Source organism: Cotesia glomerata, unplaced genomic scaffold (genome assembly GCF_020080835.1).
Source record: "Cotesia glomerata isolate CgM1 unplaced genomic scaffold, MPM_Cglom_v2.3 scaffold_19, whole genome shotgun sequence".
NCBI classification, from domain to species: Eukaryota; Metazoa; Arthropoda; class Insecta; order Hymenoptera; family Braconidae; genus Cotesia; species Cotesia glomerata.
The window spans coordinates 64,632-126,815 of NW_025402330.1; the positions used below are offsets into that span (position 1 = coordinate 64,632).

Below are 62,184 nucleotides of genomic sequence, written 5' to 3' on the forward strand. Positions count from 1 at the left end.
GAATTTATAGAAATGAAAACTTACAGATGTCTAAAATTACGGGTTTCTAAATTTGCTAGTTTATATTTATAGATATCTATTGTTTAAAAGTTCGATTGCCAATAACTGTCAATATTTTTATAAATATAAATATTCAAATGTCTTTTTACTGACTTGTCTGAATCAGTTCATTTTATTTTATTCAATGTCTATATTTATATTTGATAAATTTTAAAATTATCCAATTATATTGTTGTCTTTTTTTTTTTTTAATATTATAAATTTACTATTATTTATTTTGTAAAGTGTAATTATTTTAATTACTAATATTTTTAATTTCTATTTTAATCGTGATTGATATTTTGAGTTATTTATTTTCAGTGCATTATTTTTTCAATTTTGTTTAAATTGATGCTTATAAAGATTTTCCTTTTATTGATTTCTTTATTTACAGATGTCAAAATTTTGATTTTTCTATTTTACCATAAAATTTTTAACCGGTATGAATCAATGACGCGCACTGTACTTTAAATTTTTAATTGAAATTTGTCATTTATCGTCAATAATTTAGGAAATATAGTTGAAAAAATAATAGTTTAAAAACTAAAAACACGCTTTTTATAGAAAACCAAACTAAAAAATAGAAAATAAGTTTTAATAAATTTAAATTAAGAATAGTGTTAAAAATTTCAATAAATATAAATTAATAATAGTGTAAATAAAAATATGTATTTTATTTTAAAAAAAGCGTGGGGTGCATGGTGTCAATAGTTACAAATATTTTATTGACAGATATGAGTAGAGTGATTATCATTTTGATATCTTAAAAGCACCCACGCTTTTTTAAAATAAAATACATTTTTATTTACACTATTATTAATTTATATTTATTGAAATTTTTAAACACTATTCTTAATTTAAATTTATTAAAATTTATTTTCTATTTTTAGTTTGGTTTTCTATAAAAGCGTGTTTTTAGTTTTTAAACTATTATTTATTTTTTACTTTTAGTTTGGTTTATTTATAAAAGCGTGATTTTTAGTTTTTTTAAACTATTATTTGTTGATTATCAAAAATATTCAGGCGCGCAAATTACCCACGGAGAGTTACATACTGACAAACTGACATACAAGTGAAGCTAATATAAAGCGTGTAAAAAACCTACGGAGGAAAACACCTGGTTTCGAAATATAACTTCGGGATGGTCATCAGAGGATTCCGGGTTGATGTACGGGTTTATCTGTGCCATTCCCGATGAAAACCTACGGAAGAAAACACCTGGTTTCGAAATATAACTTCGGGATGGTCATCAGAGGATTCCGGGTTGATGTACGGGTTTATCTGTGCCATTCCCGATGAAAACCTACGGAGGAAAACACCTGGTTTCGAGATATAACTTCGGGATGGTCATCAGAGGATTCCGGGTTGATGTACGGGTTTATCTGTGCCATTCCCGATGAAAACCTACGGAGGAAAACACCTGGTTTCGAAATATAACTTCGGGATGGTCATCAGAGGATTCCGGGTTGATGTACGGGTTTATCTGTGCCATTCCCGATGAAAACCTACGGAGGAAAACACCTGGTTTCGAGATATAACTTCGGGATGGTCATCAGAGGATGACTAGGAAGGTCATCACCTGGGTTCTAGGTTGATAATAATCAAAATTTAAATAATATCATTATGGTAGTCTCTTTATGCGAAGGAGAGTTACATACTGACAAACTGACAAACTGACAAACTGACAAACTGACAAACTGACAAACTGACAAACTGACAAACTGACATACAAGTGAAGCTAATAAAAAGCGTGTAAAAATTATGAAAATATGACTTATCAGGCTTTTTACTCTGAGATATTGCGGAGACAACGAATCTTTCTTATACAATTTTGTAGCAAATTTGATGTACTGAAAAATAAGAACCAAATTTTTTGTATTTTTATCGATGGTTCACTTGAACAAAGCTAAAAATTAGAAAAATAGGATTTTGTTGGTCTGTAACTTTGAAAATATTGATGATACAAAAAATGTATCTGGATGTTTTTTGTAGTGCGTCAAATGGACTACAAAATTGTCGTTTGACTTTTTGTTCTATCTTGAATAGTTTAGCTAAAAATTACGAAAAAACACGAAATTTGGGGAAAATTGTTACCGTAAAGCTTTATAAAAATTCAGGCTTCGATGGTAGCAATATGACCCAATGAAATTTTTTGTTCAAAATTTAATCCCAAATGAGGTCTAATAGTTTATTTTATGAAAAAATGAAATCTTCAGACGTTGCGGTAGTAAAAATGAAAAAAAAAAATTTTTTCCCGTGTTATTTAAATGGGAAAAACTTCAGAATCGATGAAGGACCTCTTTAAATTAAAATTAAGAACCCTCCTTTGGACAGGCCTTTTGTTTCGACATCTTCTACGATATTTTGAGCGGAAAGTGAAAAAAAAAAATATCCGATTTTTTTGGCACACCCTAATATATATATATATATATAAATATAGTAGGGTGTGCTAAAATGTAACTTCCGTGGAGAACCTTTTAAAATTGGAATTTTGAGTTCCACTTTTAACAGCATCTGTGTTTGGGCATTTCCTGAGATATTTCGGGTTGAGAGAATTCATTTGATTATTTATAGGATTTTTAACAGGAGATTTAATTGGGCACTTCCCTCAAATTTTGAATTTTCACCGGAAATACCCAAACTAAGCGTCTGTTAAAAAATTCTATGAAAATCAAATACATTGTCTCACACTAATATATATCAGGAAATGCCCAAACGCAGCCCCTGTTAAAAGCGGAACTAAAAATTCCAATTTTAAAAGGTTCTCCACGGAGTATTACTTGGCACACCTAATATATATATTAGACTGGGCCAAAAACTGACTATTTTTTTCTATCGATACTGTGAAAATATCATTCATGATGATAAAAAAATTATTGTGCAAGTTTGAGTCCTTAATAATAATATTAAAGGGGTGTATCGTTACGACTATTGATTTTTCAACAGTAATCGCATTTTTTACTCAAAATTCGTTAATTATCAATCTGAAAAATTTTAGCGATATGTATTCTTATAGGAAATTAAATTTCCTAAAAAAGTTATCTTTGTAAATTACTGTAAAACAAGCCGTTTCCTTTGTAATCATGCCTTAAACAAAGATTTATTTTTTCAATTTTGCGTTTCAATTTTGGATTTTTGTAGCTACCAGAAATATCAATATTTTTACAATTTAAAATACTTATTTTCAAAGGAAATTTAATGCTCTACAAAAAAGGTCTCTTAACATTTTTGATTAAATTCACTCCTTTCAAAGTTATTCGACGTTGAAGTTAAATTCAAAAATAATTTATCGTTTTTTTCGCGTTACACATGATTTTTTCCTTTTGATTGAAAAATTTATGACTTTAATATTGAGAATAATTTTTTTTTGTTGGAAGACTAAATTTTTTTATAAAATCATAATTTACCAATGTATTATTTTGCTTTTTAACGATTAATTATCGACATAAATTCATTTTTACTGTATTTAACTAACTCCAATAGTAAAATAAATTCGGTCCCTTTATTATAAATTATTTATTTGTATAGGGATATATTTTTTTCTATAAACTTACACTTTTAAACTTCCGTTTTTAGCCCTCTTGTTGTTTTGTCCTTTTGAATGTCAACGAGAATTTAATTTTACTCTCCCTCCACGATTACATTTGTAAGTGTTTATTAGCGAAGTCGACCACCTGAAAATGACCTTGAAAGTTTCACGTTACAGCGCTGCGAGTTATCGTGAGCTTTTCCGTAATCTGTTACCGAAGCTGAAAACATAGCCTTCCTTTCTCCCACCACCTTGCTTCTATTATTGCGCTTTTCAAAAAAGGGAATACTATCCGTGTATAATAACTTTGATTTCCTTTGATCGGAAAATGACCTTTGATTGTTATACGCTACAGCGCTGCCTTTCTTTTCACGTTACAGCGCTGCGAGGTATCGTGAGCTTTTCCGTAATCTATTACTGAAGCTGAAAATATAGCCTTTCTTCACTCCCACCCCTGCTTTTTATCATTGCATTGTTCAAAAATGAATACTCTTTTGTTCATAATTACTTTGATTCTATTCTTCATTGTGCAAAGTAACTTAAACGTTGTCAACGCAAATTTGAGTTTTCATTAAGTATTTATTTATTGTTTGGTATATAATTTTCTTCTTTATTTCTTTAGATTGTTTAATTGTAATTGATAGTTTGAATTTATTTATGGTATCTAATTGTTTCAGTATTACAAATTAAGCGTTTAGTTAATTCTGTGTTTGTGAATTGTTTCATTACGTTACTTTGTAACGTTTAAGTTCGATTTGATAAAAAACTCGCCACTATGTCATTGGAGAAAACTTATTTAATCGGTGTTCCTATTGAGAAAATTAATAACCGTAAGCTTCCGACTGTCAAAGAAGTTTTATCATTATTTTTTTATCAACATAAAGTTCTCAAATTAAAAATTTATGATAGTGCTTCAAAAACTGCTAGTGTCGTTCAAGACTGCTGGAATAATTTGCAGATTTCAACTTCTGGTTTTTGCAACATTGTAAAGAAAATAATTAGTATTTCCAAAAAGGAGAAATATTTACTGTGCAATCGCAAAAAAAAATCACGTGCTCAAAAACAAAGAGAAAATAGCTTTGAAAAAAAACTCGAACAATTATTTGACATCGCTGGGAAGAATAGTTTAAAAGGTTTCGATAGAAATAATAATATTGATTTTCAACTTCCAATGTCTTCAAATCTGCAAGAAAATAATAATAATATCTCAGACGAAAAACACGAAGAAATAATGGAAATAGAGGCGATAGGTACGTATTCATTAATAATAGTTTAATAAAGTCAAAATAACTATTTTGTACCGTGCTAATAATAAAGTTACTATGTTCTAATGAATAAATACTTCTATTCTAAAATTATTATATTATTCAATAAATTTTTAAGTTTTTACACAAAGTAAGAAAAAATTCTTCAATAAAGAATCAATTTTTCTCAACTGATGAAAATATATCTATTAGAAAAACTAAAATAATTCTGATTCAAAATCGAATTGTTTTAGGCCAATGAAATTATTTTCACGCCTCGAAAAATCTCAGATTTTCCTAAAATTTATATGGCTGATTGGATATAATCTTTTTTCTGGTAACAATTAACTTAAATTATGTTGTAAGATTGGACAATTTTTTTATAACTTATTTTTTTGCATATTTTCTACAACAAAAATAACTATTTTAGTAGTTAATTGCCTTGCAAACTTACACAATTGTGTAATTTTTATCATACTCTTGAAACAAAATTAAGGAAGTAAGAAAGAAATCCAAGTATTCGGAGGATTTCCAACAGGCTGTAACTTGTGAAAAATTATCGTAACAGTAAATAAAAAAAAAAAAGGAAAATTGCAGCAAATTTTGATTAGGCAATTGATTTTTAAAAACTACGAAAAAGCCCTTTTTGTTGCTTTTTTAAATTCATGTAATGATTAAAAAAATTTTTTTCAAAAAATCAATGGCTAGATTCTCTGTAGAAAAATTCATCCAAGTTTTCAAAAACCCATCTTGAATTTTCTTTACGATCATTTGTGGTTGCTGAGGTATTGATAATCAAAGCGTTACAGAATGGTCTTTTTCATTAAAGAAACGCCGATAATCTCAAAGCGAGAGAAATCTGCTCAAATCGAGGTTTTCAAACTAACAAATCGAAAGCCTCAATGAGCAAAGATATCCCTGTCCACATATAGAGATTAAATTAAAAAAAATTTTTTCCAAATCCATAAGCTAAGAATAAAAACCAAAAAAAATTTCAAAAATTTTTATCTCGGTAGATTTCTTAAGATTAGGAATAAAAAAATTTTTGGAACTCAGATCCAAAAATAAAATACTGAGAGCTGCAATTTGCTTTTATTTGTTGTACGATAGTTTTTTTATAAGTTACAGACTGTTGAAAATACCCCAAATATTTTGATTTTTTTCTTGCTCCCTTATTTTTTGTAAGAAGTGTATTTTCTATTTAACAATGTCAAAATAATTTATATTTTTCAGAAGACACCTCTCGTGATTATAACAGTAATGATGATTGTGATGCTACAACATCTAGTCAGGAGTTGCAATCAAAGTCAGATTCATTTATGAGTCAAAATTCAAATGTGTCTAACTTTGAAACAGATTTTTTAACAGCAAAACGGACACCAAAAATTAATATTATGACGCCAGAATTAGCTGCTGCACTGGATCGTGGTAATGTAAGTAGCCGAAGCGCCACATATGTTTTGGCAGCTACTTTAAAAAGTGTGGGATTCGATACTCGGAATGTAAATTTGAGTTATAAAACTATTCAACGACAGCGTATAATTCATCGGAAAGAAATTGCTAAAGGCTTAAAAGAAGACTTAAAATTCAATGACAATTATGTGGTCCATTGGGATGGTAAACTGCTAAGTGATATTGTTGGGACAGAAACAGTAGATAGGCTTCCGGTGCTTTTAACATCGTCTGGCAGTGAACAGCTATTGGGTATTCCAAAAATTAATTCAGGATCTGGGATTGAGCAAGCTTTTAGCTGTATACTCAACTATGGAGCAATGGGGGTGTCAGTAATTACATAAAAGCGATATGCTTTGATACTGCAGCAACCAATACGGGTAAATTTTAATTATTAGTCTTATTTACTTGAAAAAGCTCAGATTTGAAAAAGTAGAGAAAATTATACTTAAGATCTTTTCACAATTATTTTTTCAATATTCCAATTAAAAACCTCTAAAACCGACAAGTTGATTTTTTTTGCCAAAAATAAAGTTTTCTGTGGTCAGATGATAATATTTAAAATAAACTTTATTACAAAATTAACTCCACTGATTGTTATATTTTCAGAATTTATGGAAGTAATATAGTTCAAAATAAAAATCACTTGATTTGCCATTCATGTTTTCTAATCAAATCTTTATCTTTCTAATCTATAGGAATTCATCATGGCGCTGGCGTAGAGCTTGAGAAAATTCTGAAACGAAAGCTTATATGGTTACCCTGTCGTCATCATGTAATTGAACTTGTCATAAAAGGCGTTTTTGAAGCTTACTGGCCAGTACAATCAGGTCCGAACGTTCCATTTTTTAATCGATTTAAAATCGGTTGGAATAAAATCAACACATCCAAATATAACGCTGGCATCAACGATAAGATAGTGGCTAATATACTATTAAACAAAAAAGATGAACTATTAAGTTTTATCGATAATTATTCGCAGGTATATTTTGAGTTGTTATTTGAGTTGTAAAAAGTACACAGAAAAACTTTTTGGTCAAAGAAAATTTTCATTTTAGGCAAGATAGTGTTCTTTTAATAATTTTCTTAATTCAAGTTGACCACGTTTTGTGTACACAATTTAAAAATCTCCAGTTCTCATGTAAAGATATTACCTTTCAATAATAACAGAAATGATCATATTTTTTTGCAGAAATTTCTTCCAAGAAATGACTATCGAGAATTTTTGGAGTTATCATCTATTTTCTTGGGAGCTACGCCAAAGGATAATTACACTTTTAAATGTCCGGGAGCAATGAGTCATGCTCGTTGGATGTCGAAGGCGATTTATTGTTTGAAAATATTTATTTTTCGAACAGAGTTTAAGATTACACCTAAAGAGTTAAATAATCTTCGTCATATTTGTATTTTCATAGTTACAACTTATATAAAAGCTTGGTTTACTTCATCCTCGGCAATTTTGGCTCCAAATAATGATTTGACTTTGATGCAACAATTGATATTATATAACAAAATAAACTCGACTGTATCGCAAGCTGCTCTCAAGAAAATGGTGAGACATTTATGGTATTTGAGTGATCAATTAGCCATAATGTCTCTATTTGATGATTCTATTGACCTGACTGTGAAGAAAAATGATTGAAAATCTAATAAATAATAAATCATCAAATACTAAAACCAGAAAAATATGAAGTAGCAAGCGATTCAGATGAATTGCTAGAAAAGATATCAGTGACTTCATTTCTGTAGAATCGCTCACCATATTCAAAGAATTTGATTTGCCGTATGATTTTATCGATGAAGACATAAGCAATTGGTCCAATAATGATAGTTTTCAAGAGTGTAAGGAATTTTTTGGAAAATTAGCTGTCGTCAATGATGTTGCAGAACGTGGTGTATCATTAATTGAAGATTACAATAAGTGTCTCACTAAAAACGAAGAACAACTTCAGTATTTGTTGTTAGCCGTTAGTGAACACCGGAAAAATACCCAAATTGTAATAAAAGTAATTTGATTGAATAATTATTTTTTCAACTGATCATTTGCCATGATTTGATAACAATTAAAGAATTTTTTGTAAAATATAAATTATAAGTGAAAATAAAATGATTTTTATCTCTTTTATTGATTTAATTTGTTTTGACTTATTATTCAATTTTTTTCTGTAAGTAAAAGTATGTCACTAGGCAAATAAATAATTTATAATAAAGGGACCGAATTTATTTTACTATTGAGTTAGTTAAATACAGTAAAAATGAATTTATGTCGATAATTAATCGTTAAAAAGCAAAATAATACATTGGTAAATTATGATTTTATAAAAAAATTTAGTCTTCCAACAAAAAAAAATTATTCTCAATATTAAAGTCATAAATTTTTCAATCAAAAGGAAAAAATCATGTGTAACGCGAAAAACGATAAATTATTTTTGAATTTAACTTCAACGTCGAATAACTTTGAAAGGAGTGAATTTAATCAAAAATGTTAAGAGACCTTTTTTGTAGAGCATTAAATTTCCTTTGAAAATAAGTATTTTAAATTGTAAAAATATTGATATTTCTGGTAGCTACAAAAATCCAAAATTGAAACGCAAAATTGAAAAAATAAATCTTTGTTTAAGGCATGATTACAAGGAAACGGCTTGTTTTACAGTAATTTACAAAGATAACTTTTTTTAGGAAATTTAATTTCCTATAAGAATACATATCGCTAAAATTTTTCAGATTGATAATTAACGAATTTTGAGTAAAAATGCGATTACTGTTGAAAAATCAATAGTCGTAACGATACACCCCTTAATATTATTATTAAGGACTCAAACTTGCACAATAATTTTTTTATCATCATGAATGATATTTTCACAGTATCGATAGAAAAAAAAATAGTCAGTTTTTTGGCCCAGTCTAATATATATATATATATATATATATATATATATATATATATATATATATATATATATATATATATATATATATATATATATATTTGTAAATAAGTAATTTCTATAAAATATTCAATTTTATTTTCTTTCATTTTTAGTTTCTTGACATTACCACTACGCTCTATGACACTAATTGGTTTAATTTGACCAATAGCCTTCGTAGATCACTTACAATTATTTTATGTGAAACTTTTCGCCCAGTTTTATTTACAAGCAGCTTTTTCATTATTTTATCTCTCGAGTCATTTACAAAAGTAAGTTTTTTACATATTAACCAAATAAACATTGTTTATTCCTTTTAATTCCTTATTTTAGGTCATTAAATGTGCGTACACAGTTTACAATGTTTTGCAGTAATTTATTGTAAAAATTTCTTCAATAGGAATGGGTATTTTATCTATAGTTTAAAAATATATAAAAACTATTATACGTTTCCATTCAAATTTCAATTGATGTCAAATTAGTATTACAACTTTTTAATAAAATAATTAATTAATTTAAATATTTAAAAACAAAAGTACAAATTAAGTACTTTATAGCGGAAAAAATCAGTGCCGAATTCACTAGAATTAGGTATCAAAACTAGTTTTCTGAACGACTCAAATTACTGTGACATTTAATTATTATTCTCGACTTGGGAAGTGTTTTTTCAGAATTTTCAAGACATAAAAATACCTCATGTATTTTTATTGATTCATTTTTTTATATATTGCTAGTATCTTATGATTCCTCAATTATTAAAGTTAATGAATGGTAATTCCAAACAATTTCTTAAATAGTTTAAAGAGTATCTAAGGGCGGCACCAAAAACTCCGAATTCGATTCACTGTTCAGCTTGTTCGAATTATTTTTTCAATTCCCTTTTTCCCTTATTATTATATATTCCCTTATATATTCCTTTTACCAATTTTTCTTTATAATTACTATTAAAATTGGTAATTCTCAGAATCAGTAGAAGTATTGAAACTGTTTATCAACTTCAAAGACTGCTGAAGACTAAGCACAAAGTTGGCGCATCTGTCCTGAGTAGTTCATGAATAACTTATTTTATTATTATTAATAACTAATAATACAGTATCCAAGAAATAGTCCCCTCATTACCCACTCTCTAAACATGAATTAGTGAAAATTCAGTGGAATAAGTGAATATTCACTAATTCTAAGTGCTAATCGAACCACTTTGAAACCAAATGAATATTCACTTATTCCACTGAATTTTCACTAATTCATGGTTAGAGAGCATTAAAATAATTTGCATGTAGTAGTGATGATAGGTTAAAGTTTAGTGTGAATTAAGTTGGCGTCTCGAGCAATAAATGTAGCTCAAAAACGAAAAATACTTTAAAACTTAATAAAATCTATAACCTGAGACTGGTAGCTAAAGCAGAAAGACAGGTAAACCACGGTGTCGCTCAGTATGCTGGTTTGTGGAGAGAGGGAGTAGTCTAGTCGAGAAGTTGATTTCTTGCAAAAAATAGAACTCCTTCTCCTAAAAATATGGTCGATGGCTTAAACGATCCGGAATGGCATCTAGAAAAAGACTTTTTTTGGAATTTTTCTGGAGAAGAAAATTACAATTATTATTAACAAAAAACTGTTAAAAAAATAAGCCGCACGGAGAAAAAAGTGTTGCTATTATCACGATACAGTATAGTGATGATCACGATCAACGTATGACTAGACTTTAGATGCGCATATGTCCAATCTAGTGGATCGTGATTATCACGATCCACATGGATTCGGATATCGAATGTTTATATTGCTATGATTTATAGATGATTATTAGTTGTTTTTGATTAAATGTTAATTATATGTTATTGCAGATTATTTTTTTTTTAGTTTTTTCGTATATTATTGTTATGAACATAAATACAAATTCCTTGTATAGCTTGATTAGTTTATAGTACATTAAGATACGAGTGGCTTAAATGAGCGATTATGACACGGCGTGAAGTTAGCGCTAACACGCCGTGAATGATCGCTCATTTAAGCCACGAGTATCTTACACTAGTTTGTAGGACCAGTGTCCTAAATTCGTCTTCAGTTTTATTCAAATTTAAATATAAAAATTAATTAAGGAAAAGCAAAAATAGTATATCATGCATAGCAGGACCGCAAGCATTCCAAATAAATAAAATTTAGAATGCTAAAATAAATAATTGCTTAAAAATAGTCTAATAGTATTATCTAATTGTAGTAATCGACAACGTCGCACGAGTTGCACATACTATTTTTTATTACAAATGCGGCGATATATGTGGGCCCAAAATCGGGGTCCAGGGGCGAAGCCCCGGCGGGGGGTTGGGGGGTGGAGCCCCCCCAGTCCCAAAAAACAAATGAAAAGTTAAAAAAAAAGAAACAAATATATATCAAATAATAAATCCAAAATGATTAATATTAATTACCAAAAAATAAATTCACACATTGAAACAATCAATACATAAAATTAAATAACATTAAATTTAGCTGTCACTTTACAATTTTTTAATTTTCTTAAAAATGTTAATTTCCACTTTCTATTTATTATTAAAATCATAAAATGTAAAATCTTAACGAATATTTATCTTTCTTCTGATTGAACTTCAATGGTGAAATGGCAGTTTTGGAATACCATACATTGAGACTCTTCAAATTTTTTCACGCACAAACCTAAGTCTTGATCATAAAATACTGTAGAACAGATAAATGAATGAGGAGTTTCACAATCGTTGAATTGAGAAGTTGAATTTTTCTTTCTTGCAAAGTAGATTTAAATTTTTTTTGATGGCGTAATGTATCAACTTTAACTTCATTTGACGCTGATGAACAAGGTTGGTCAAAGTTTGATGAAATATTATCTTTGGGTTTGGACATTGAGACTGCTGTTTTAATTAATTTTTCATTTAATACTGGTAAAACATTTGAAATTTTTGTAAAATTTTTTTTCGTCGAAACATCTGAATCGGTTGATTTATTCAAAACGGTAATGTTTGTAATTACAGGAGATGGTTTAGTAGATGGAGAAGTGGATCCAACAGTATTTGTTTTTTTATTCAAAACAATTCCATCGGTGATCATAGAATGAGTACGTTTTTTGTTGTTAATGGAATCGGCAATATAACCTTCAACTACTGTTGATGACTTCCAACCACCATGTCTCTTCATCACTGTCATATCACCTCCAGCATCAGCTAACAATGTGGCAGATGTTCGACGGAAACTATGTCCTGTGTATTTCTTTGCATTTTCTAATTTTAAAAATTCAGCAATGGTTCTAGGCATTGAACCAAACTTGTTAATTCCTATGGGCTGACAAGTACAGCGACCATTTTGGTAATTCAAAAAAAATCTATCTGTTTTACAGGTTTGGGGCCTAGCATCCATATATTTTTTTGTGTAGTCGTAATGTATACCATTAATGGTAAATGATCTTGGCTGATTATTTTTTGTTATCGGAACTTTAATAAATAAAGTGTTCTCATCAATTTTTTTTGACATCTTCCAGTTTCATGTTCATGAATTCACTTCTTCTTAAAGCACCAGAAATTCCAAATATTAAACAAACCTGCAACAGTAAGAATAAAATAAACAAATGTTTAGACTATACAGACATTTTCATACTAAACATATCAATAAATATTTAATTATCTTTGTAGCAAGATATTTATTATCAGGGGTTTCATTTAGAAATTTTTCGATATTTTCTTTTGTAAAAACTTCAGATTTTTTAGCAACGTATTTACACATTTGTTTCTTCAAAAAAAAAAAACGTTACTTTTTTGTAATTACCAATATCAACATCATCAAACATTATATATTTTATAGCACTTTTTCCCCTCCACTACTTGAAGATCTATTGATTCAGTGGTGGTCATTTTAAAATAATTTTGTTTTGATCGATAAAACAGTAAGTCTATACTCTAAAAGGTTAAGCTGAATGAGATCCACTGATCCTATAGTAAATATAGGAGGGGTAGAATGATGCGAACAGTCATTCGAAAACATTTGATCTTGAGCAAGTCTTGCACAAGTATATTCAGCATGTTTCTGGTGTCAGTCTTTCTCAACCAAACTAGGAATTGATATAGTTAGTTTATCGATAAGCATCTTCAGATTTTCTCAATTTTCTTACACAATAGTTGAGCTATAATCTGGCCGAAAGTTCTTGTGCAAGGCTTGTTCAAGACTTGTCAATTGAATTTGCTACAAGTATCTGGAGCAAGAGCCATAGGTAGAAAAAGACACTAACAACTATCGAAATTGAGACCAGACTTGCTCAAGCCTTGAAAAAGATTGCCATATGGGAACTTATATTAATTACTTATTTACCTCCGTAACATTAATTTTTTTACTTTCATAATGATTTTCAAATGAATTTTTTTAATTTGTTGTCATTATTTTCATCATTAATGTTTCGATATGAATTATTTTTAATCGTTGGTGTTGATATGATTAAAAAAAAAAAATTAAAAAAAAAATTTCCCGACCAGGAATCGAACTTCAGTCGACGATATGATTCGGCAACCGTTACCTTCAGGCTATCCATCAAGTCGATGCACCAGTTGTAAAAGCTAATTACGCTGATAGCCACCTTACCTATAACTTACTGTCAATCTACGTCCGCAATTTGAAGCAAACTTGACGGAAAGAGTTGGCAAAGCGAGCGATTACCTATTAGTTACCTATAACTTACTCTGCAAATAGACGTCAAAACTTGCTGTACAAGTATTTCCGTCAAATTGTAGTAAAGTTGAAAGGAAATTTAACTACAAGTTTGATTGTTAACTTGTATTCAAGTTGCGGCCGTAGATTTCCGTCAATTTGCTTACAACTGTTGTTGAGTGAAGAATTACCGCCAACTTGATGTATAAATTAACCGTAACTGCTGGAAGTCAACACTTACTGAGAAAGCGCTGGCTATCAGGGTATAAACTGTTTGCAGAAGGTTCGATTATTTTTGGTAAGTATCCATAGAGGTCATTGTAATCAACATGTACCAACTATTGTAAAAATAATATGAAATTACTATAGTTTTGCTAGTGAAAACTGTTATTATGTTGGCAAGAGCCCAGTCCACACCGACGAATAATTTGCCTCTAAAACTGTTGAGTGTCCATACCCTGTTTGGTGCTGTTTGGAAAGAGCATGAGTGAACTCGCTCTCTTCCGTCGTCGGCAGCCAAACGAGTCGTTTAACTCGAAGACAGCGCTGCCAATACCCACAACACCTGGGACACGTCGGCGATGGTTGAGCGGGTGAACTGGAATCCATCCTAAATTGGAAACAGGAGACCCAGACCAGGTCATGTTGGAATGGTCTATGAGACATTTTCTGGTTGGCCAGGAGGCCAGGAGGTCGGTGCCGTACTACCTCGTGGATTTGTCAACTTCAACTACAGGAATTCTGTACCTGCATCCATTCACCGTCGAATTATTCATCCAGCACACGGCAGACATATTGTCGAATACGTTCTTTTATAAGTGAGATTTATACTTACTAAATAAGTGAATTATAATTATAGAATCAGTGAATTTCGATATCGAGTCTTGGAGATATCGAGTTATTATTTTATTGTGAATAATTTCATTAATTAGATCAATTGTAAAGTTTACTCGTTGTTTGTGTCGGATGAATAAACTAGTTGTTAAATAAAACCTATCTCTTATCCCTGCAGTTCACCTCTCTCACTCTCAATACATTTCCTTGTGACCAGGAAAGCGATTTTCCCACGCCCTGGTCGAGCTAGCTTGGTAAGGAACTCAGCACCAAGAGGCTGAGTTCTCAACATCTTTATTTACTCTTGGTGGCGCCGTTTTGGTGGAAGTGTTAAGTGGAGTCGTCCCCAGGAGGTCACAGACCTGGGTGAGCCCCCCCCCCTCCTTATAGCTCAAAAACGTAATGTGTAATTTTAAGCGCTTAAGTACAAAATGAGCGGGAAGTTGCAGGGATGGCCTTTAGGGTCAACTCCCAGTCAGCATCCAAGTCAGAAAGATTTCAGTATGAAGTCTTTTAAAAAACTTCTTATAGAAGTCCTAATATGAAGTCTTAAGGAGCTCTTTTTTACGAGGTCAGAACTAAGAGCTCTTAATGAACTCATAAGTTTGGAGTCAATTTTCTGACATCTAACTGAGTCCCTTTTTTGGACTTCTTTTTGAGTTGCGTATAATGAGCTTATAGACATTATAAACAAAAACACAAATTTCTTTTTAATATAAAGCTGTCAAAATCTTATTTATTTTTCATTTATTACTTTCCTGATTGAGAAATTAAATTGAAAATGATTAAAAGTAATTCGAATTAAATGATTTAAAACAATTTGAATAGATTAATATATAGATATACACTTGGCATAGGTTAACTCATTTCTCTTAATCCAGGTTAATTAAATTTTTCAAAAATTTTAAATTATATTATGAAGTAATAGGCAATAATGTTAAAATCTGGTTCGTAATCAAACTAATTTAGATAAAATAATAAAATTGGATTCTAATCTGAAAAAATTATGTGAACTTTCTACATTTAAGGAGTACTTTGCATGTATCAATTTTTAACATTTTATTCGAATTTAACGATATCTTATTATGTACTTATTAATTATTGTTGAATTTTTAATATTCATTAATTTATCTATTAGATTTTATATTGTGAAAAGTAAACAAAATTTATATAGACTATTTAAAAAAATATTACATGTAGACTTTTGAATATTTTTTAGTATATAAATATTCGTAAAAGTTACTTTTTCTCTATCGATACACAGTATCAAATATAGAATAAATAATATAGACAATGATCGCAACATTTCATCACTATATAAACTTAGCTTATAAGAATAATGAGATGTGTAACGACATATCGTTTGAACAGCGTAGGGGGTTAGGTATCGATCTAGCACGCGCGCGACTCGGGTTCGAATCTTAGTTACGGCAATTGCGATTTTCACTTTCTCTCTTTAAACCGACAATATTAGGTCTAACTAAAATAATAAACATTCGAAATCAGCATCGGTGCTTCATGAAACTCTGAATTATTTTTCATAATTTATTTTTATTATTATTATTATTATTATTATTATTATTAATATTATTTTTGTTGTGTTCTTATTATTGTTATCATTATAATAGCATATAGAGATAAAAAATCATTCATTTGTGCGAGTTCAGAAAAAAGAGCTCTTTAAGAGCTCGTTTTGATGAGTTCTTATAGTCTACAATAAGCAGCGCATTCGACCTCTTCAGAAGGTCTTAAAGACGTCTTTTAGACGTAGACTCTGACGTCCAAATCAGAAATCTGAGCTCATTCGGAATAACTTAATACGTCATTTTGCTATCTGGGCTGTCGTTCTAATTTTTTTTTTAATTGTTCGAAATATCATATTCTTTAATCTACTAGTTTTTCGATAAAGTCGTGAAATTCCTTCGATGGAAAAAATTAAAAATACTGTCATTTTCCCACGCTTCTCCTATGTTATATGTACAAAAATGTCATTTTCAATTGCAATTATCTCAAGTTAGGTACGGTAAATCGTCTTCAAATTTTAACAGCATACGTATTATGTATTTAATGATTTATATTCAAAGTTTCGAGGATTTCTTAAAATATTGATTTCATAACCGTACTACCTTAATACCTTTCCGCTTCACTAGGCATACAATAAAATTCAATCGTGGAATTGGTAGATGTAAAATATAAACAAAATTCTTAAATTCAAATCAATAATAAGTGTTAATTTCAAATCAGAATGTAAGGATTTACTGAATTAAGAACCGAATTTCTAATCTTTTGAAGATGTAGTTTAAAACAGCGAATAATCCTATGCACACCCTCTTTTTGCAGCCTCAAGAATTTGATTTTTTCATAACCCATCCGCGAGGTTACTTTTTTTGCAAAAAAAAAAAAACATGTCTGGTATATTGCGCATCTGCATGTTTCATAATTCCAAATAACTATCATGTAATAATTATCTACCGTCTATTAATTAATGACTTTACTCTTTTTTTAACCTTTAAATCACTTTTGTTAATAATTATATAGCTTAAACAAAAGCTAAAAGTATCATCATGCAGAAAAATTATCTGAGCGAATTTTTACCCCTCTCGATTTCTCTTCTTTCCCTTTTGTAAAAGGTTATTTTCTTTTTTACATAATAAGTAATTAGAAATCTCATGACATGAGCTGAATAATGATAGGATTGTTTTATTCTAACGTGTGTAATGAAAGATTCAGTAACATATAGGCGCGTTCAGGTAAAAGTAAAAATATTTTCCTAATTGTAAACAAATATTTTAATATATTTGGGGCATTCCATGCCAAATCACTGAGGTTTCGGCCTGACCCCCTTCGATTTCGCTGAAAATTTTTTATCATTTTCTACCCTACCAAAGACATTTTTCTGAATTTTTTCAGATTTTTTTACTCAACCCAAAAAAAGTTAGGAATTTTTGAAAAAAAAAAACGCTCTTTTTTTTTCAAATTGCTATAACTTTGACACAAATTGACCTTTTGGCACTTTTTTTTTTTTTTAATTTTATTTTTAATTGTAGTTTTCAGAAAAAAATAAAAAAAAATTTTTAAAAGTCAGGAGATATGAAATATTTTCGTTTTTTCAATAAAACCGTCATTTTTTCAAAATTCAGAACCTTCGATTTTCAATTATTTTGTCTCAAAAAAAACTTCAAGTAAGATAGTATTTAACCCCCCTATTCAGATTTTTCGCCGACTTTTCTTTCTATTTTTTTTTTTCGATTAAAAAAAAAAATTCTAAAATTATCTTATTTTACATAACTTTGCGTTAAAATTTTTTTGGATTGTTTTTAAAATCTTAGAAGTTGAAAAAAATTGTACAAAAACAATCGTGAAGTGTATTTACAGCCAGGATTGAGTTATTTTATTAAAGTATCGTTGTTACAATGTTAAAAATTTAAATATTATAATTATTTTCCTCGATTTAACGATGGTTTTCTTGGTTTCTTAACTGTACTGTGTTGTGTGGATTGTTCCGATGAAGAAAAAGACTTAACTATTACAAAAAAATTCAATAATGGTGTAATTTGATGAATTTTTTGTGTCGCTGGTATCGGTTTAGCATTTTTGAAGCGTTCCTCTAATTTCTCTTTCATGGACTTGTATTCTTCAGCATTTGAAAATCTTATATTAATATTTGGTAAATTTTTCAAAGCCCACTCAAATAATTGTGATGGTGTTAGAATTTGTAGATGAGGTGGCAATTGTAGGCTAGCACGTGCAGCCATTCGTTTCAAAGTACCACCTATTCCATCACATGGACCTTTACCATGTGCCGTAGCGAAAAAATTCCACTCTAAGTTTATTTCGAATTCTTCATTGTAATGAGATAAATTAAAAAAATGTTTGAAATTTTTATACTGTTGTGGCGCGCCATCCGAGAAGAAAAAAATTTTACGAACTCCAGATGACAAAGCAGCATCTTGAACCACGAACGAATAGTTTTCGGCAAAGTCAACTATGACTATGAATTCATCTTCTTTTAAACATTATTTCACTTGTCTCAAGTATGCTGCTTGATCTTTGGCGATGAAATTGTGTGGTAAAAGAGCCTTCAATTTTTCACCGAAATCATCAACAAAATGATTTGTGTTCTTGATTGTCCTTTCAAGAGTTACTCGTGGAGTAGAGACCCATTGTTTATAATTGATTTCATCAATTTCATTATCTTCCATCAAATTTAACAGATGTCCTTTCACTTTTTCGACGCCTGGACATTGAGAACAATTGTTAAGAAAACACTTAGCTGATGGTTCTTGACATACAATAGAACTCAAACAATCATTGTAGGATTCTAATGATAAATCCGTGCCTTCAGTTAAACGTGAAAAGTTGCCGCCTGTTGGAAATATAAGAAAGTGATACAGATGCGAATAAAAACATCAAGTCAATTAAATTAATTACAAACGTTCTAAGTACTGATTTGTAATAAAAGAATAATTTAAATCAGTGGCGTCAAATTTATTTCTCTACTTCTTAACTTACCTAAGATCATCAATTTTATATTTTGATGAATGGAGCAAACACAAACTGTATGAGTGCCACAACCACCAGCTAAAATACAATACTTCGGACGTAGAGATGCAAAAGATGAAAATCCAATTTTGATTTCTGGATATCTTGACTTGAAGGTTTTGTGCAACTCTTTTAAATTACAAAGCACTAGACGTTTTTGACACTGAACTTTAGTACCATTATCGTTTCGTAGTGAAATAAAATTTTTTTTTCCTGGCATCATACTACTCATCTCATCGTCATTCTAGAAATTTGTCACGGTTGAAACTACTGTAGAAGATAATTCACGTCCTAAAAATTTGAATACGTCGAAGAATTTACTTGTTAATTATTCAAAACCTTACTGACTTGTGGTTTTGTATCTTACCAGTTGTTTTTTTTGTAGGTACTGATAAAATTCCATCGGCAGCAACTAGGTTTTTTGCTACTCGCACCATATGCTCACTTGCACCCATGACTTCCATAACTTTATGAACGCTTCAACTCGATGGTAGTAAAGTCAATATTTGGACGCGTATGGATCCACTCGTATTATCAGCGTTAAATTTTTCTCTCAAACTGTTTATCATTTCAGTAGCATCCATATCACTGAATTCGATTTTCATACGATTTTTTACTCCTAAAGCTTTTCGCAAATTTTGAGCAACACGAGTAACTTTGTCATCCAAATACGTTTCATAGATTCTTCTTTTCGCAGAAACAGAAGATTGATTTAATAGTACTAACGCAGGGTAGCGATTGGCCTGGAAAACCTGGAAATGTCAGGGAATTTGAAATTTCTGGAATAGTCAGTGAAAAGTCAGGGAGTTTTAACTTGGGTCAGGGAAATTTCTAGTTTATTTTAAAAAATAAACTAAAATGCTGTAGAAATAATTTATTATTTCTATAGCATTCTAAAAATCATACTGTAGATAATGTTTAATATTAATTGATTTTATTTAATTTCTTAATTTATATTTCTTCTTTTTTGCGATCAATAATAGTAAAAAAACTAAATGTATGGATAATTAATAATAAAAAAGAAGTATAACTTCTCAATGATTAATGATAATAATAATATCAATTATTGTATTTTCAAAAGTTATAAACATTTAATCGAAAGAAACTGATCTTTTTTGAATAGTTTGTTATGTCCGAAAAATATGATCTTGGGATTCGGTAGCTGGACTATCGGAGGTTCGGATAACAGATGAATTTCCCTAACGAAAGTATCGTTAAGTTTTATTTTATGGGTTCGCGAAGGTGAAAACCCCGGAGAGGGCCCCTTGATTAAGACAATCGACCTCGGAAATAATAAAATATCCTCCACTTACTATTGCGAATCCTAATTCCAACGATGATTCGGCCTTTGATTGGACGTTGTACCTATGAGTTCCGCTGCTTGGCTTCTCGCTTCCTCCTGCTGACTGGAGATTGAAGGTTGAAGGTTCTTAACTTAAGAATGATGACACACTTCGATTCGGGTTTTTAGTTTATATATTCGGTTTAACTGGCCCTATGGGCAAACACGTCTTAACTTACACTATTCACTTATTAACTAATAACAATATAAAAACAAAGGTTGAAAGTTAATATGAGTTCGTAACCGGAGTAACGACTCCGGCAAACAAAAGTTCGCCGATTATAATTCACAAAAGGAAAAGATGATTTGAGAGTGGGACCAGGTCACCGGAACTGCGGGAATCTCGATTATCGTAAACACGAATCGTGGCTCGAAGAATCACAATCACAGAACTCGGAAATACCGTTAAGGAACTCGAAATTGGAAATAAAGGAAAAGTGACTAATTAATTTAATAATTGAAGTCTGCCTACACGTGTCGGGGTGTAGGACTCACCCGGGCTCTAAGGCAGAACTGTTACCTTGTAAATGAGCTCGCGAATTATGGTGTTCGTGTCTTTTATCACCTCGGTTGCGGTTCATTAAGTGGGGCTACTAATTAAACAATTGGTTCCTGCGATGAGGTGACAATGCGCGGTAATGTGTATTCTTCGGCCACGAGTAAGTTGTCACGCAGTCCAGTCCCTAAATATGCAAGCGCTGCACTTTTCGGCAGGAATGGGAGGCCCTGTATTATAGACGGCACGCCGGATATAACAGCATCCCCCCCGAAAGGAAGGGTGCTAACAGCATCTTTTCTTTCGCGAACTCGGGCGTCTCATTTTGACGAAAAGTTCATGCTTGCTTACAATTTCGTTTAAATGATTTTGAATTACATAAATTTTGTTATTGAAATATTAAGTACGTGTTTACCCGTTACATGTATTAGAATTAATTTATAAGAATATAAATTTATTTTTCCTGGTTTTACAATATAATGCTTAAGATATGGGATATATATGCATGATTACTCTATTTAAATTCAATTCTTTTATAATATTTATCATCGTAGTTAATCGCTTGTACTGCTTATTGTAAAGTTTGCTGCTTTTCCTGCAGTTGAATAGTACTTATAATAATAGTTATAAAAGTATTATGATCCGATGGTAAATAAGGTTAGTCATCTGGTTTTGATTTAAATATTCGTAATCTTCCGCTCATTGCAGTATAGCGAATAAGTGTATTAGTGAAACTAGTTATGGCAAGGTGTCGAGTATCAGTGTAAGGAAGTAGAAAGAGAATTATGATAGCAACAGTATTGTTCGAACGTCGTCATTGAGCACAGTTAAGAAGAAGAAGCGTTTCATCATGTATCCCACTGGTCGAAATTTTGAAAATTATGGGACGTGGTATCAGTATCTTACCGCGGTTTTTGGGGAACAGGTAATACTATTCAAGTATATATAATTTTGTTTACTTGTATTCTTTATATATTTATTTAATTTTGTTATAGGGCCTCCGATGTGGAATTGGCCTTTTGCGAAATATGCAGGCGCCTTTAACTCCGGGTAAGGCTTTAGATTTTGCCCGTGAGTGGTTGGTTCTTTTTGAGCCCGCAGGGCCTGAAGTTACTAAATTCACTCTGTTCTTCACCCGTCACATGTTGGGAGACCCGGGTGTTCATCGGGAGTTCTTTGCTCCTAATCTATCAGAGCTAGGAAGGTTACGGGTTGCTTTAATGGAATTTGAGTTTAATCGTTCTAAACCAGTTTCTTCTGGTAAGTGCTGTGAAATTTAGTGTATTAAACTATTTATAATATTATATGGATGGATAGATCGTTTTTACTTTTATTTTATATTTATAGGGTACCCGAATAATGCTGATCGGCAACTTCTTATCAGTTACTCAGTGCCCAGTAACTTAGCGTCGCTTCTCGTCGAGAAATAGGAGCTGTCTGAGAAAGTGAGACGACCAACCGTAGTATATAGTAGTATCCGGTGAGAAGGATGACACCAAAAAAAAAGGAAAACAAAGGCTTTTCTCAGTTAGTAGAACTAAACTTTGTTTGATTATTCTAAATAAAACGTCTATTAGTAAAAAAAAAAAAAATGTTGGTTTTTATTTATTATATATTTTATTATTATCTAGTCCTTATCCCTGTAGGTTCTAGTTATTTGTCTAATTAATTATTCTAAATAATATTTATGATTGAATGACGATTGATTTGCCTTCCTCTGTCTTTCTTTTTTTTTTGAAATTAGCGATTGTAGTGTACTGAGGGAGCGTCATTGTGTGAGTTTTAGTGAAGTAAGTGTGATAGATGTGATCAACTGTGTAGTTGATTATGGCGTAGAAAAGGTATCTCATGTCATGTAATAGGCGGTAACGAGGCTCGCTATACTAGCCGTTATTTGATTACTGGCTATACTACTAATGGTAATGAATTTGTTACCGTTTAAGATAGCATTCTTCTTCATTGCTCTATTCGATTTTATTGTGATCTAACGGCCGCCAGATGACTATCCTTGTTTCCATTCTTAAACAATACGATGATAAATTATTAAAATATGTATAAGTATTTATTTGTGTTTTTTTTTTTTTTTTTTTTTTTTTTTTTTTTGGAGAGAAGAAAACAGGGTTTGATGAAAGTTTGAGGGTTTAAAACCGAAACTTCTGATCTTGAAAATTTTGAACTATAAATTTTGAAAACTTTCATTCTAATAATTCCCTTTTTTTTTTTTTTTTTAAATTTGAAATAAAAATTGAAGATTTTTGCTTTAATAATTCTGAAAATCTAAAATGTAAAATTTGAAAATTTTCATTTTATAAGTTAGATATCCTCTTTTCTTCTCCCAGAATTAATTTTAATATGTTTGGAACACTTATAAGACTTAATAAAACTGTAAAGATATATTAATTAGAGGAGAGAAAAAAAAACATCATAATAATAAAACAGATAAGTAGGATATATGTAATATGTCTTTACGCTCCTTCGTAATTTGCCAGGCGAACTCCCTTTGATTTGGCGTTCTCGGCTGCTTCTGTCTTCCTAGGAGTGCTTGGTGGATGTTGAGATGATGTGGATGGCGATTCTGAATCCGGAGCAGTTTTGTTTTTGCTTTGCGGATTATTTTGTTTTTCCTTGCGGGGCGCTGGACTTGGGTTCAGCTTCTTGTTCGCTGGGTTAGTCCAATAAGTCGTTACGGTACCTTCTGCTGGATTGAAGGTGATGTTGTCGATACCATTTTTTTGATTTCTATGATTTCTGTTACAACAGTAGCCTGGATTGTTTTTTGTTAAGCATTTTTGTATTATTTGGCGATAGTAAAGTCCCGCGATGAGGGTAGTAAGCCCAATTATTGTGATTATTATTCCAGAGTTTGTTGCTGTGACGTAACGATGTTGTCCTTCTTCTCGATGGTGCAACCCAATTCGAGTCAAGCGGTTGTTTGTCCCTTCCAAGCTCTCTCCCCATTGGGAGTGGGGATCGTCATTAGGTAATGGGTCCATTGGAATGTTCGTGAGTTTGTGTGGGGGATTCAGTTGGTTTGTCAAATTTGCAACCAAAGGTTCGATGTTTAAAGTTGGGAACACGTGGGTGCTTGTCGGTGTTTGTTCTTCCGATGTCCCTTTTACAAATATTTTTCCATTACTTAATACGCATCCTGGTTTTAAGTTAAAGGCGCCTGCATCGCTCAGTAGGTATTCCTTCCGGATGCTCGTACCACAGGTTCCTATGAATTTTTGCGGTTTACAAATTGATTATGCCCACGAATTAGGTGCGTGTAATTTAATCATTTCATCGTCGCATTTAGGTAATATCCGGGTGTCACACGAATTTAATATTTTAGATGATGGTTTTATTAGAAGTAAAACTTCGCAGTCGCTGTCTTCGTTAATATTTTTAATAGGGAAGTTTGGGTGACAAGCCAGGTCGTTTGCGATAGGTCTGCATTCTTTGATAAATTCTTCGTCTATTATGAAATATTGGGAATGGAGCGCGTCGATGCCGAGGAAATTTTTCTTGGGCCGGATTGTTAGGCCTCTCGTTACTCCGTTGATTATTTGAGACGTGGTGATCGATTTTAGGCTGTATAGTTGGTATGTAACCGGGTGAAATAGAGGTAGTGTAATAGATATTACAAGTTTCTTACCCGTACGTCCGATCACTATTTTTGCTACGTCTACTAGACCTTGTACGTTTATATGGTCCTTTGGTTGAGGTGCGTTCAGATCTGGGTATCGTTTCGTTATATCAGCTGTTGCTCTTAGCAGCTGATCCGGGGATAAAATGTCGTTGGATATATGACCCCGTTTGGCCGTTTCAATTGCTGACTCTACTCTTTGTAGGTACCGGATCCAGCGATTTAGGTGTTGGATCCATTTCTCTGACAAGAGCATAAGGTTTATTCGCAATTTCATTCGGAGTTCCTCTTCCTCAAGTTTCAGTTGATAATGGGACATCGACTCGGATAAACGTTGTAATTTATTTCGCGTTTTTATTTCATCTGCGATTATTTTATTCACTTCTGCTCGAATAATGTGAGTCGCATTGTTTACGAGGACTGTAATTTCTCTTTGATCCTGGTATAATCGATCGATTTCTTGTGACAGGTGTTCGTGATCATCGTAGTCCATTAGGCCGAATACTTCTCGCGCGATTTTACCGACAAAACCGAACCATGGTGTTCTACGGTTACGCTGATAAGGGGGTTCTTCTTCGGTAATTTCTAGGGTAGATTCGATTCTCCGTAAAATTGCATTTTTCTCGTCTTTTAGATCTGAAAGTAGGTGTTCTTGTAGTATACTTGAACATTCTATTACCGTAAAACTTATGTTGCATCCGCTTGACGCGATCATTTTGGCGACGGGGTCTTTCCAGGCCTGATGATCTTGATTTGTGATGGCTCCTATATCGATTGTAGATATAATGTTCCATTCTCTCTCGACCGTATGTACTCTTTTGTAGGGATCGTATAAGAGTCCAGGATTATATTTCACCGGTTGTAGTTCGATTGCGTCTAGGTCAGGTGTAACAGAGCCGGTGACGCTGGAGAGTAGGTGGGAGAAGAAGAAGATTATCAGCATTGTGAATGATGTGTGATCTGCAACAGACCATTTTCTTTCATTCGGTGGCTAGCTTTAATTTACTAGGATGTTTAATAATATTTTTCCCGTTTTCTACTTCTAGGATTAGACAACCCTTCTCTGTTATTCCCACAATTTCTTTGGGACCCAAATAGTAGGTGTCTAATTTGTTTTTACGGGTTTCCTTTTGAAAATATACAAAATCCCCTATTTTAAAATCTACCGGGTGTCCTTTTTTGTCGAATCGCATTTTAGCTTTCTCTTTCGAGTCTACTAAGGTTTCTCGAGCGATTGTTTTAGTTTCGTTTAGTCGGTTCATTAAGTCGACCAGGTATTCCGGATACGTATCGATTTTATCGTAGTCCGGGAATTCTGTAGGGGCGCGGGCCTTTTTCCCGAAGACTAGTTCGTGAGGAGTGAATCTCGTGCTTACATGTACAGAGGTGTTGTAGTTGAACATTGCCATGGGGAGATATTCATCCCAGTCTTCGAAGGATGTTATAAAGACACGTAAATAATCCACTAGTGCCTGGTGACTACGTTCGAGGGAGCCGTTCGCTTGTGGATAGTACCCCGATGTTGTTACTCTGCGGATTTTTAAAATATCAGACAATTTTGCAAGTAATTTGCTCGTAAATGATGTTCCCCGATCCGATAAAATTATTCGAGGGCAACCGTATAGGCTGATGTATTGATTTATGAGGGCTTCTGCTATCGTAGTTGTCCTGATATCCGGGAGTGGGATTGCTGCGCAGTGTTTCGTGAAATTATCTTGAATGGTTAAAATATGCACGTTTCCCTTGGAGGTCATTGGCAGTGGCCCTACGGTATCGATCTAGATTTTATCGAATGCGTCGTGTGGTGTGTCGGTGATGACCATTGGTTGACGCGTCTTTATTCTTGTTAGTTTTTTCAATTGACAAGTTTTACATTTTTTTATATGTTCGTAAATTTGCTCCTTCATTCCCGGCCAATAAAAGGTTTCTCTTATTCGCCAGTAGGTTTTGAGGACTCCTTTGTGTCCTCCGACAAGGCTTTCGTGTTTTTCTTCGATGATTTTGGGTCGGAGTTCGACTGGAGGTACGACAATCTCCCCATCACATAGGGTGATTTCGACGGGGCAGTCCCAGAGCGTCTTCGTTAGAAGAGGCTGGATGCCCACGTCACCGTAAGTATCGCCTTTCCTCACCATTCTGAGGGAGCGGATATTATATTTTTCTAGAGCTAAACGGAGACTATTTAGTCCAGCAATAATTTGATCTGGCGTAATTTTTTCTCGATGGTGGGTGCCCACGAAAATTGAGAATATGCAGTATTTACCGATCCGGGTTACTAATATGTCACCCATTCTGGGCTTAGCAGATTTTAAATCTTGTGGATTAATAAATTTGAGATCGCGTAACAACCGGGCTGTGGGGGATGCGAATTCACAATCTGTTGTTAGGAAGTGTGCCAAGTGATTACGTACGTAGGTAAGTCCGTCCCTGCTGGATAGAAATTTTATTGCTGATGTAGACTTAGGTTCGGCGATCGGAATTTCAGCAGGCGTTGTATATCTTTTTCTTAGCTCTTCTTCCGAACTAGAGGGTTCCGATGGTGGTAAATTTATTTCGGCCTGTTGTTCGGTTGTTGTTGGGGTTATTGTGCTATTTTTATGGATTGTCATTTGGTTGGTTAGTTGTACAGGTGTCTCGCTGGTGTCTGATGGAGATTCTGTGGACGAATTCGGCTTTTGTTGCGGATTTTTAATCGCTGGAACAGGCTGTTCTGATGTTGACGGCTCTCCGAAGGTTACTCTCTTTTTCGCCCTTGGGACCGTTGTTGTTTGGTTAGGCGACGCATTGTCTTCCTTCACACTGGAACAGGCTTCGGGGTTGTCGTTGATGTTAAATGTGGGTAGTTCGGAGAGTCGGTCTTGTCGTTGAGCAATTACTGTCTCGTCCGCAAACGGTCTATACGGTGTTGATCCTTGATGCGTGGAAATGTCGATTATCTTTCCAGAAGACGGGTCCCATTGTATGCCTTGGGCTTCGAAATTTTTGAGCATGGACCGAATCAAAGTAGGGGTTTCCGGAGCTAATCTAGTATTTTCCTCCGGCACTGGTACAGAGCTGGGCAATGATGACTCACCGATTTCCGTCGGGATGACGGTGTCATCAGGTTCACTGGCTGTTGAAGTGTCATCATTTTCGCCATCGTTTCCCTCGGATATTAATTCAGTGACTTCATTTCCATTTTCTGAGTCATCTGTACTGGAGTCCGGATTGGTGGGGGTTATTAACGTTCGATCTTCTTCTTCGTCTGAAACTACGTCTAATCGATGAAATGGTGTTGTTAATGATCTTCTGACTTCTCGGATGATCTCTTCGCTAGGTGGTGTCTTAGGAAACTGAACCCATTGTGGATATGCTGTAAGAGGGTTTGCTGGTTTTGTGGAACCGCGTATCCAGTCTGGGGCTACTCCTCTGACATTACCGAATTTTTTTGCAATTCTTTCGAATTTTTCGATGGACTCATTGACGCTAGTTCGAGTTGTATCAATATTTTGCGATGTGTTTCGGATGGGATTTGTTTCGTTTATCGGATCTATTAATTCTCCCCCCTCTTCTTCGTCATCATCTCCGTCATCACCGGAATCAAAATAAGTGGCCGGTGCTAGTTCGCGAACGGGATCTTTTGGTATTTCTACTCGTCCGGACTTCCCTCCTCCCTTATTTGGAGGTAAGAAGACGTCGTCAGAGTCGGCCGGAGTGTCTTGTTCTGATCCGTTCTCGGTTGATTCCGGTTCGCGATATGTAATGGGAGGGTTTTGTGAACCGCGACGAAGTTCGGATCGTAAACGAGAAGCTATTGTGTCTCGAATCACAGGGAGACTCTGAACTCTATTATTACGGGAGCCGGGTGGTCGACCTCTTTTCTTTGCGGGCGCTTCCGTGTCTGTGCCACTGGCTGGTAATAATAACGTTTCAGGAACTGAGTTATTTATAATTAATTCTGTATCTTTGGTATTATTTTGAGATTGTTGTGTTTGAATCTCACCCGTTCTTCCCCTCGGGTTGAATGACAAGGCGTCGGCGTACTGATCGCCTACGTTGGTTTTTATAACGACTGTAAACGAGAATTCGTTTAATTTAGAACGCCATTTTCGCTGACGTTCGGTGAGATCTCGGGTGTCTCTTAACCAGGCAACGCAAGCCTTTTTTGTTTGAACCGTGAATTTATTACTATATAGATACGGGCGAAATTGTTGGACTGAGTATACTAATGCTAGGCACTCTTTTTCGTCCGGTGTGTATCGTAATTCGGCGTCTTTTAATATTCGTGAGGTGCAAGCAACGATTTTATCATTTCTTGTCGCTTTTGGGTTTATTACGAGATTGTTAGGTCCTATTTCAGAAGAGTCGAGTGTGGGGTCATCGAACTCTTGACTTAGGATACCCGAAATCCCTTCGTCTGATGAGCTGACGGCTAAAATGAAAGGTTTTTCAAGATTCGGGTATGCTAATGTAGAATCTGCGCATAAGGCGGTTTTAATGTCTCGCATGGCAGAGTCTGCTTCTGCTGACCACTTAAAAGTTTTAGTTTTTCTAGTTAGGTCAGTCAGCGGTTTCGCTCGGACGGCATAATTGAAAATAAAACGTCGATAATAATTCGCTAGTCCAAGAAATTTTCGCATCTCGGTTTGATTTCTTGGGTTGGGGGCCTCGCGGAGGGCTTGAATTTTTTTAGGATCTGGTTTAACGCCATCTCTAGAGATAACGTGCCCCAGATAATCTACCTCAGCACAGAGAAATTTGCATTTATCTGGTTGTAATGTTAGCCCCGCTTCCCTTAGCACTTGAAATAATTTTCGTAATCTGACGCCGTGTTCTTCTAGAGTACGCGCGTGTAGAATTATATCGTCTAAATATATCAAGATCCATGGTAGCCAGCCTAGGGCGGTGTTCATCATTCGCTGAAAGGTGGCTGGAGCGCCTTCTAGCCCGAAAGGCATTCTGACGTATTCGAAATGACCGAAAGGGGTGGAGAATGCTGTTTTTTGAGCATCTTCCGGGTCCATTGGAACTTGGTGGAAGCCACTGGCGAGGTCGAAAACGCTGAAAAATTTTGCGTCTCCTAGTTGGTCAAGAAGACCGATAATTGAAGGGAGGGGATATGCGTCCCCGATCGAGATTTTATTTAAATCACGAAAATCAATTACCATTCTCCACTTTTTAGCTCCGGTAATGGGGTCAGCCTTTTTAGGCACTACCCATACAGGAGAGCAGTAGGGAGATTTTGAGTTTCTGATTATACCTTGTTGTAATAGGTTTTCTACCTGTCTCTGGATCTCTTCTTGATGCTGTTTAGGAAATCTGTATTGTTTTATATGTACTGGTTTGTCTGTTTTAGTCGGAATTTTACACGTGGCCCGGTTGGAACAGCCTAGATTGTCTCCGGGTAGGTGGAATATATCTGTAAATTCACCGACTATTTGTAAAATTTGAGCCTTTTGTTTATCGTCAAGGTGATGAGATGGAATTTTCTTTAAAATTTCAGAGGTCCGTTTTTCTCGCGTTGAAACATCGACTGTAGGGTTTTCGCTGAAAACGTCGTCAGAACCGGAAGCTGAACTCTCGATTTGGAATTCATAATCTTCTAGGACTTGTGGATCTAGGTCGAGAGTTACGGCTTCTTCGGTCGTATTAAAAGCCATACAATTCGCGTAACCCTGGTCTGCTAGGACAATGGCATCGCCAAGAAATATGCCTTCCGGTGCCGGAATACGTGGGAGGTATCCCTGTAGCAGACTTTTGGGTTCGATCGGTATTGGTACAACCATTCGAGTGCGAGGCGGGATTGTGAAGATCGGTGATTTGGCTATGTCTAGGCTGAACGGAATAGGATCTCTGGGCCGAACAAGTATGGTCAATGTTTGTTCGTAATATGAAATTTCCGCTTTTTCTTTGTCTAACCAGTCGTTACCTAAGATTCCCACGCCTGGGACTGGTAAGTCCTCTTTGCTGACTTGGCATGTAACTGGAACTCCGAAGATTTTTAAATCTACGGTCCCTAAGGTTTCGACTGGATCACCGCTGATTCCCCGAGCTATAACGCGACGACTGAAATTTATATAAACGTCAGGGAGGAGGGCTGTTTTATTTATAATGGAGACATCCCCCCCTGTATCTATGATAAATCGTTGGTATTTACCTAATAAGGCTGAGCATTCGACGTCTATTTTTGGACCGCTACCTACTGCTAGCAGCTGGGATTCGCAAGCACCTCTCTTGATTGAAAAAGGTATAGGTCGTGTGGGTCGGTTTCTTAGTACCATTGTGTACCAGTAGAACGAGATGTTCGCTTGTTCTTTAATTAAAAAGTCGTTGCCGAGGATCGCTAGGTAACCGCCTAAACGTTGGGGTACTACGCGGAATAGTACTACTTTGTCAAATATTTCGATGGTGACTATTCCTATTATTGGTTGTTGGTTCGATCCGATTCCCCCCACCTGTCCCATGTCCTTGCAGAGAAACGTGGTTTCGTTGGCTAGAGCGTCGATGCTGATAAAATTATAATTTGCCCCTGTATCGATGAGCATTTCTATTTGGTTACCGATAAATTTTGGGCTTTTTACCATAATTACGGGTCCTCTACCGGTAACAAGAGCGATGCCCTTTACTGGCTCCTCTGACGATAGGATGCTGCAGTCATTGGTTGAGGGCGTGGGGGCTGGCTCGTCGTACCCTCGATCTGGCGAGCGCCCGTTGAGTTTAAAGTCGGTTCGAGAGGATCTTCGCCTGGGTTCAGGTTTTTCCTGGGACATCCCGGGCAGCTACAGAACTCCGAGCTTTTGATGTGTCTCTCCAAACGTATCGGTGCGGGTTCCTGGTCCTCTTGTGGTGACTGAGGGTGAATCGCTTCAGTCACGGGGTTCGCGGGGAGAGTTTCGGGCGTCCCTTGAGGGTAACCTTGCATTGTTTGTTGTTTTCTCGGGATCGCTGGAGTTGGATGTAGCTGACCTGAGTGTGTCGGGTAACTCTGAGGTCTGTAAGGTTGATAATAACCTCCCTGTTGGTAAGGAGTCTGGTATTGGCGATTTCCGTATGCCCTGTACGGTGTTCGATATTGCCCTTGACCCGAAGTGGGCTGAAATTGCTTTCTTGGGTAGCTATTTTTGAGTCGATGGTATCCCGTTCGTCGAGAATACCATAGCTTGTGGTGGTTCACAATCCGAATCTTCGCAACCGGGGTCTCCACACGGAGGTAGCCCATAATATGGTTGTTCTACAACCTCTGGATAGTCGAAATATGGATCTTCGGCCGGTGTATAAAAATCAGGGCATTCGGGTACACTATAGGCGAACGCAATTGGTTTTGGTTTAACATATAAGTCTGTTTCCGGGGCTTTGGTCCACGGATGACCTTGAGTTGGGACTGCTTGTTGTTGAAAACGTTGCTGGTTTTGAAAATATCCCGAATTTCCGTTTGGTCTATTATGGTTACTGTGGATTTTTGCCGGCTCCGACCTGGGGTCGCGTTGCGCTGGTCTCGGATTTTGGAGACGCATATTATTATCGTATTTTATGGCCTGTTCTTGAATGGCCTCGAACAGAGCTGTTAGGGTCGTATATTTAGCGGTGGAAGCTAAACATTTGAGATAATCTGGTAAAGATTCGAAAAATGCATCTAACACGAGTTGGTGAGCCTGATTCATAGTGGCTCCCCGGTCCGCTTCGGGCACTGCGGCCTGTATTTTCCGAAGGATTGATCGCAATCGATAATAATAGCTTTCTACAGCTTCATAATTTCCTCTACGTGCGGTAGTTAATTTGCCTAGCGATAATCGGAGAGGGTTGCCGAGTCTGAAATGGCTACGGAGAACGCTTAATAGTTCCTGGACCGAACGAATTTCCATGTCTTCAACGACATGGCGGGCGCGTCCTTGTAATTTGCGTAAAATGCGTCCAATAAACGGTTGCTGATTGTTATCGGGTATTAAATGTAGCCAGTCTTTAAGTCTACGGTCAAATTCTTCGAAGCTGACATCGCTATCGCCCGTAAATGTTGGTAAATTTTCTTCTAATTCCCGTGTGATATGATAATGATCTTTTTCCGCTTCGTCTCGTATTGTCGTGTATAACCGCGTACCTGGAGCCGACGGTCCTTCTCCATCGTTAGGGTTCACCATTTTTAATCCGTAATTACTAAATTCGAGGTGTATCGAAAACGGTGTGTGTACGTTGTGCCTACTTCTTGAGACAAGGGTGGAGTATTTACTTCCGAACCCGTTTGTTTAAACTGGGGTAATGCTCTCCGGGTTTTTAATAATTTAATTAACTTTTAAATACGGTTTCGCTGCTAAGTAATTTTTGGGTATTCCCCCTTTTTTTTTTTTTTTTTTTTTTTTTTTTTTTTAAAGAACGCAATTAAAAAAGAAAAGGAGATTTTAAATCGCGAAGTATTATTTTAATTACTAGGTAAGTGGGTCACAGCTGTAGAGTACAATAACCGGACTACCAGGTTACTTATCATACGTGTTAGGTTTCAGATGTCGAGTAAGACAAAAATAAGAAGTAGGAAGCGATGGTAAAGAATGAAACGATGAATAATGAAAAAGAATAAATAAGAAAAAAAAAGGGATTACCATATAGTAATAAAAAAAAAGAGTATATAGAATAAACCAATTAATTAAATAAAATTGAACATCAGTGACTTATGTGAATGCGATACGTTCGTCTGCTTAGAAACTCCTTGTCAGCAGCAAGGTGCTAGGATTACAGCACACCAGGCTGGCAGTGAGCAATCTATGAAGATGTGCTTGCATACAGCACAATCTGAGTAGTCGAATTGATATAAATTCACATACAAAATAATCAATAATTATTTAATGAAAATCAGATTTAAAATCAAAGTAAAGTTGAAAACAGAAAGGAGAAAAAAAAAATTAAAAATAATTTATTATTAGCAATTAAAAAGAAAAATAGAGAAAGAAAGAGATTTGAATAGAATCGAATATCCTAATCAAATAATAAGGATAGAAGAAAAAGAAATTTTTAATAATTGTCAGCAAATTTGGTTTAAATAAAATTAAGTTTTAATCGAAATAAAAGAAGTTATTATTAGTCAGCATAAAAAAAAAAAAAAAAATGAAAAGAAAAGAAATATGAACGGTTTAGCTGATGGCTAATTTAAACGTCAGCAAAAAAAAAAATTTTATTTTATTATTAAATTTATATAAAGTTTTAAAATAAAATTAGAGTTGAATTACGCCGGATGTATCAAGTGACGAATCGAAGTTAAATTTAACTTTTGGTTAGCTAGCGGAATGTAAAATAACGAAATAAAATATTAAAGTAATGAAAGAAAAAAAAATTTTGAAATTCTAGGTGTGGTTATTGATTTAAAAAAAAAAAAGTTTTGGAAATTTTTGGAGGAATTAGGAAAGAAATACTCTTTTCCGACAATTTTATCCGGGGTGGTTTGTCTAAAACGAGGGATCACCAGTCTCTTCGGAGGCGTGGGTTCGAATCCCACCGCTGCCACCAAAAATTCAGGTCTGTTATGTCCGAAAAATATGATCTTGGGATTCGGTAGCTGGACTATCGGAGGTTCGGATAACAGATGAATTTCCCTAACGAAAGTATCGTTAAGTTTTATTTTATGGGTTCGCGAAGGTGAAAACCCCGGAGAGGGCCCCTTGATTAAGACAATCGACCTCGGAAATAATAAAATATCCTCCACTTACTATTGCGAATCCTAATTCCAACGATGATTCGGCCTTTGATTGGACGTTGTACCTATGAGTTCCGCTGCTTGGCTTCTCGCTTCCTCCTGCTGACTGGAGATTGAAGGTTGAAGGTTCTTAACTTAAGAATGATGACACACTTCGATTCGGGTTTTTAGTTTATATATTCGGTTTAACTGGCCCTATGGGCAAACACGTCTTAACTTACACTATTCACTTATTAACTAATAACAATATAAAAACAAAGGTTGAAAGTTAATATGAGTTCGTAACCGGAGTAACGACTCCGGCAAACAAAAGTTCGCCGATTATAATTCACAAAAGGAAAAGATGATTTGAGAGTGGGACCAGGTCACCGGAACTGCGGGAATCTCGATTATCGTAAACACGAATCGTGGCTCGAAGAATCACAATCACAGAACTCGGAAATACCGTTAAGGAACTCGAAATTGGAAATAAAGGAAAAGTGACTAATTAATTTAATAATTGAAGTCTGCCTACACGTGTCGGGGTGTAGGACTCACCCGGGCTCTAAGGCAGAACTGTTACCTTGTAAATGAGCTCGCGAATTATGGTGTTCGTGTCTTTTATCACCTCGGTTGCGGTTCATTAAGTGGGGCTACTAATTAAACAATTGGTTCCTGCGATGAGGTGACAATGCGCGGTAATGTGTATTCTTCGGCCACGAGTAAGTTGTCACGCAGTCCAGTCCCTAAATATGCAAGCGCTGCACTTTTCGGCAGGAATGGGAGGCCCTGTATTATAGACGGCACGCCGGATATAACAAGTTGAAAATCTGCAAAAAAGTATAACATAATTTATAGTTCTAAATTTTTACTCAATTCTGGATATTAGATATGAATTCTAGCATACAAAAATTATTTTTAAAATAATTTGCAACTATAACAAATATTTGAATAAGAATTATTTTTTTGTAGGTTCTGGAATTTTATTTTTGGTCAGGGAAAAGTCATGGAAAAGTCAGGGAATTTTGAAATTAGTGTTCAGTTGCCACCCTGTAACGCTTCGTTAATGGTCGGAAGAGATTACTCTGAAAGTCATCTTTATCCTAAGAAAGCCGTATATGAATCTAAACGCTGCTTTAAGCTTGTGCTTAAGGTGCACTTACACTTAGGCCCGAACTATGAATACAGCTCTAACATCGTTCAGAAAACATAAAGCTGTATATATTCATAGTTCGGGCTTAAGTGTAAGTGCACCTTAAGCACAAGCTTAAGGCAGCGTTTAGATTCATATACAGCTTCCTTAAGATATACTTCAAAATTTGATCTTAGTTAAGACATGTGGCTGGGATAAATATTCATAATTTTAACTTGAGACAAGCTTGAGCATTAGATATTTCTGATGTATTCATATTCAAATAAGACGGTCTTATTCACAGTAAAAAATTTTTCGCCATTGTGTAGTGTTAAAAATTTGTGTGTTGAATATCACACTCCAGTGTGTAGAATTTAACATTCTAGTGTGTTGAATCATTAAATCAACACATGAGAGTGTTAAATGCTACACACTAGAGTGTAATATTCAACACTCAAATTTTAACACTCTACACAATGACGAAAAATTTTTTACTGTGTAAAATACCTTAACCTAACTTTTCATCCAAATACGAGAGTTTTTTTCTAAGTCACCATTTCAGTTGACTTGAGATAATCTTAAATGTATTTACAGTGAAAAAAGTGGTTCAAATAATGAATTTTTTGGGGTTATACAATATTGACATCGACGATAATAATGATATCAATTTTGATTTGGACGACGACGATTTAATCATACGTATTCCAAAACGTTATATTCGAGATGTGCAAGATCCTTTTGATTTTTATTCAGACATCGAATTCAAGCAAAGATATAGATTTAACAAGGATAGTGTTAAATTTGGAATATTACCTCTTATAGAACAAAATTTAACTAAAGTCAATAAACGAGGATTACCAATTCCACCAATTTTTCAATTATTAATATGTTTGCGATTTTATGCAACTGCAAGTTTTCAGGTAATTATAAATTAAGTTGAGAATATTTCACGACTCATGATGCGAAGCATCAGAGAGTGCTTTACGATCGAAAAATTTTTTTCGCCTCATTTTAGCAACTATTTTTAGTATTATAGCCTTGTTAGTTCACGGAATCAAGATATTTTGCATACTATTGTCGAGATAATTTAATGAAGATTAATTTCATACTTTCTAAAAATTGATTTACTGCAATAGAAACGGATAAAAACATCAAAATAGGTCAAAAAATTTTCCTGTCCGTCATGTATGAAACCCCGGAAACACTGTAACTTGTGAAAAAATCAATTATTTGAGTTAAATTTTTTTTTTTTTAATTCTAATCGACGATTGTAGGTCACTGAATGCGAATGGTTAATTAATTCAGTGTCGTTTAATTACAATTAATAAAAAATGAAAACTACAAGACTGTATATCTATATATATCCATGTAAAATTAACATGGATGGTGATATATCTATATTTATAGATATTATGTACATTTTATTCCACCAGGGGCGCTTGTGCAGTACATTCCTACTACAGCTGTTTTTTCGGCAATTAATTTTGAACGACTTAAGTTTTTTTTTTTTTTTTTATATTTCATAATTAAATGAGCATTATGAGTCGTGCACTTTTGGATTTTCCAAACTTTTATTTATTTCTTATTTACAGTTATTTGTTAACTTAGAGAACGCTGAAAAGAGCATTTTTATTTTTGAAACAGATATATATTTTGATAAAACTATTCTTACAGCTCATTTTAGGTGATACCATGACAGTATCACAACCAACAGTTTCCAGAATAGTTTTTCGTGTGAGCGTTTTACTTGCAAGCAAAATTCGTGATTACATTAAAATGCCTCGAACTCAAGCAGCAAAATTAGAAAACCAGAGACTTTTTGAACGTTTGGGATTTGGTAATGGAGCAATTGGAATACCCGGGGTTGATGGAGCAATTGATTCTACTCATATCCGATTAGTTCATACAAGGTTTCAAAATATTAATGAAATCTACAGAAATCGAAAGGGCTATTTTTCTCTGAATGTGCAAGTAAGTATTTCTTTTATTTTCACTAGTCATTACAGACTGAACTTATAATATAATAATTTTTATTATTTCGTAGACGATTGTTGGCCCACGGATGGAATTTTTAGATATTGTTCCAGAATGGCCTGGTAGCGCTCATGATAGTCGAATTTTCCAAAATTCTCGAATTTACATGAGATATTCTGAACGTGAATTAACTGGGATACTTGTCGGTGATGCTGGATATCCATGCCTACCTTTCCTAATGACGCCCATTGCCAATCCAGTTACAGATGAACAAATAACGTAAGCAGCGATAAATAATATTTATTTTTATAACAGAGAATTTTTATTAATGCACCAAATTTTGCCTGAAACAGCTATAATAATATCCAGAGCAGAACTCGAATAATAGTTGAAAGGACTTACGGTGTTTGGAAGCGAAGATTTCCTTGTTTATCAAGAGGATTAACGAATAAACTTATTTGTTCAACTACAATTGTTGTAGCTTGTGCTGTGTTACATAATTTGTCGTTGATACCCGAAAAAAAATATTTATATATATTTATATATAAATTGGTTATATATCTATATATATATATAGGAGATCAAGTTTTTGAACTCACTGATCACGATATCTCTGAAGCTATAAGGCCGATTGACTTGAAATTTGGTAGGAATATTCCTTTCACCGAGTAGAGGTCAGCTAAGAACGGATTTTACGAAATTCCACCCACAAGGGGGGTTGCGGGGGCGTTAACAATAGAAAATTTCCATTTTTAACCTATAGCTCCTATCGACTTCAAATTTGGTAGGAATCTCCTATATGTGATGTAGAAATGATCTAAGAGCGGATTTTACGACAATTTACTACCAATATGGATTGCGGGGGTGGACGTTAACAATGAAAATTAAAAATTTCCGACTTCTAGCTCCTACAGACTCCTAATTTTGTATGAATTTTGTGTAAGTGATGTAAAAATAATTTATGAATGAATTTTACGATATCCCACTCCACAGAGGAATGCGGGGGTGGGTCTTAACAATGAAAATTTTAAATTTCCAAGCTATAGGGCCTACAATCTCTAAATTTGATAAGTATCTGCTATATGCGAGGTAGAAATGATCTAAGAGTGGATTTTATGACAATCTACTCCCAATAAGGATTGCAGGGGTGGACGTTAACAATGAAAATTAAAAATTTTTGACTTTTAGCTCCCACAGACTCCTAATTTTGTATGAATTTTTTGTAAGTGATGTAAAAATAATTTATGAACGAATTTTACGATATCCTACTTCACAGAGGAGTGCGGGGGTGGGTCTTAACAATGAAAATTTTAAATTTCCGAGCTGTAGCTCCTATAGGCTCCAAATTTGGTAAGAATCTGCTCTATGTGATGTAGAAATGATTCAAGAGTGGATTTAATGACAGCCTACTACCAATACGGATTGCGGGGGTGGGTATTAACGATGAAAATTTTTAATTTTCAAGCTATAGCTCCTACAGACTCCAATTAGGTAGGAATTTTCTCTAAGAGATGTAGAAATAATATACGAACGAATTTTAAGATACCTTACAGGAGTTTGCGGGGGTGGATGTTAACAATTAAAATTTTTAATTTCCAAGCTATAGACTTATAGCTCTTATAGACTCCAAATTTGGTAAGAATCTTCTATGTGATGTAGAAATAATCTAAGAGTGGATTTTACGACGAATCACCCCCAATAAGGATTGCGGGGGTGGGTGTTGACAAAAAAAAATCTTAATTTCCAAAATATAGTTTCTAAAAGGCGTAAATTTGGTAGGAATCTTTTATTTATCATGTAGAGATTGCAACATAGATACCGTCGTGGCGACCCCAGGAACCCAACTCTATATCCAGATTTTAGTTAATTATTATATGTATTACTTAATGTGTTTTGTTAGTTAATTTTGTTTAAAGTATGTTTTATTATTTTTGTTATTTGTGTGACGCACCCGGCGAATTGGGTATATTCTGCCGGCTGAGCCGGCACGAGAGGGCATTAAAGAGCCGAAATTTTATTGTTTATTTATATCTTTTGTCATTTTTTTTAATTGTTTAATTAAAGACCATATATTGGTATAAACTGATACGGAATTCGGAATTTTGCCGATAAAATCCGATGAAGGAAAATTATTTTGCCTCGGGCGTTTCGTTTTTTTGGGCACAACGAGGATTGTTTATTATAATTATTGTTAAGTAATGATTATTTATGTTTAATTTTGGTATGCGCTAAATGTCTGCCCGGATAGGCTCGAATTTTGGAGAATCCACAATCATAAGAATTGGCCTGGAGAACGCTGTGTAAATTATTTTAGTGCGCCGTAGAATAGCTGTAAGAACGCCCAAAATTATTCTAAGTCCCGGACAAAAATTTGTATGGAAACGTATTCTGTTGAAAATTTAAGTAATCTGTTGAATTGATTGAATGCATCTGATATTTAATTTTCAAAGAGAAAATTAAAAACTTAGAATTAATTGACGTTTATCGAGCTTCTAAACCTGGCGATAGGTGTCTAAAACGATCTTTCCGTTTCGTTGCAAGTGACTTTTTGGAAAAATGATAAAGTCCCAAATTTATCGCGGAAGAGGCATCGAGTACCACTGAGACGATTTTCCCTGTGGAAGCTATCCAGAAGGGAAAACGCTAAGGACTCCAAGTTACCCAGAGTACGACTGTACCAAGGTAAGTGGAGCTCATCTCTTAGGGGTACTACGGACTCCCCGTACTCCGACCTTCTGTCAGGGTGCGGCAGGTGATCATAGTCGAGTAGGAAGGATCGAGCTGGAGGCTATCCTCTCGATCCTTGGGAACGGCGATTAGGAGGTCGAGGAAGTCGGCTAGATACCTCGACTTCGGGGACCTGGGTGGCAGCACCGCGGGAGAAGGGAGCTGGAGACTATCCTCTCGTTTCTCCGGGGGAATCCCGAGTAGGAAACTGACCCACTAGCGCCGCGAACTGGATAACGTGAATTTTGGAAGCTCCCAGACGGTCGGTAAAACAGAAAACGAGCATACTACAAAGTCGGTAAGCAGGTTCCTGTTTTACCATCAGTCGGTAAAACAGAAAACGATCCTACTAAAAAGTCGGTAAGCTGATTCCTGTTTTACCATCAGTCGGTAAAACAGAAAATACCGGAAAGCGCGGATTTGGACGAATGAGTGTGACTACCATTTTGTAAAGGTGATAGGAGGGTGTTCTTTTCACCACAATGTTTAATTATTGTTACTAAATAAAAGATTTCTATTGTTTCTTCTATTACGTTTAGTTCTGGTTTATTCGGACAATCCCCTGTTGACCCTGGACATCGGCGAGCTCTAAATTCGAGCCGGGGATTTTATTGATATTGTCTAGTACGGTCTATTCCAGGACTTTCGGATCATGAAAACTAGACTCGGTTTAATTTAACTGTTTAGATAATAAAAGGGGTTAAAATCCCTTTTATCACGAATTTTACCTGTTACAAGATCATCTCAAAACGGATTTCAATAAATTCTACTTCCGACAGGGATTGCGGGGGTGGGTGTTAGAATTTGAAATTTCCATTTCCAAACTGTAACTTCTACAAACTTGAAATTAGGTAGGAATCTTTCATTTGTCATGAGATCATCTCAAAACGGATCCCAAAAAATTCTACTTCCGATAGGGATTGCGGGGGTGGGTGTCAAAATCTAAAATTTTAATTTCCAAACTGTAACTCCTGCAGATTCTAAATTTGGTAGGAATCTTCGTGTACGATGTCAAGTTCAGCTGAGAATGGATTTTCTCGAATTCTTACCCTAAAAGGGATGGTGGGGGCGTTAACAATGAAAATTTCTCATTTCCAATCGATAGTTTTTGTAGACTCGAAGTTTTGTTGAAATCTTTTATTTATAACGAAGAAATTATCTCGAATAGGTTCTTACGAAATTCCTCCCCCACATAGAAGTGCGGGAGTAATAATTGTCAAAAAATTCATATTCTTTAAATACAGTTCCTACAAATATAAAATTTGATAGAATCTGAAGAGAAACAGGCAAATACCGGGATGGCCTCCAAGGTCAACGGATTTAAATATTTTTCTTCCTTAATAGTGATATTTTCTTACAACAATCGTCTCTTTGGCAGCGTCAAAAAAGTCATTGTAACGTTTCCAAAATTTAACATTACATGTAGCTATTCAGTCAACGGACTAAGAATTTTACATACATTTTTTTTTTTTGCTGATCACATAACCGATGAACTGTTCTTATTACGGGATCGCGAAAATGTAACAGATTAAAAGCATTGCATTTTCTAAACACATGAGATATAGAAAAAAAATTTGGCTACTCATTTTAAGAAAATTCGTAAAAAAAAGTACAAATAATTTTCTATGTATAATTGATGTTACGGAAGAAATTTTAATTAACAGCGAAATTCGTCACAATTTAAGCTAGGCAGATTTCAACTTCACTTATAAGACCTGCAATTACTTTAACTAAAACTATCAATGCTCATTTAAAATTTTTTTTCTTCGTGTCAATTAATATTCATTTTTGGAAGAAAGCCACGGGAATGTTATAGTGATGTATGAATGTTAAGACTGACTTAACACTACGACTTATTACTACCGAGGATTCCGGGCTAAAACCGACGCCTCAACTTAACCTAAGTAGTCAGCAAAGCACCTCGTACAGAGGCTATCGTATACGAGGGCGATGTGTAAATTCCTTATAACAAACAAAAATTCTTAATCCTACAGTACCCTCATAAGGAGCGCTTTACTGCAGTTTCTAGCTTACTACCGCTGTACCCCAACTTGGCGTCTATACAACGGCTTCTAAGGTATGTTAATTACTCTACTCAGCAAAACATCAACAAGTAGAGATCGTTACAAAAATTCTTAATCCTGATGTACCCTCTTATGGAGCGTCTATACCGTAATTTCTAACTAAGTCGCGCTGTCCACCGGACCCTCACGCTCTATCAAAATTCTTAATCCTGACGGTACCCTCTTATGGAGCGTCTATACTGCAGTTTCTAACTAAGTCGCGCTGTCCACCGGACCCTCACGCTCTTAGACTGTACGAACTACTCTACTCGGCAAAACACCAACAAGTAGAGAATGTACACACTCACACACGCATATCCCGCACGATCTTCACACACATAACCCGCTCACACACACACACACACTGGCTCTACTTAACTTTTATTTTTGACTTATAAAATTAAACTCCAAAAATTACAACATTAATTTTTACTCAAATTTTCAGTCATTAGCTCGCAAATAAATCATAAACCATTTTCACAACTAATAATTTAATTCTCAAAAAAATCTACACTAAAAACCGATGCTTGAATTTATTCCAAATTATCCACGAGTTTAATACTCAACATTAAATAAATTTTTAGGAACAATATCGACGCATAAATTTATTTCAATTCAACTCGTAATTTATTTCTTAAATTTTGAATAAATTCTTAAGAATATTTCTTTATAAAATTCTGACTAATTTTCTGGGACTTAATCCACACCGTTAAATATTTTCATAAATAATTCCAATAAAATAATAATTTTAGTCCTCAATAGTTCAATATATAAAATGATCGCGTGGAATTTTTCGATTAATAAATAATTAATAAAATAATTTATCTCAACGTAACATAAATTCACGAAAAATTATCCACGGGTATCCAATCTTAATCGCGTCGAAGTTCAGTAGCCAATTCTCAATAAATTATATTAAATAAATAATACTTTCTTGTAACAAATAATATTAAACAATAATAATTCAATTGTTCTTACTAATAAATTATCACGTGAAATAATTGCCAGGAATTTGCGCGCTCAAAATAGATGCCGATGTTCGTTAGTGCGTAGCAAGCCTTGACCTCGGGTATACGAGCGGCGCTTGCCCGATCGTGAGCTGCCGATTGGAATTATTCTCGGTGTTTAGAAATTAATTAATATTTTATTAATAAAAATGAATTTATTTAAGCCAATCTAGGATGTTAATAATTATTAACCGGCCGAATCAATAATTTAATTTCTCACGACTCCTAAACCCAAGAGGTCTAGAACATTCCTCGGGTATGTCACGAACGGAGTGAGTGATGGGCGCAAGGAATATGAAATAGAAATCTCAAATATCCGAACGTTGTCACTTTGTCCGTTCGGGAGCTAAATTAAAAATTGCGTTGGAGTGTGGAGCGGTACACAAGCTCGAACATTATCTCTAAGTGTTAACTTAGAGAGAGTAAGGATGATGGATCCTGCTAACTTCGGTCACGAGTAACCTATTCTATTGTTTAGTTGTTGCTTTATTTTGTAAAGGAGATCTTATTTTATTTTAAAAAAGTAAAAATGAAAGAATCGACTTGTTTATTTGTTTGAATTTATTGAGAAAAACAAGTGAACGTGTTACAAATTTGGGTTTATAAAACGGTTAATAAAGATAGAGATAAAAAAAAGGAACACGAATGTTAGAAAAATAATAATGTCTTAAAAGTAGATAATGTTTTGGGCTTACCCTGGAAGTCTGTAGAGAGGCTTAAATTTAATGGGCCCTTTCACCTTCTATGGGTAGTTTCACTATCGAAATACCGTATCTCGTGTATCACGGAGAAATTAAATATTTACTAATAATGATATTATTTTAATCTTCGCGACTTTACGCGGAAAACTTAGCACTCAATCGACGCTCAGGTATTTTCGCTACCGAACTACCGGATCTCGTGTATCACGAAGAAATTGAGTAATTTCAGATAATGAATTAACCTTCGCGACTCTAAGCGAAAAAACTTAACACTAATCAACGCTCTTCGGCGGAAAACAATATACTTCGCGATTCTCGCGGAAAAATCAACGCTCAACGGCGGAAAATAATAAAAAGAAAGAAAACGGAATATAACTATGGTAAATATCAAACGAATTTACCGTGTTAGTGCTACTAAATGTAACCTAACCACGAGCAAGGCACTGTCTCGTGTATCACGGAGTACTTTGTGCTTCCGAAGAATTTGATGCCCGGAGCCGACCGACGCGGAGCTAACCAGTGGTATCCTGGTCGAAATCGAACTGTTGAAAAATGATTTTCGGGCAGTTTATATATGGTTAGCGACACCGGCGTCTGTATGGGACTCATAGGAAAATTAATTCAAAAATTGAGGGAGAGCTCAAGGGTATTTTGCATCATCGCGTTTCTAGATTTTTCGAAACCCGGATAAACCTATGCGTAGTTTGAACTATTGCCTTATAGGTCTTACTTTTACGACTTTAAGCGGAAAACGTGATGGTGACTTCACCATATTACAAATTTGAAAGTTAGAAAAACAAAGTCGTTAAATTCTGATAGATACAAAGAGATCCGGGTAACTCGTGTGAGCGTCATCAAATCGTGGGAAAGATAGGCCAGATTTCTCTTCTACAGACTTCAAGGGTATGACAAATTGTATACTAAAAATAAGAAGTTACATATATTTAAAAATAAACAAAAAATTTTGAATTTTAGCAGACGTCACAGGTATAAAATCCCCCAAGAGGAATGCTCACAATGCTAACGAATCAAATCAATTAAAATAATTAATTATTATTGAGCAAATTATCATAAACAATTGAATTATCAAAATTTAATTAATAATGAGAAGTAGTAAAATTGATGAGCCGGGTATACGACCCCCTTGGCTCATCAAAAATGTGAAAGTCTCAATACCTGGTTAAATTTGTGCTGAGGAAACTCTTTGTTCAGAACTGGCTTCCTTCTTGGACTTTTTGGCTGCTGATGTTGTTGAACTGAGCACTGCACTACTTCTAACTCACTGCAGCTACGCGATCAGCCAAGAAACCTCAGACTTACTCCCACTTAACGCTAATGGGTCCCGAAAACCGAGACGCGCCAGTGCTGCGTCGAATAATTATCATGCGTGATCGGTTTTACTGATACAGGCTAAATTACCCTGTTACAATTTAATTATATATTTATTACATCTAATTAATTATTGGGTTAATTTTATGGATAGAATATTTAATATGGTCCTACGCAATTCTGTGTAACCAATTAAAATGCAAAAAAAAATATCTAAATATAATTTTATAGCTATAACACCAGCAGTCACCCATTCAACTATTAACCCTGCTCAATGCTGCTTAACTTTGGTGATCTCCGTGCGTCTTGAAGTGTCTGTCTGCTGTGCTGCTGTCTTAGATGATAATGATTCTATGATCTACATAATGTATCATATGAGTTTATCATAAATGGAATATAAAAATTGATTTTAATATATATTTGGATAGTCATTACTCATAATTTATTTATTTTACCGAATTTCATTATAATATAACACTTATTTAAATAATAAAATAAATAATGATTTTACCATGAGGTAGTAGCAGAGCAGACCAAAACATCTCATAGGAAATGTGACAAATTTTGTATTTCAGAATTATTTAAACGTAATTATAAACATCATTTTACACTTTTTGTGATTACCAAAAAAAAATTTTTATGTCTGTTAATTATATATAAGCATAGACCCAGTTATTGACACTGGCCTCGTTGTTTGATACTTGCAATTTTATTCTAATTAAAAAAATAAAATTTATAATAATACATTAATAAAATTTATTATATACCAAGATATAATAGTATACCAAGATGGCGAGCGATACACACATCGCAAAAAGTAGTACGAAAACTTTTAAGTGCCATTCCAATGTACAAATCCCTAAAATTGTGATATGTATAATATGTGAAAGTGTTTATCACACTAATGACTTTAATCGATTAAATAAAAATGGTTCGGGTAAATTTATCAGTGATTTGTTTGTTATATGCAAAAATCATGATATGAACATAACCCTAAATAGTCAGTTTGACAACATTGAACTTTGTGAAAATGCGCGCACAATTATTGCACACGCTAAAAGGTTCAAAAAAGAAAAAGTTAGATAGGAATTGCGTCAAAACATTTCCTTAAACAAGACAAGAGAAGGTATGTTACTGGATGACACAGTTATAGAAGATGATCTGGCCATCCTCAGAGTTGAAAATGACCTGCTTAAGGAACTAAACATTGAACTAAAATAAAAAAATGATTTATTGAGAGAAGTAGTGAAAGATAAAAGTAACAAGAATTATAGCAACGTAGATAGTTATGCAGATATAGCAAAGTCTTATAAGGAGAACACTAGGAAAATCATACCCAACATCGTGGTCAAAGCTAAAGATAAAAATAATCGAGATACAGTTAACCAAGTTAAGAGCCAGTTGCTGGGAGACATCACTGTGCCGATCAAGAAACTTGTGACAAACAAATCTGTTGATGTCACTATTAAGTGCAAAAACAAAGAGGATGTAGATAGAACGAAGGCTATACTAAATAGAAAATTGGAGAACAAGTACCAAGTTGAGGTGCAAACTCTAAAGGAACCGAGAATGAAAATATTGGATGTACAAAATGACATGACCCTCGATGACCTCACAGAAGATATTAAGAATAGAAATCCAGCAATGCTCAATGGAAACTTCAAACTAGTTAGTGATTTTAAAAATATTGCAAAACAACGCACTGTCATACTCGAAGCTGCGCCTGAAATATACAGTGCTATTGTTAAGAACGAGTACAAACTATACACAGGATATCAATGCTGCAAAGTGATTGATGACTTTAATCTAAACCTATGTTTCAAGTGTGGACGTCTAAATCACAGTGGTAAAAAATGTCAAAATGTGACAGTGTTTAAAGTGTTCTGGTGACCATGACACTTCCAACTGCCAAGCTGATTCTATCAAATGTGTAAATTGTGCATTTTACAATGAAAAATATCAACAAGATAAGTGTACTAATCATCATCCAAACGACAGCACAACTAAATGTGAATACATCATATTTAAATTACAAAAGCTTATCAACATGACGGATTATCCTACGTTACCTAGGATTCCGAAATTCCTAGGACGGATACCTGGCCAAGCAAGAGATACTACGTTATCGACAAATGTACAAGCAACATCTCATACCAATGGATAATTACGGTGAAAATGATGAAAAAATTGAAAAACATTATAGCTGTTTAAGCAAGTTAAATCAGGTCTTTACATCCAGTAATGTTCTAATTTTACATGTTAATGTAAGAAGTTTAAATGCCAATTATCACAACCTAGAAACTTTAATAAACAGACTTGACAGTAAACCGGATGTTATTGTTTGTATCGAAACATGGAAACTTGATTACTATAAGTACTACCAACTTGATAACTATACTGTGCACTACAACCATGGAGATGTCAACAAGGCAGATGGAGTGGTGATCTACGTCAAATCTACACTATCTTATACATCTACTATCGAGAATATAGGTCCGTGTAAAATATTATCAATTATATTAAGAATTAATCAGATAACGTAGCTAAAAATCACTGGTATTTACAGATGTCATGATGTTAATGTTGAAAACATTAATGTTCAATTAAAAGAATATTTAAATTCAAACAAAAATGTCAAAAATCACTGTATTGTTGGAGATTTTAATATCAACCTGTTTAAAACGGACTTTATATCGGAACAATTCATTGAAATTATGCTAAGTTTAAATTATGTCAATTGTTTTAGTGGCATCACTAGACCAAGTAACCTAGAGGGTTCTTGTATTGATAATATGTTTTTTAAATCTAAAACAGCTATCTCAAATTCTTTTACATACACTAATGTTTTCACAGATCACTATCCAATTTTTCTAACAATTAACTGGCAAAAAGAAAATATCTTTAAAGCCTCTAATACTTCCATTAATTATAACAAATTAAAAAAACTATGCGACAAAACTGATTTTAATTACATATTTGATATACAAGACCCAAATATAGCAATAGACGCGTTAATTAAGGAAATAAAATATTTAATTAAAGAAGCAACACTGAAAAGAAAACCAAATATATCTAGAAATAAAGGCAAACTTAGTTTACATAGGAAAAACTGGATAACTAAGGGCATTGTGAAATCTTGTAACACTCAAGAAACTTTATATAATTTATGGAAGCTTGATAAAAATAACTCTAAACTTAAAGACAATTATAAAAACTATTGTAAAATTTTAAATAGAGTAATTTTAAGAGCGAAAAAAAACTATGATGCTGAACAGGTCAACAAGAACAGTAGAGTGACAGTAGGAAACTATGGCAATACATAAATAATAAATTAGGGAGGAAAAACAAAGCAGACAATGATATTAAAAAATTAATATATAATGATAAAGAAGTAACTGTTGCCAAAGATATTGCTGATGTTTTTGTTCATTTTTTCAGCAACATAGGGCTTAATTTAGCTAAAAAGATTAATGTTGATAAAACTAATAAGAGCAGGACATCTGATTTAGTAGAAAACAATTGTAAATCAATTTTCTTCAGACCTACAGATGCCAATGAAATATTTAAAACGATTAAAAATCTAAAAGATAAAGCGGGTGGTCTGGACGAAATAAATAGTAAAATATTAAAAATCTCGGCACATTGTATTAGCAAATCTTTAGAGCATATTTTTAATTTATGCTTAACTGAAGGTATTTGGCCCAGTGCCCTAAAAACGGCAGTTATTGTACCCATTTACAAAAATGGTGACTACTATGAGCCCAGTAACTACCGACCGATTTCATTGATATCAAATTTAGCCTAAGTACTAGAGAAACTCATACATTTTCGTTTGACTGATTTTATAACAGAATGTAATACAATTAATGAGAGACAATTTGGTTTCTTAAAAAACAAGAGCACAAGTGATGCTCATGCTGATCTTATTCAAAATATATATGACAACTTAAACTATGATAAACGAACAATTGTTACCTTTCTCGATTTAGCTAAGGCATTTGATACTGTAAATCATGACATATTGCTGAACAAACTAGAAAGATACGGTGTAAGGGGTGTTGCTAATAAATTGATGAAAGATTATTTAGAAAATAGAGTACAGACAGTAAAATATAAGGGAGTTTACAGTAAACATGAAAATGTAAGAATTGGTGTCCCACAAGGAACAATACTCGGCCCCCTATTGTTTTTATTATATATTAATGACATTTTTCGAGCTGTAGACCAAAAATACCTTCTATCATATGCTGATGATACTGCTATACTGTGTGCGGGAGATAATTGGGACGTAGTGCAAAGAGATATGAACGAAGTCTTGAAAATTGTCCACAGTTGGCTAAAAAATAACCAATTAACACTAAATGTGGGGAAAACTGTGTATTTAACTTTCTCTTAATATAGTGATTCTATTCCAAAGACTGTAATTAGAATAAATAATGAAATAATAAGAAAAGTTGGTAGATGTAAATATTTGGGAATTTATATTGATAGTTGTTTGAGATGGGATATACATATTCAGGAGACCGTTAAAAAAATTAAATTTTTTCAATTTCTTGTATATAAACTGAGTCTTTTTATGGAACGTAGAGTACTGAAAATGCTATACCATTCGTTATTTGAAAGCGTCATCAACTACGGTATTATAGCGTGGGGTGGTGCGTATAAAAACTCTATCAAACCACTTTTTACTGTACAAGAACGCATTCTAAAAAAAATTAGAGTAGAGTACAAATATATATTAAATATTAAACAGCAATATGTACTTTGTAGTTTGACTAAATTCTTTAGTACGTGCTTTTATAAATATAATAATTATGAAGGTAGATCTAGGTACAAAATAATCCAAGGACCTAAAATAACGAAGACTAAATTTCAAAGCAGTCCATTGTATACTGCAATTAAATATATTAATAAGCTACCGAATGAAATAAAGAATACACATACATTTACTAAAAAAACTAAAAATAATATTAAAATATGGTTGACGTCCAGTCAGAAACAACTAGCAACCGAATAAAAGATATGTCACTTGCGCTAGTCGTAATAATAGTATTTAATCGTATGAAGAATAATAATTATAACTTTTACAAAACTTGCACGTTTCTGGTGCTATTCTATGTTTTCGCTTTATATTTTTCTATTATAAATAATGTACAAATTTTTCAATACTAAGTATATTTTGTTAAATAGGCACATATGATAAATTAACCATATATGCCTATTAACTCTTCCCGAACCTATGCACAGGGAACATTGTGTTTCCTCTTTAGGATTTATATGTACGATTTTTGTATATCTATCTTTTTGGGAACTAAATAAATAAAATAAATATTATAATAATATAATATAATATATTAATTTACAAATTAAAATTTATAATTCAAAAATTTTATTCATTGATTTATCATAATTTACTTTTTTTTTAATTAAATTAAAATTGCAAGTGTCAATAACTAGGCCAGTGTCAATAACTGGGTTTTTTACCTTAATAAGAAATTATTAAACTTAGTATTATAAAAATAAAGTCTACAGACACGCTAGAAAAGTAACTATGCGGGCTAAAATTTTACGGAGCTCAAGAAATTTTAGTACTGCTAAAAGTATAAATACAATATAAATTGAAATTAAAACTAGATTAAGAATATAAATAGATACAGGAGTAATATTGTAATCCAATCTAAATGATTAATTTAAAGTACGGAAATAATATGCTCAATTATTAAATTAAAAACATAAATAATCATTTGTGAAATATATTGATTATTAATTATTTTTATTTTTATTTAATAGCTCGTTATTACATAATATCACTCAATTAAATAGTTAGTATGTCAATGCAATGTGTAGATACTACAAATACCGGTAACATTTTCAGTACTTTTATATTGACAATGGACAGTGTCGAGGTATTAAAAATTAATAACTACTTCGCATTGTTAAATTTTCTAAATAATAATAATTATATTATAGCAGTGGCTATTTTTGCAATTGGCTTCGGTGAAGCTATTGTATATATGCATCAGACATCGAGAAAAGCATTAGGACGATTCATATAGTTTCTTTAAGTTTTTGCAACGTCAAGACCGACGTCATTAATTTTTATCTTATTAATTTTACATTTAGTACATAACCAAAGTGTTTTAGGCATCGTTTTCAAAAAAACACAATTATAATGATAATATTTCAAGCAATAATCACAGTATATAACTCTTAAACCACTGCTCATCAGAAAAGTTTCATTACAACAATTACAATGGCCGACATTGCTATTTTTCTTATCTTCTACAGATTGTATGAGTGTTTGAAAACTTTCTTCATCAAAATAACATTCGAGAATATTTAAATTAACCGATTTATTCATGAAAGGATCTTCAAGCTTCTAACTTATACAAACTTTAGAGATGTCTTCAGATTTAATAATATACTCGTTTCTCAGTACGTTATCAACCATTTTTTGAGGTAATTGCAACCAATTTAATAAGTCAATAGCTTGTAAATAATTACTTTTCAGAACAAAAGGCATTACTTGACGATTAGTTTTTTGAAGTCCTATCGTATTTAATGTGGCTCCTTTCGGACGACCACGAACATTCACTTTCACAGGTTCATCAAGTTCAGAAACTGTACAACTTTTATCAAGCTCTATTATTTGTCCGAATTTAGTATTCTTCTTGACTTTGTTTTCATTAGTAGTAGCTGCAGATTCAACTTTTTTTTCATATACATTTATTTCAATTAATTGTCTCCAATAATTATCTATAGTTCTTAAAGTTTCTATTTTAAAGTTCCAATTTTCTGCTAACCAATAATTTGACGAATTGTAAATTTTGTCGGTCAAAGTCGTAATTATTTTTTTTTTATCAAAGACTGATACAACTTTTTTTTCTGATACTGTCGTTTCTTGAACACTATTTTCATTAATTCTTAAAGCGGTTTTATCTACTTGAACTATTGCGACATCCGATCCTTTTCCAAAAAAAAAATAATATCATTTAGAACTTTTAATTTATTTTCAAAATATTGGCCACAACTTGAGCTCATGGGATGTTTTAAATCATTTATTATGTATTTACATTGTTTTTGTAATTCTATTTTATCGAAATTCTTTTGAGGTAAATTAACTTTCGAAACTTGTGTTTGTTTAACTTTCGTGATGGATTTTTGGTTTAAATTTCGAAAAGATCTTTGGTGTTGTCGATAATAATTTTTCGACCATCTTACAGAACATAAATCTTCAGAAAATAATGATAAACCATAATGCTTTCTAATTGAAAAAATGTGTTGACAAGGTAAAGATAACGTTAACCAATGGAAGCATTCACAACTTTTTAATGTGGTAGTAATCTGAAGTGATTTATAATTCATCTGATAATTTTCTTCTATATTCTCAGAATTAATAACATTTTCCTCAAATTTTTCATTCCAAAAAGTTACGTAATCATGATGTTCAAGCTCAGTCTTAACGTATCCAAAAGCTTTGTTAGTTATGATTAGAATACAGATTTTCCCATTCAGTATAACTGTCTACAGGAAGTTTTTTTTTTATGAAGTTTTTTGAAGCTTTGAAATCATTTTCACGGTTATGAGAAGTAAGCCATCGAAAAAAATTTACAGCGAAACAGCTCATATAATTATTACGACCTACTTCTTCCTTTATTTTTCCATTCATGGACTCTACTCGGTTGTTCGAATTGTCACCAAGGTTCTTGACCATTAGATATGTACACCATTCCTCTCTATTGTTATTCCAATTACTATTAAAATATTCTACGACTTGAACGGGTGCTTTTTCTACCAATTTTTCATAATATTCATTATATTCTTTTTCAGAATTACTGTACCCGGGAAAAAATGAATTTGCCTAATCATATATAGTTATATATAATCACTTATATATAATTAGACCTGAAAATTGGCCAGATCTAATCATATATAATTAGATATAATTATTTCTATAAAAATAAAAAAAATTCACCGTGAGCGGGGATCGAACCGGAGACCTGACGTTTTAAAGACTAACACGCTACCTGATTACCTATGAGACTTACTGGGAAAGTAAAGCTTGAAATACCTACAAATAAGGCAAATCGAATATATGATCGATTTTTATAAGTTTAATTAATTGATACAGTTCCATTATTTCATCCACAAAAAACTATAGTTTAAAAGATTATTAACCATTGGAGTAGCAGACTCTGAGATGAAAACAGAGAACGTTTTATAGTAATCACTAAATGCATATATAATTATATATGATTTATATATAATTATATATGATTCATATATAGTTACTAGCAGCCACCCGCCCACTTCGCTGGGCACACTATTAATTTTAATCTTTATTTCTTATATTAACTAAAAAATGTATATTTTCTTATCGATAAATGAAGTGAATTTTTAAAATTTTTAGTCAGGAAAAATAGTACCAGTCAATGCATTTGTCATACACAGATTTCCGCATCACCCATGAGGTACTGTGTATTGGGATGCGTCCCCGTTATTTAACGTGGCGGGATCCCCAGGAGGCCTACACCACAAAAAAAAACTCAGCTTTTACTTTTTACAAAAATTTATTTCTCGTAATGAACACAAATATAACAATCACTCAATACTTATCAATGAATAAAATTAACAGTTTTATACAGTTACAAACTTAAAACTTCCTTGTAAACAATGTTTTTCGTCTTTTTTTTTGGTTGAAGAATAATCAAGTTGTCCGGTGAACTGACTCTTGAGCATGCCACGTAAAACTGACCATGAGAAAAACAATCATGTCTCAAATCTACACCAGCTAATTTTAAACTCTGCCCCTGCGCTTTATTGATAGTCATAGCATAGCAAACCCTAACAGGAAATTGTAGACGTTTGAAGTTGAAATGGTAGTCAGATGGAACCAAAGGAATTCTTTGAATAAATACGACTTCTCCTTCATGTTTACCTGTTAAAATTGTAGCTTCAATAATATTTTTATGTAAATTTTTCACTTGTAGTCTGGTACCGTTACATAGTTTTGGAGGATTCAAATTGCGCAGTAACATTATTGGTGCTCCAATTTTAAGATTGAGAATATGAGATGGTATTCCGGGTGGATTGAATGTATGTAAGAACTCGACAAGATAATGGACAGCATCATCAACTTCTACGACTGTATCAATAGATTTATACTTCATTTGATTAGTTGATAGCTTTTCCAGAAAAAAGTTGTTAATGCTATTTGCTGAATCATTCGTTGGAGTCAAAATAGCTTTTTTTTCAGCTATGAAGAGCAATTAATTTCAATTTTATTGATATCTGGGTATATTTTATCAGTTAATGTAGTTAAATCATCAACAATATCACCTAGGTTATCCGGAATATTTATTCGTCCGTCAACTTCTGAAATTTGTCCATTCCCTATATCAATGAGTAACTTTGAAAATTCTTCTGCTCTCAAATCATGTAGCATATAAACGCGCATATTAATTTTCAAAGACAGTACGTTCACATGAGGCCATAAAACTGAGGATTTGAGACAGGCTTTGACTTCATCTGCACGCCGTGTACCTCGTGGTACAACAGGTAAAGTTTGTCTGAAGTCACCAGCTAAAACAACAGTTATTCCACCCATTATTCGGTCACTATTTCTTATATCCTTAAGAGTTCTGTTGAGAGCTTCAATAGCATTTTTGTGAGCCATAGTGCATTCATCCCATACTATCAGTTTTGCTTCTCTGATAACGTGAGCCATATCACTCTGCTTAGAAATATTGCATAGAATATTATCAGAATGATTCATTTCAAGAGGTAATTTAAATGTCGAGTGAGCTGTTTTGCCTCCGTCAATTAAAGTAGCCGCAATTCCTGAAGAAGCAACAGCAATAGCAATACTTTTTTCACTTCTAATTTTCGCAAGCAACAAATTAATCAAGAATGTTTTTCCCGTTCCACCAGGAGCATCAAGGAAGAACAATCGTCCATAATCAGAAACGACACTATTAAATATAGATTCATATGCTTCTTTCTGTTCTTTATTCAGTATCGGAACACTTTTTATCACTTCTTCGGTTAACTTAGCAATGTCATAAGCTAATTCATTTAAATATTGTTGATTAATAATAACAGATTCTTGTTCTCGAGATGGTGAAGTGAGTCCAAATTGTAAAAGAGTCTTACCTGACATAGCAATGACCATATCTTCAAGATTAATCAAACATTGATTGTAAACAATATCAAGATCTAACTCAGAGTTTTCGCGATTCCTACTCATTCGTCTTTTAATGTCGTCCGTGAAATTATCTCGATATTTATCCCATAATTTAATCGGATCTCCAACTTGGCAAAAAACTAACATAACAGCAAACAATTCACGTATTTTGTAAGATGAATCAGAAATTGAGACTTCTGCTAAAGTTTGATCCCAATAAGCATCGTCTTCGAGCAATCCCATTACTCTGCAAGCTTCTTGAAATGTAGGATAGATTACATCTTTTATAGTTCTTAAAGCCGTAAATGACTCTGGACCGCGAACTTCATGCAAAAGAAGACGGAGGTAATAACATTCAGTATTGGTAGGATGGACAGTATACACTCTGCCTAAAACATGATCTTTTTTTATACCTAAATAACCTGGCACAATTTTTCCTTGTTTTCTTCTGTGAAACTGGTGTTTTCTCCAGACATAATAAGCTGGAACTTCACAATATAATAATTTTTTCGCAAAATTGTCCACTTTACAGAGTTCAAAAAAAGCCATAAGTGTTGTTTTGGAATTGTTGATCTGATTGAGTATATTATTTTCATTAAAAAAAACTCGTTGACCATTTTCTAAATGTACAGCAAGATGCATAACTGGAGGGAATCTCTCGTGGATAGGAAAACTCAGAATTCGCCAAACTGCCTCAGAAGTGCTAATGTATCGTCCTGCTTCATACTTTGTCACTTCATCAAGATCTCCAACAGTGAATGCTGCTTGATCAGATCCCTTATTCATATACTTACAAATATATTTAATTGATTTCACTGAGTTTCAAACTTCAACATTTATATGAGCTTTGAATGTACGACACAGGACAGGGTTATACGGTACCACCCATCGATTGTCTATATTAATTCCATTTATTATTGTTGTTACTCCACCATCTTCAGGAGATCGCCGACGATATTTAGGATATCCATCTTCTCCTGTTTGGGTTTCCTTTAAAAAATGTTTTGGATATTTTTTCGTGCATGAACCATCCACCATACAGGGAGAATTTCTATTAAAAGAACCACATGGACCGTGAATCATATTTGTTTTTATTATTTCATATAGTTCTCGATCTTGATCTTGATTAGGCAGTTCAGCACTAATTACCTTATCAATAGATTCTGGTCTCAGCTTTTCTTCTAACCACAGGAGGATATGAATGTGAGGAAGTCCACGTTTCTGCCATTCTACAGTATACATATGATACTTCGTTTTGCCAAAAATGCAACCTTTTGTCAGAAGATTCATCATATGCTTAATTTTCACGTGAAAAATTCTTGCTATTAAGTCATGTCTATCGTGAGATTTTTGGCCTTGAACTAAAAGCTCTTCAATTTCTTTCCATTTTGGATTGCAAATGAACGTAATAAATAAGTCTGGACGTCCGAAATGACGTACATAAGTCATATCATCTTGAGTTCGTTCATGCATGTATCGTGGCCCACCAGTAAAAGAAGATGGCAGCACAACCATTTTACCTATTTCTGTTATCTGACCGTCGGTTTTCGTTAAAGCGTCTTTAAGGTGAACGTATTCTTCACTTCGTAAGTTTGTTTGATGGTTACGAATCCAATTAAGTCGTTCAGTTTCAATTTTCGCATACATATTAACCAAAAATTGATTTAATAGAGTGCGATATAAGAGTAAATGATTTTCTTCTCTATTACGCTCCATTATTCTATAACTGTAAAACTCAGAAGCTGACACGGTCTTATTTAGAGGACGCTTAGTTTTTTCATCACGCTTAGGAATATTAATGTGATAGCCATCTTCTCTACGGCAGAACATCAGAGGATATTGTAAAGTATCATACGCGCGATGGATTTCACTGATTCGCTTTAACTTGTCGTCTCTGCTGTTCAGGATGATATCTCTCTTTTCAAAATTTTGTCCAACGATGATAACTGCTACTTCTTTAGCCATTGGAGCATTGAAACGACCTCGATGTTCACCCGGAGGCTTTTTATCAGCATTAATTATAACCTGAAACTCTATAATATAGGCCTGAAACTCTATAATATAGGCCTAAAAAATTGCGTCGAATGCCACCAACCGCGTAAAAATCGGTTAATTCATTCAAAAGTATTTTGGTTTTAGAATTTAAGAAATAACGTTATATTAAACTTTTACCATATTTTTGAGCTCGGAGTAAGTACAATTTTGAGCGCTTAAATATAAAATTAACGGAAAGTTGCAGGGATGGCCTTTAGGGCCAACCGTTTTTCTATTTTTTTTTTTTTTTTATAATATTACTTTTTTAAACCATTTTAGAATCTTACAATTATGGGTTAATTTTGACCTATAACTTTCACAAGAAAAACGATTAACTAACCAATAGTTTAGACTGAATCGACCTGGTAGAAAATTTGAAATCAAAATATATTTGCCTAACATTATATAGAATAATACTGTAGATGATTTATAGAATATTAGTATTTGATAACTTTCTAATTTTATTCTAATGATTCCTCTGAATTTAATTGACAACTGAATTTGTTATTACAATTTATTTATTTTGACAGTTATTATAGCAACGGTTACCATGGTAATGGTAACCATAGTAACGGTAACCATAGTAACGGTAACCATAGTAACGGTAACCATGGTAACGGTAACCATGGTAACGGTAATCATGGTAATGGTAACCATGGTAAAAGTAACCATGGCAACGGTAACCATGGCAACGGTAACCATGGCAACGGTAACCATGGCAACGGTAACCATGGCAACGGTAACCATGGCAACGGTAACCATGACAACGATTACCATGGCAACGGTTGTGGGGGAGGATACAGTGGGGTTGAGTTCTATAATTGATAGTTGCCACTGATGATTTCTTAGATTGGAGAATCAAAATGATATTTTTCCCCCCAAAAAAAAAGAGAGCGAGATAGGGAAGGAGGAAGAAGGCACGGGAGGGGAGGGGAAGAATGAGAGGGAGGGGAGGGGGTAGCATACGTGATGGTTGACGAAAAATCGATTTTGGCTAGGAATTGCGCAAAATCCCTTCTTATCTCTCGTCTACGGTGAAAAAGGAGTACCTATGCCAAATTTCAAATGAATCGGTCCAATAGTTTCGGAGATCTGGTGATGAGTCAGTGGTATTTCGCTTATATGTATATAGAAGATATATGATTCATATATAAGTTAGTTCATATATATAGTGTTGCGTAAATACCAAATGTTCGCGCCAGAACACTTGGTAAATCCGCACTCTACTGCATCAGTGGTGCTGCGATTGACGCGCACCCTGATAGTCAACTCCCCAAGGCAAATAGACGGTTACCCGCCAACCGGCATAATTACTCTACACGCGGTGGCCAGCTACACGTGCTCAGTACACATAAATTAATTCAGTGCATCTTTGTGCAATACAACTCACCAAATCATCCAGGATAATTTTCCATCATCGGAAATTCAGGTACCAACTTCTTGTCTTTCATAATAATTGGTTAATAATAAATGTTGTTTAATAATAATAATTAAAAACGTAACCTCTCGATTGTTGTTATGCCGGTATCTCGGGATCATGCTTTACATACTATATAAATTATTTTACATGTTCAATCAGCATTCACAAGAGATTAAATAATATTCAGTCTTAATAATATAATACCTGCATGACTCATTAATTAAAATTGTCTTCAGTTCAAGTCGTTGTCATACCTGGATGAGGTGATGTCACTGATCACCAGGTATGCAAATAATCTTATAATCTCTTGCTTTTATTCAAGCCTCTCTTGTGACTGCTGATTTCAGTTCGCGTTCTGACTCTCCTCCGTGCTCTTCACTCGTATCATCGCTCGTACTAACTATTGTCGCGTCATTAATAATTTTTATTGTGATAAAATAATAGATCAACAAATTCATGCATTTAATTAAATCTGAGCTCGTATTCAAATCTTGGTAAAATTGATTAACTCAACGCTCTTATTAAAACCTTAAATTGATATTTGTGTATGGTGCCAACATATTGATAACTCGTCTTTATGATTATAATTACAGTAATTTCAAATACTTAATTTAATAATAATTCTCGTATTACTTAATTAAACAGTTCAAATAAATTAAGAAGTTAAATTTATGATAGTTATTAAGAGTCAAGTGTTCACAAATTTTAAACTGTGATATTTTATATAATAAACGAGAAAACCACGAATAAGTGTTTATAATTTCTTTTCAACACCCAGATCCGGTACAAATAAATATTTAATGTTAAGTTATTTTACAATATAGTTATATATGATTCATATATAATTATATATGATTTCCGTATAGCTACACTGATATTGATAGAAGGATTTGTTTATATATATTTAATGAGCTTTATTAACTGTTAATAAGTGATTTTTTAACATCATGGAATTTAATATATATTTATTACCAGTTAATAAATTATTTATTAAATACGATTTATTAAATGTTAATAAATATTTGTTAACAAATATTTATTTAAAATCAAAAGCAAAAATAGCAATTTTCTTTTGACATTTTTTATAACCCGACAACTGGGATACATAACTGTAACACATGATAATAATTCAAATCACTAAATAAATTAACGTTTAGAATATTTAAAAATTTTAAAGATAATTATGAGCTGTGATAGAATTCGATATGTTACAATAAATGTTATTATAATGTAATATAATTAATGCAAATGATTTATGAATTTTGTTTATAAGCAATCTTCATAACATATGACATTGCAAGTGAAACAAATTCACTCAACAAAATATTTATTAAATATAATCATTAAAAAATGCTGCATCTAGTTATATATTATTATATATTAATAAATGTAAATAGAACGGCCGAGACTCTTGCTCCAAAAATTTAAATATCTCGATAGAAGTAAATTTTCACTAACATTTTGATTGATTAACATGTCAAATGGGAAGATCAAATAATATTGAATCATTTTTTTTCATTCCATATGTATAATTGCACGCTAAAATAATATAAAATGGGTATCAAATATTTTCGAGAAAAATTTTCTCAAGGTGAGAAAATTTTTTTCTCAACTGAAGTAAGTGGCGCTGCTTTCCTAAAGTATCTAAAAATCTTGATCAAATACAAAAATTTATTGTAACAAGTATTTATGATCATTTGAATTAACAGGCGAGACCATCTTTGTCTCGCTTTGCTCTCACGGAGTTCAACGAAACTATCTCTGTCGCACTCCCAACAGCAGAGCAATTGCAGTTTCGATTGGTTTCACGAAACGAATGAAATTTTTGAAAAAAACACTTTGTGGTGAAATAGTTTATTAAATTATCTATTATCTCTAAAAACGTTTTTTCAAAATTTCCATTTATTTCGCTAAACCGATTGAAACTGCAATCACTGGTCTCGCCTGTTAAGAAAAAATGACTTCCACCAAGAATAGAATTTCAAGAATAATTTTTACTTCGGCCAATACAACTTCGGCCTTCCTTCAGGCACCCGAAAATTTTCTTGAGCCAAGAATTTTGTTCTCCAGTTAAGAAATTTTTTATTTTTTATTTTTTATTTTGAATTTTGAATTTTTTATTTTTTATATCATGAATAATTTAATTGTAGTTAATAAAAATTTATGAAGAGGCTAATATTAACGGACTTGAGGGTTCAAAATCGGAACTATGGGACTACAGGGCTCTCAGTCGGATCTATTTTGAACTAAAGGGTTCTATATAGGCTCTAAATTTCGACTCGGGTAGACCTAGATAACTCAGATCTGATCATATATAGACTTATATAAAGTATACATACAATATATTAGTCTATATGTGATTATATATATTTTATATAAAAATTTAAATATAATCATATATAATTCTATATATTCAATATATAATCATATATAAATATATATGATTAGGCAAATTCATTTTTTCCCGGGTAAAAGCGAAATTAAAAATAAATTTTATTCATGTAGTTATTTTAAAAATGAAAAAAAAAAAAGAAATTTCACAATGTTATTAAAATGGAAAAGGAGGGTCTCCTTGCGCCAACTCAATTTTTAAGATATTAATAAGCTTAAACTTTAGGAGAATTTTTTTTTATATTGAAAAAACTTTTAAGATATCGATACTGCCATTCTAATCCGTCGTATCCAACATTTAGAAAATTTTACAGCAGACGGTAAAAAAGATTCATTTTTAACATTGATTAAATGGGATTCGACTGACGAAAATATTTATTTAAAAATAGTTATTAAACTATTTGACCGTTAAAATTTTAATACGCCTTGCATAATATTGTTATGATTCCATTTTTCAAAAAAAGTCAATTTGTCAAATTTTGTGGGATACGACGCATTAGAATGGCAGCATCGACATGTGTAATCGAAAAAAAAAAAAAAAAAAAAAGTTATTTTGACATAGTCTAATATACTTACATTGTGGTATTGAGAAGGATTCAAAAAAATTCACAAGCTTGAATTCATATTAATTAATTTCAAGTCAACGCATAATTGGAAATGTGGAACTTTTTTGGTTTTGAGAAGGATTCAGAAAAATTGAAAACTGTCAATTCATTTGAATCTTTTTCAATCCTACTCGTAACCCGCAAATGCGGAACTTTTTTGTTATTGAAGAAGGTTCAAAAAGATTAAAAATATCAATTCATTTGAATCTTTTTCAATTCTTTAGGAATTCAAAAATTTTTATATTATTTTTAGTGTAAACTCGTGATTGATTTGGAATAAATTCAACGT

The 62,184-nt window shown here is 33.3% G+C and overlaps 5 protein-coding genes and 1 long non-coding RNA gene across 6 annotated transcripts; 3 read left to right on the top strand and 3 right to left on the bottom strand.

The window, feature by feature from the left end:
* The first annotated feature begins 4,591 nt into the window (after nt 1-4,591).
* Nucleotides 4,592-7,906, top strand: LOC123274025. The gene is made up of 3 exons (XM_044741524.1): nt 4,592-4,818; nt 6,046-6,596; nt 7,457-7,906. Exons 1-3 carry the CDS (start codon nt 4,740-4,742, stop codon nt 7,904-7,906), a joined length of 1,080 nt encoding a protein of 359 aa, XP_044597459.1. The 5' UTR covers nt 4,592-4,739.
* A 10,159-nt stretch (nt 7,907-18,065) lies between these two features.
* Nucleotides 18,066-19,494, bottom strand: LOC123274038. The gene is made up of 2 exons (XM_044741538.1): nt 19,197-19,494; nt 18,066-19,050 (listed from the first exon to the last, which is right to left on the bottom strand). The coding sequence occupies exons 1-2, from the start codon at nt 19,456-19,458 to the stop codon at nt 18,701-18,703; spliced, it is 612 nt and encodes a 203-aa protein (XP_044597473.1). The 5' UTR covers nt 19,459-19,494; the 3' UTR covers nt 18,066-18,700.
* A 2,669-nt stretch (nt 19,495-22,163) lies between these two features.
* LOC123274039 lies at nt 22,164-22,641 on the top strand. Its single transcript, XR_006511432.1, has 2 exons — nt 22,164-22,324; nt 22,412-22,641. It is a non-coding gene; the product is annotated as an uncharacterized LOC123274039 (long non-coding RNA).
* A 1,667-nt stretch (nt 22,642-24,308) lies between these two features.
* On the bottom strand, nt 24,309-35,155 carry LOC123274035. Its single transcript, XM_044741532.1, has 2 exons — nt 34,364-35,155; nt 24,309-25,652 (listed from the first exon to the last, which is right to left on the bottom strand). Exon 2 carries the CDS (start codon nt 25,633-25,635, stop codon nt 24,310-24,312), a length of 1,326 nt encoding a protein of 441 aa, XP_044597467.1. The 5' UTR covers nt 25,636-25,652; nt 34,364-35,155; the 3' UTR covers nt 24,309.
* A 905-nt stretch (nt 35,156-36,060) lies between these two features.
* Nucleotides 36,061-47,426, top strand: LOC123274026. Its single transcript, XM_044741525.1, has 6 exons — nt 36,061-36,381; nt 37,136-37,432; nt 37,506-37,714; nt 37,789-37,956; nt 46,501-47,050; nt 47,133-47,426. The coding sequence occupies exons 1-6, from the start codon at nt 36,076-36,078 to the stop codon at nt 47,424-47,426; spliced, it is 1,824 nt and encodes a 607-aa protein (XP_044597460.1). The 5' UTR covers nt 36,061-36,075.
* Nucleotides 47,427-51,641: 4,215 nt separating this feature from the next.
* LOC123274027 lies at nt 51,642-56,231 on the bottom strand. Its single transcript, XM_044741527.1, has 4 exons — nt 54,602-56,231; nt 54,018-54,518; nt 52,901-53,053; nt 51,642-51,958 (listed from the first exon to the last, which is right to left on the bottom strand). The coding sequence occupies exons 1-4, from the start codon at nt 56,229-56,231 to the stop codon at nt 51,642-51,644; spliced, it is 2,601 nt and encodes an 866-aa protein (XP_044597462.1).
* Between the last annotated feature and the right edge of the window lie 5,953 nt (nt 56,232-62,184).

Bases quoted from the DNA above. Each gene is read 5' to 3' on its own strand.
- LOC123274038 (XM_044741538.1), bottom strand. From the start codon at position 19,458: ATGAGTAGTATGATGCCAGGAAAAAAAAATTTTATTTCACTACGAAAC. The intron at 19,051-19,196 runs GTAAGTTAAGAA...TATTTCCAACAG, and splicing joins TATAAAATTGATGATCTTAG to GCGGCAACTTTTCACGTTTA.
- LOC123274025 (XM_044741524.1), top strand. From the start codon at position 4,740: ATGTCTTCAAATCTGCAAGAAAATAATAATAATATCTCAGACGAAAAA. The intron at 4,819-6,045 runs GTACGTATTCAT...TATATTTTTCAG, and splicing joins AATGGAAATAGAGGCGATAG to AAGACACCTCTCGTGATTAT. The intron at 6,597-7,456 runs GTAATTACATAA...ATTTTTTTGCAG, and splicing joins ATGGAGCAATGGGGGTGTCA to AAATTTCTTCCAAGAAATGA.
- LOC123274026 (XM_044741525.1), top strand. From the start codon at position 36,076: ATGAATTTTTTGGGGTTATACAATATTGACATCGACGATAATAATGAT. The intron at 37,433-37,505 runs GTAAGTATTTCT...ATTATTTCGTAG, and splicing joins ATTTTTCTCTGAATGTGCAA to ACGATTGTTGGCCCACGGAT. The intron at 37,715-37,788 runs GTAAGCAGCGAT...TGCCTGAAACAG, and splicing joins GTTACAGATGAACAAATAAC to CTATAATAATATCCAGAGCA.
- LOC123274027 (XM_044741527.1), bottom strand. From the start codon at position 56,231: ATGAATAAGGGATCTGATCAAGCAGCATTCACTGTTGGAGATCTTGAT. The intron at 53,054-54,017 runs GTCAGTTTTACG...AAAAATTGGTAG, and splicing joins ACATGATTGTTTTTCTCATG to AAAAAGCACCCGTTCAAGTC. The intron at 51,959-52,900 runs GTAATAATTATA...TTGAATCTGCAG, and splicing joins AATAAAGGAAGAAGTAGGTC to CTACTACTAATGAAAACAAA.
- LOC123274035 (XM_044741532.1), bottom strand. From the start codon at position 25,635: ATGCTGATAATCTTCTTCTTCTCCCACCTACTCTCCAGCGTCACCGGC.